Genomic DNA, 54,700 nt, shown 5'->3' on the forward strand with positions numbered 1-54,700 from the left:
CAAGAATTACAGCTCATGTTTGATCAACTCCTGACTTCCTAAATCCACAATATCACAGATTTCTGCAAACGCTTTGTTGCCTTTCTGTACCTTTTAACTTGCAAGAAACCATCTGTCATATTTATAACTTGGTAGTCCCGTTATATGTCGCTTTTCATGTTTTAACTTGCATTGAATTATTACTCTTCTTTTGCATTTATGATTTATATTTATATGTAAATTAATATTCATGCAATTTCCTATGGGAGGAAATGAAGATAGAATAAGGACGATTATTATTTTTATTTAGCATAGCTTCCCTCAGTACGTAGATCAATCAATGAGGAAAATGGTAAAAAAAAAAACAATTATGATATAAAAATTATCAATATATTAATGAAGCTATAAAGAGGCCATTTACATAGGCATGTTGAAATGGCAAAGAATAAAAATTTACACACTTTCTTTTATTTCAATCAAAATAAAATAAAAGACCATTTCAATGCTGAAAAAATGTGAGAAGTTAAATGATATAACACCATAGTTTATGTCTGAATTTATAATTCTATTTTAAGGTGGAATAACACACCTAGGAAAAGTCACTCAAAGTAACAGTAAATTATTTAATTATGAAAGATATAATGATAAATAAACTGTTTATATGATAAATAAGCAAACAATTTGCAGTGTGGGGATAAAAAAAAAAGAATTATCTAAAAATTCAATTCAGTACTTAAAACAAGTGCCCCTGTGGGATTTGAACTCAGGATGTACGGATCACTAGTCCGACACTTTATCCACTCGGCCATGGAGAAATTTACAAAATGATGTCGATAAAATCATTTCAAAAAAATGATATGTCGTTTCGATCAGAGATCAGCCATTATGTGATGATGTGTTATTCCACCTTAATGAATAAATGCACCATTCATTCCCTGTACATGATTAAAATATCAACCACTTAATAGGTATTTTTAAAACTCATTTACTTCTCTTCATCAAACATACTACATGTACAGATAAAGTTAATATGTTACTTATTTTTATATTTTGATTCCAAGAGAATCATCTTTAAGACATCATCTAATGAATTGGAGGCTAAATAAAATGAACATGAGGGACTTGTTAGACGTAGGTTCCAACTTCATGTATGTCTAATATGTTATATCTATCTTAAAAATCAAGGAAAGGTCGAATTAAAATTCTGAGTGTAAAAAAGAAAAACATCAATGACTATACATTTATCATACATGTTATTTTTCGTCTGCATTCAACTTAATGTTTCACTATCTCGATCAGTGCCTGTTTTTTTTTCTAAAATCCTTAAAAACCTGTAATCATAAACTGTTATTAAACACACTTTATGGTAAAGAAAAAAACCAACATCAGTGCATGGTCAGCAATTTATTTCATTGATATAAGTAAAACCTTTTCATGACAATATTCGTATGAAATATCACAGCATATTATGAGCAAAATTTGAATATAATTTCCTTATCTTATAAAATACTGTTTTTTGCATTTAAAGATTCGTTTTGCTATCATAATGTGGGGATACAGTTTCGAAAACAACCTTTTCAAGGTTTCCATTCAAATTAAAACATCATAACACGCCTATAATTAATGACATTTTCTTCTACCAGAAGTGCAGTTCCAGTAATAAATGCATTTCTTTATTGACTTAAATGATATCATAATATATAAAAGAAATTAAAGAATTTTTTTAAAAAGCAATAACAAATAAAATTTATAACAATCAACAATTATATACATATTCAAATAAAACAAATATTTATAGATAAATATATCAAACAAATATGCAATAAAAATGTTCAAAATATGGCAGAACAGAAACCTTTCATCAAAATTTATCACAGATATGTTCACAATAAAAAAATGGATTCAACATTTTTCACTATTGCTTAGAAAACAAAGCAAATTCACATAGACGACCTTCTGAAAAGTCGTACATTCAGAAGACTGAAATGCAAATGAAAAAAGAGACAAAATATGATATTATTTATCCTATATCTTAACAAACATACCTAGTACTTGACTTAGAAAGAGAATTTGTTCTTAATGTTCTCTGGGAGGTTTATGGCCCTCCAAAAATGTTAACGCCTAGCTGCTTACAAAGGGCGACAATGAATAGCAAATACCAAATCCCTAATTATTCCTTTCTTTAAGTGTTAGTATTAATCAAATAAAAAGTGTAATGTTAACAAAATCTGGTTAGGTTAATCAATGCAGTGGTCTATTACATAGGAATAGTTAATAGCTGAACAGAGGGGGAAACAAGTGAAATTAAAACAAAAACAAATAAAAAAGTGAGTGCAAGGAGTCGTACCGGCGACTGGTATGAATATCTCTAAAAATAAAATATAGATTAATCTTCATTCACATTTCAAAGTTCATCTGTTGGCAACTCCGTGTGACGTAATAGACAGTGGATTGTGAAGTTGTGACGTGTCAATAAACACAGCAGACGACGCATTCACGAGCGGAAGCTCGTGGCACTGAATAGATCGCCGACCTATGTACCGCCGAACGAGCCTCGGCAACGAATTAGTAGAAGCAGTCAAGCCGGCAGGGGTTAAAGGTCGCTTTATCCCGCCATCTGTATAGCGAAGAAGAATCTTCTCAGCACGAAGCGCTGTCGGTGTGCCATTTATGCTAGGTGGAGTATTAAGGCTTCCAGAAGACTTAAGCGAGCAGGAGGAAGCACTAGGTGGACGAGGTGAATAGCTGCTCTTTGGTCTGGCGGGAAATCCGCGCGCCGCGCGGTACGATTCGCTGCTGGTGTAGCCTGGATGAATAACAAGGCTATCTTGTTTACATTTGCATTGAGGATTGTTGTTATCAAGGTGTAAATTCATTCCACTGCCACACTCGGCACAGGTACGCCCCCAAGCACCATCGATTAGCGGATTCATACCTGTTAAAATTAATAACACGCCAGATTCAAAAAATGGGTTAGTGCAGCAATCAAATGGCGACAGACCTGCTTACCAATAAAACATTGCAAGACTCGACTTTTAAGAGCTAAGCAAATCAAAAAAGGTTAAAATATTTCATAATTAGTAAGTTACAAAGTCAGTCAATTGAAGAACTGAGCAAAAAACATAAACAGATTACATTGTTATCGACTTGATACGTTTTGTTAAACTTGCATAAGCAATGTCTGTCATTCCAAATATTTCAGTTTCAATTAGTTTTGTGAGTGCATATTTAATTTCAATATTAAATAAAATATTAGATTGCAAAATGTTATCGTTAAAAACAATAGACCAGTTGGCTAACTCTTACTTCAGTCAAAAGAGAACGAGTCAATTTGACCGAGAAAAAGCGCCCCACCAGTTATTATCAAATATACGTTAACTGAACAGCATAAATATTCATTATCATTGAAGCGATTATTGTAGTACATTTTACGATATTGAAAACAGTCAAGCAAGATAAAAAATTATCAAAGATCAAGGAAATAAATTAAATATTAGAAGAAAGTATGCTGGTTTACACAACACTGAATCTACTCTGGCAAAAGGACAAAGCATCCGTATAAATATATGTTTACAGGAGAGTTCAAAATTATCTAAAGGTAACGTACATGTAGTTTTATTTTGTTTGTTACCTTCAATGGAAAGTTTATTTCAAAGGGGCATAATTTTAGAAGAGTGAGAAATGCATGCATGCACAGAGAGAAGTCCCATTACAAGCAGAGAAGGATAGGACACACAATACCAGAATCATGCTTTAGTTTTATATCTCAAAAGTTCATAACATTCATAATATATTATCTATATTCCATCGTATGGCAAGGTATCTTAATAATTGTATAGATAATTTAGATTTGCATACTTTATTTTTTAAAAGAAAATGTTTGTTTTCTATCATATCGAGTAACGCTTGTGTGCAAATGATTTTTTATTTAAGCAAAAAGTGAAAATCACACAGTGAAAGCGATATATGAAAGATGCAAGAAAGTACGAATAACAATGGACTTAGGGATGCACCAAGTTTGTATAATTTTGTCAAAACTACAGAAACAATCCCTCAAAATCCTTACTTCATGAAAAAAGTTTTAAAAAAGTACACGTTTGAATATATTCTACAACAAAAAAAGACGGATATGCAAGGAACCCGCTATTTACCCTTAACGAGCTGGAAATGAGATCTACACAACATTAAAGCTATGATTGCAAAACACACAGTCAAAGTGAGCAGCTGAAACACAAAAAGATACGATACCGTCACCCAAGTGTGAGGGAAATCAACCCCTTGAAGCAATAGGCGCTAACATTCGGTGAAAGGGTATATTAGAGAAAGCACCCTAATCAAAGCCCTGAATCTGGTTGATAACATTAACCTTTATGACGGGTAGCTTTTGAACCACGACATATGGCGAGGCCTTAGTCATGTTCAGTTTGACAGGACTCCTCGCGTACTGTGGGAGAGAGAAAAGTCGTCTGGTTGTGATGGAGGACTGATGAGGCGGACTCCCCAAACCGTTCACGGTTTTTCTACGTCTCCGTTTTCCTTCAAAAAGATTCATTTTCTTATGTTAAAATATTATACCTAGCGTTTACATGTTAAATTATTGCTCCTAACTTTTTCTATTTTTTTTTCCTGTCAAAAAAATTTAATATCATATTTAACATATCTTTGAGCCTGATCATGTTATCAATTTGTTGCTATACTGTATAGAGAAACTAGAGGTTTAAATGTATAAAATATGTATGAGATAAATGTTTGTAATTTTTGTCTTTAATGCAAAGGCTGAATAGTCACAAAATGCCGGAGGCCAGGGTTTGGGAAATGAAACATGCTTTAGGATTAGGGAACATGAAAATAATGATACGTCCCACATTGTACATTTGTTGTTGAAATATAATTATGCCACGAGAAACCAAACTATTGCGCGGTCTCTATGCGCCTTTACGCACGCCTCTTTGGAATATCTTTTTAAGTAAATATATCTTAGTGATTTCAATCATCTCGTGTCATACTGCTATTGTTTGTTTGTCGTTAGAAAGTGTCAAAGACGTGTCAGACAGTTATTCAGGTTCAGTAGTGTTAAACAGAAAACAAAACGTATTAGTTCTCTAGGAAACAAGATGTACAACATGTGACGTAATGACAACATGCATTGATAAGGATTATCATGAGCAAAATGACCGACTAGCAAGTTGTATAATCAGAAGATTTCCTGTCAGTCTTTTCATCCCTGAAATATCGACTCTCCGGTGAAAGGTGGAACAAAACACTCAAGAGACCAATGAAGTTCACTCAATCGGTGCATGCATGCAAACCCATTCTTCTTTCAGTATGAACATTCAGTTTTAAGTTCTTAATACAAAAAGGAAACTGGTTAAATCTCTTCTTAATTAGAAATAAATTGTTAAACTGAGAGTAGTACTTTGAAGTTAGCTGTGTTAGCTTTTGTTTTTACATTGTTTTCTTTTACCCTCATTCTTTTATAATAAATTTCTTCTAGCGAAATCCTAGCTTGTTTACTATAACTGTAATTGGCATGCAGACAAAACATGCATTGTTACGTGTTACCATTAATCTCTTAGTTATATGACACTGGCGTGATAGCAGGACGGAAGCTGCCTTCGTTTTCTCTAGTAATACTGAAATACTTTAATTTTGGCGCCTGGTCCTTCAGTCCCCTAAAGCTCACGTTAATGCTAGCGTAGGGGACACGAGGAAACTTTATCATAACTTCAGGTCGTTTACAATAATCCTTTTGTTTTCGAATCTGATGCCCCAATGGTCTATGGACATGGGTTCGCTTTTTTGAGGTGCGGGGAGGCTTTGAAACAGGGAGGCCTGTCAAGGAATTCAGGCAAGGAATATCTCCATTACCTTTTGTAATAGCACCTGCCAACGACATCATAGGTGGTGCCGAGTTCACTGGTTTAATGGTCTGGAGGTCTGTAGACTCCACATTATTGACGGCTAGCATGGGACGATCCAACTTGTCTATGTTGGGGATCGTATAGTTGGTAGATACAGAGGTAGTGGAGACCATTCTCTTACCCGTCCACGCACTACAACTAGAGATAGGCAAAGAACCGGATTTGTCCGCCTTGGGGAAAGACTGAGGCTGCGAAAAGGATTGACTGCTGGTGTTGTCCTTCTCCTTGCTTTCCTTGCTGCTAATGTTCTCCTTCGTTTCCTTGCTGCTTCTACCACTGCTTTCTGAGTTACAACTAGAGTGACTAGTAGACGGTGTTACTTGGTTTTGATCATTTTGTGATTTGTGACTAGTCCGCTTTTGTGAGTTATATTTGTGCTGATGATCCTGACTTTCGCCCGGCGCTGACTTACCCTTCGCTGGAGCGCTATTGGATGCGTTCGTGTTCTTGTGAGTGGTGTCAAAGTTTTCGCTTTGCGGTCGCTTTGTGGTAGGCGGTGCTGGCTTCAGGTCTTTGCTTTCTGTATTTGGTGGCGGTTTGCGAGGGCTAAAATATGCAGTATCGTTGTCCATGCTTTTTCTTACAGTAAATCCATATGGTTTTTTAACTGTTTGCCCCTCGACAGAGAGATTTATTCCTATGTATGGAGGAACTGTCACCAAAGGCTGCTTGTAGGCCAACTCAAACCTTCCTATATCACAGTTCCTATCATATCTCCTATCAACGACGACTGAAAACAAAGAGAATTCATTGTTCTTTTATTTGGTATTATCTTATTCATTAAGCTTATAAAAACACTTCCACGACCGATTGTTTTTTTCTAGATTAAAAAAAATACTTCTGATCTGACCTTTGATTGAGTCCTCTAAAACACCAGTACACATTCTGCGTGTGATCTCAGTACTGCTCTCCATGCTGGGTGAGGAGTTGATCTCTATCAACCACGGACGGTAGTCCTCGGTTAACATGAAATCAGCCCCGTACAACTCAAAGGATGACTGTCAAGGAAGGACAAGGCACAATTAATTAGAAGTCAATTATATAAAAAAAAATCTGATTGAAAACAAACAGTTATTACAGGATGAAACCATTCATAATTTCTTTAAACAACTACGGATTTGTTAATATTTAGATTCATTAGTATTATCATCTGTGGACATGCAAAGAAAGTCACATTACTAAATCGTACACACATCGTGAAATTCTCAATTTGTATTCATAAAAAAAATCTAAAGTGCATATCTATTCATAAACATGTAAAGCCTGTTGGTGTTTTTACAAAGCACTGACTTTTGAAGAAAAGTACTCAAATTTTTTTATCATGGACAGGGACAACTTGAAGAAGGAAAGCATGATACAATACATTGAAAATGTTGACAAAAATAGGAAGTTCTACATTGGAGAGGGGAGCGTCGGGTAATTCCATTTGGTAGAGTCCATGATGTAAGGAAGTATAGAAAAACTGTGTAGAAAGATATTATTCAAAGCACATCATTAGAAATAGACACCTCCTGAGTACGTGCTGCTACAACTCACCTTAAACGTAGACGGCTAAAACAGAGAACACGTGCAACATAAAACGTGTCAATCCTCTAGGCATTACACACAATACAGTACCATTTTTATCAATGAATCTTTCCTCATTTATAATGAGGTCATTCTCAAAAAAACAACGAAATATAAAAAGGGGACAAAAGTTTTGAACAAGAAATAGTCGCGTAATGTACAGGATTGACACTTTGGCTGAATGGATAAATTAATTTCCAGACAGAGCAGAAGTGACCCAATGTTAAGTTACACCCAATTCACGGTAATTATGACAGCCAGGTAACCGACACCTATGTACAATATCAGCAAGCATGAAGGCGGTACCTTTCTGTATTCGATGACATCTTGTGTAGACAGCAAGGCACAGATTATTGCTTTCTTCATGCCGGGATATATGACGTCATCCCACGCATTCCCGTGACCCTGGCCCCTGAAAGAGACAGCAAGCTCCATAGTAAACAGGAAGAATGTTTCTACAAAAGCTCAAGCCTCATCTTGGTTAATAAGTACCATTAGGCTTTAGTATATGAAGAATTAATGTACATGTGGAAGAATTAGAATTTGCGATGGTCAAACTATGGCAAAACTTTTTGAATACCCTACGCGCACAAATTAACATCCCAATAAATTAAAATATAAATGTTTATATAATTTACGCATTAGAAAATCCATGAAATGACATCCCTTCAAAAACCTTATTAAAAAATCCAAGAAAATAGTCCTCCGCGAGTTCAAATGATTCCACAGTTAGAAAAAAGTTGCCTTTACTTGATATAATCCTTGAACTGTTCGTGTGTCCACATGTTCTGCTCGGGGAGGAGTGGGTGCCGAGGGCCGTTCTTGTAGTACTTCTGGATGGCGTTGTTGGATAGGTGGATGGACTCGTCAAAGTCTTCCAGTGTGTACTCCTGGGAACAGAAGCGGAGGTAGCTGTCCTGATAGAACCAGATGGTCAGGGGGTTCCAGTCGGTGACCAGGAACCACTGCCGGATGTCGAACTTACAGTTATACACCAGTAATGGACGTTCTGAAAATTAAAACATGTGTGATTACAGTTAGAGACCAGTAACGGACGTTCTAAAAATACAACCACGTTAGCTTACACTTATTAGATCAGTAATTGAAAATTAAACCATTACACGTGGGTTTACAGTTATAGACTAGTAACGGACGTTCTGGAAATTAAACAATTACACGTGTGTTTACAGTTATAGATGAGTAACAGATGTTAATGTAAGAGACCAGTAACGGGCGTTCTAAAAATTAAAACACCACTTTTGAGTATACACGAATTCAAAAGGTTTCAGCAACATTTATGAATAAAATGATTATTAATGTTCAAGACAAAAAATATAAAACAATTTTCAAGCACTTTTTCAATTTTCTAACTGAAGTTAATTGTAATATCACACTTCTGTTTGCTCAAACATTCTCATTCATAGTCCATATGTTTTCATCTATTTACTTCGTACCCATATATTTTTGCACCACGTATTTGTTGTCTTTCCGAACAACCTGACTGTTGACTAGTTTCAACATATCTTCAAGTTTGTCATAACAAACAATTCCTAAAAAATAAAACTTGTGTCATTTAAATTGACAAATATTCATCATGACACAATACACAATCATTTTTTTAAACATTGAAATACGGTAAAATAAGCTTCAATTATTAAAACATTTATAGATGAATTCCATCATTAACAAGTACCACTGACATTTATTAATTTATTAACTTACCTCTTCCCCGAGATTTGGCCCCTGGTTTAACGATCCAAATATTCTTATAACCATCCATTTCAAACTGCGGCATGTGGAGTTTAAGATTATAAAGGAGTCGATCTACTTCAGCTAACATACTACCAGACACATTCTGTATTTCACCATTCTCACTGCGAACAAATGTGGTCATTGGTAATAGCTATCACGATCACAAAAAGCTTACAATATTGTAATAATAATTTTTCACTTGTTACGAAAAGAAATGTATGGATCTCATACTATCAAATAGTATTACATGTATCATTAAAAAGTAATAAATCATTCAAAAGCAAATGGATTATACATGTATAGTATGTACTCACTTAACAAGTTGGTAGTACCACTTTAGCGTTTCATCCCACTGTTGTTGTGTCAATTCATGTGGCTAAAAAAACAAGCAGAGTGGACTTAGTTTTGAAAATTCAGCTTTACAAAAAATTACCACATTGTAATGATTGTACAATGCTGCAATTTTGTTCCGGGCTACGTTAACTTCTCAGAATTTAACGTATGATGTGAAATAATTGAAGCATGATTTCAAATATGTGTCATTGCTTCATGTCATTTACATCTCGTATATATATATATATATATATATATATATATATATATATATATATATATATATATATATATATATATATATATATATATATATATATATATATATATATATATATACCGATTGTGATTCCCTCAATTTTTTGCGGAAACATTTATCATACATAATATTATTATGATTTATCATAAAAAGATGTATTTTGATTCATTTAGTTAAAGATCATCTTAAACGATTCTAGTAAAAAGATTTCTTTAACATTAGTTACGTGTACAGTTCAAGAAGAAACAAAGATCATTGACTGAAGAAAATACATTTCAAAGGGATATAGATTATTCTAAGGTTGTTTTAAACAATGTCTGTAGAAATATAAGAACGCCTATAGATAGACTACGGTATGGATGCTTACGTCATTCAGGACATCGATGTCATCGTGTGAGCGCTCCTGAATGAATTTATCACACTGCTGCATCGCTCTCTCCAGGCAAGTTATCGGCACGCACACCTTCTTCTTCTTTTTTGTTCCCTTCTGTTTTTGAGATCGACTAGTTGCTGCAACCAAAAATATTATTATTAATCTTCTTAGTTCCAAACAAACATGTATGCTACAATGCTAAAAGACCATATATAGAAATAAGTCAGAATTGAGACACATTTGAAATAATTTTTATAGTTTGTTGATATTCCCGATGTGGGTACTAAACACTTAACAAAGGGTGAAAGTTTAAAACAAGTAAGCGGAAAAATTCATAAATATATATTCTTATTTACATTTCTTGTTTTTTTATCCCGATATTATTTCTAAAATTATTACTCTTGCCACTTAAAATCAAATCACAGAATAATATGTTTTATTCCATCATTCAAAAACTGCATATTTTAAATAGAGAAAATTGTACACGTACATGGCGGTTTTGCACTTTCGGTGGGTTTGACAATTTCGGGAGTTTTATCTTTGGGCTTGTTTTCTTTATTTTCACCGTTTGCCGCGGACTTCTCTTTCTCTAAGCATTCCTTGGCATGCGCACATAAATTGCCAGATGACACACCTGGTTTTGACCGCGTGCACTCGGGATTAGTACAGGTAAAATCCTCGCCCTTTTTGCTAGAATCTGAGTCTTTTTTCTCACTATCCTTTTTCTCTGTATCCGTTTTCTCGGAACCGACATCTTTCTTTTCATCATTTTCATCTTCTTCGGGTATACTCTCGTTTTTATATTGACTAGATATTATTTTTAAAATGTTTGCACACATCGTTTGCCTGTAGTCGTCTAGAAGAAAAATTGAACAAAATGTTATCAAATGTATTGTTGTAAAATGTAATATTTCATTAAAGTAAATTAAAAAAAAAACTAATTACATTTATATGTTTCCGTTCAACCTTTGACGCTAATTTTGTTAAGAATAAAACAGTTGCTGTGTAAAAAATACATTCAATAATGCACGAGGAATCACTTATAAAAATTTATCAAGCAATGGGTACCGATAAAAGAATTCTTTTCTTCTTCGTGACTGAGGCGGTAACACCGAGGGTAGAAAGAATCCGGGTCCGAGTTATCGAACCAGGGGACATTCCTCATGTTTATACAGAGCCCCACCTAAAATCCAATACACCTTGCATGAGTAAGTATCAATATTACAAACATGCAAACACTACGTCCATATCGCCATAAAACGTCTCATTCCGAGGCTTTACTTTGAATTCTGCTGACCACTTCTTGTTGCCCTACCTTGGTGGTAAAGGAGCCTGCTTTGATATAGTGGTTCACCATCTGATCTCTGGTTAAGAACCTATAGTCAACGATGTCCCTCTTTAACACCCAAATGAACGTGGGGTTCACATTCCGGACAATCCGCGACTGAAAGAGGTGAAGACAAATAATTAGTGACAAAAAAGGATTTTTCTTTTAACAAAGAACACAACACTACCATTTTCATTGATAATTTTTTTTCTTAATATTTACCATTATTCCGTAAATCCCATCTTCTTCCTCCCAAGGTGGAATTTTCGGCTGATCATCTGTAAAAAAAAAAAAAAACGCCATTTTATATGCATGATGCTCTTTGTACGTAAACACACAAACTTTAGAGGAAATCCAGGAAGACATGGCATGGAACAACTTACTATCGCTATCCCCATCATCATCATCATCCCCATCGTCATCATCATCATCATCGTCGTCATCATCATCATCATCGCTCTCATCCACCGTTTTACGGCGCTTTCTGGGAGTTTTCTTCTGAGGGGTGGAGATTTTGTAGAACTTTTCCACCCAGCCTCTCCTCCTCAGACTTTGTCTGACCGCGTTGTACCCTCCCTGGATGGTGAACACTTTCCGGTTCTGTTGAATAACAAAAACCAATTGTTAAGTTATACCATACGAAATATTAGCACTTCCGATGGTTCGGTAAACCTTTAAAATAGTTTACTATATGCTACAATGGTAATTAGTTCATTTAAACATGATATGGAATATACGTTTTATTGTACATTTTCAACATATAAAAACGTTGAAAATGTATCCACGCATTTCAGTAAATCACAGTAAATGCTGAATTCGTCTCTTTTGACACTTAGGGACCGCGTTGGATAAGTAAAACTTTCACATTTACAGGTCATGTGGCCGTGTGGTAAGTCCAATATGATATTTATACTCATATTTTTAACAGTTACAAGTAACATGACTGTTAATTACGACCAATATGTATCATCATCATAGACTTGCCTTGATGGCCTTCTCAGTCTGTAATATCGCTGTTAATTACGACCAATATTTATCATCACCATTGACTTGCCTTGATGGCCTTCTCGGCCTGCTCCTTTGCTGCCTTCAGACGATCCGTGTTGACGCTACAGTTTACATTGGTCAACTTCCGGGATATCTTGGGTCTCCCCAGGGATGGCATGGTCTTGCTCCGGGACAGGGATCCAGACACGTCGCCATCCAGGTCTAATTACAAAAAGAACCCAAAAATTATCAGCAATCAAAATCTCCCCAGGTTCCCGGGGCCATAAAACTTATAGAAGCTCACTTTTGATCTTAGTCTCACTTCTACAAAAGGAATACGTGTATATAGTACAATGTACATGTATAGAAAAGTGAGACATGTAAAAGTCAGTTCGTCTTGAGTTTTTTGGTCCCGAGGTTTGGTCTCTCATGACACACATATATTTTAATAAAAAGATAGAACGGATCAAATGCTGTGATTTACGACATTTTTAAATTAATATATTGATCATGATAATAATATGTGAAAAAGTAACTTTCTAAATTCGGCTTTATCAACATATAAAAATAATGAAACAAAAAAGCAATATCAAAGGCGTTTACAGTCAACAAATTAGGAAAAGCATTATGTCTTAAGTGTAACAGTTTTACATCATTAATCTATACAACGCTTCCAACTGTAAATGTATGTTAATATAATAGTCATTATAAATGCTATCTACATTTTAGTTTTATCATAGTCTCTCTCTCTCTCTCTCTCTCTCTCTCTCTCTCTCTCTCTCTCTCTCATATGTGTTAAGTTATTATTTGAGGATTCTTTCGTTGTTAAGGAAGATTTCAATGTATTTTTTTCTGTGGGCTATGGTAACACTCAAACTTGTCTAATCTATGTAAAGGGGTCATCAAATGTCACCGTTTTATTACCTTCAATATCTGAAACAACGTCAATAAAGCAAATTAGTAAAACTCAACTCAGAAAACAATGGTTAAAGCACCATCAGACAAACAAAAGAAGTTTCAATTGTGGTGCACACTTGTCACAGATTGCGGCAAACCAAACAAAAGATTTATCGGGATTTTTTTTACAATGATTTTAGAGTCAAATTTAACATTTTCCTAAAAAAAACTTGATAAGAAATCAACAAAAAATCGAATGAAATTATAATTGATACAATGATAGGATTGTTTAAATCAATATATTTTTAACACTGATAAAATTTTCTACCTTAGCAAATGGTTAGCATTTAATCAAGACAACGTTATTATCATTTTGATAGGATTTATACATCATTTTGTCTGTGACAAACATGTCAGTAGAGGTAGTTTTGAGGTTCAACACGGGGTTAGAAGCTATTACCTCCATTCTGGGGTTCTGAATTATCAGGGGTTTCACTATGGGAGACCCCTTCTTCTGGAAATGAGACAAAACAACGTACAACATCAAGCTGTGTTATCCAACCAGATACACAAGTATTACAGCAAAGGCGTCAATAATTCAGGAACTGTTTGTAGCTGTGTCGTAACAAAATAACTATAAAACCGATTTTCTGTACAGGTTATGTTTAGTTTATCTTATTCTTTGCAAAGACGCTTTTCATTGGTTTTGGTTAAAATAAAAACAGGTGTTGTAATAAGTCCGAAGGATATTACATTCTAAGCAAATGTTACATGTATTGCTAGGAACTTGAGAAAAATAAAGAGAAACAAAGAAATATGGCATGTATTGTGTTTGATTATTTCTCGAAACAATAAATGAAAATCAGAGAAAACAATGTCCCTTCTTAATAGGGTATCTGCTAAAAGTGTTATCATGGCTATCTAAGACATAACAAAAGATTAATCCATTTCTTATAATCAATATTTACACTAATGGAAAAATGAACATATAATGCATGTTTACATAAAACATTGAAATAAAGCCAGCACACGCTGCATGCAACTGTACACGTAATTACACGTATCACACACTACGCATGCAGTTAATTGGTAAACATTTCATACTTTACTTAAAATATTCAAAATAAGTATTGGAAAACAAATACTGCTCAAGAGTTCATGCTACAACTTTACTCCAGTACAGTAATATGTGCAACACATTATTTAAATACCCCTTCGTCTGGAAGTGTCTTTGTAGTTGTCTGTAAGAACATATAACACCTCTAGGTCAAGGTCACAGCAATGGAGTAGGCCACACTTTTCAGCTCTCCCCTATATTAGGCTGATTATGTGATATATACCATTCCAATTAACTATAAATGGATTGTGTGATGAGTATAAGGGTGACTGGTATGTGCTGTATAGTCTTGAATTAAAATTTAGTGATAAATTGGTGAAATTCTTGGAAAAACAATGAACTCTGAACATTCAGGTATGTGAATACTTTTCACCAACCTAACTGTTAATGTAAACAAAGAGATACCAGTGTGATCTGTCAGAGTCTATATCTGTGCTAATACTCAATAACTTGTTACCAAACCAGCTGCAACTTACTTATCTAATGATGTCAAACAATAAACCCACCACTAAAAACATCAATAAAGCTGCAGTCAAATCATCTGTAACAAACAGACCCACTGATAGTGCTAAACTTGGTGAGGGAGCCGCAAGGCCAGCAACTACACCAAACAAACCTCCATTAAAGAGGGGAAGAGTTGAGAGCTCAACCTCCGACTCCACCAACAATGATTCAACAACATCATTTGATGACCCCCAACTCAACCAACTAAGTTCCTTGCTTGATGACCTCACCAAGGATCAACGAGGCACCAAACAGGTTATCGATTTGATAATGCAGAAACCCCTCATCAAAAACTGTATGAGTGAACTCTTCATGCCCCAAATTAAATCACTTCAAAATGAGACAAAATTATTAAATGACCGGATTGACGAGATGGAACAGTATTCCCGCAGAACTTGCCTAAAATTCTCAGGAATCCCTGAAGAGGGAACCAGTGAAAATACTGACAAACTAGCAATGAATGTCATCAATCTGATACTATCCAAGGAAACATCCAAAATTGGGTTGGACCGAATAGAGAGAACCCATCGAGTCGGCCCGCGCAAGGGGAATGGGAAACCAAGAGATATCATTGTACGGTTTCTCAGTTACAGAGATCGCGCCACAGTTTTTCATCATAAGCGCAATCTTAAAAACTACAACCATAATCCGAGTACTTCATCGAGAGTCTTTATTAACGAAGCACTGACTAAACAAAGATCCAACATCCTGTTTGAAGCTCGCAAGCTTGCTCGTAGCAGACTTGTCGATAGTGTGTGGACGTATGATGGTCGCATCATTGTAAAAATGGATGAAAATCGTATAACACTTACCACAGAGGACGACCTCGAAAAGCTAAAAACGCGTTTGGAGCATCATTATGATGAACGTATCCTGACCACTTCTACCCCTGTGACTGAAAGGGACTAAGTCGTTCTTCGTGATTAACTTTGGCTACTAGAGCTGTTGCTCTGTAGCCACCCACGTGCCTTAGTCCATTTTCAGACTGGTCAAATTATTATTTAATTCGTAAAATCCTAGAAACGCTATGTACTTTCACTTAACCCACACATGTGTATTATTGATCAACGTCGTTAAGAAGCATAATAATCTTTGTCTCTTGTATGCTCTAAAAAAATGGTATCATCTAATTTCAGTAAACATGTTTAACTTACTACATTAGTCAGCTGTTAGTTAGGGGAAATAGCTCTATTTATGTTCTTTACAATCTATTTCCTCCTTTTTTATTTACCTTGTATTGGATTTTCCTCATGTAACCTAATCGACATTTCTATTGTTCAGAAATGCCTTGTAGATAAGTTTTCTGTTTATTTGTCACCTCGACAATACCCATGTGTATATAAGTTATGTATTTCATTTATTTTCTACTGTAGTGGAAAATCATATTACCCATTATTGTTCTTTTATAAATCACTACTATTAGCCTATAGAAGCGATAAGATATTGCTTATACATTGTTACTTGATTATCTTTATTCACCCGAGAGTACATTACTATAAATGTAGGCCATTTCGGTCATTAGCTTACACTCTGTGCAATACGAAAGTAAAAGTAGATTTGTTTACATTTTGTGGGATGAAGGCTGTGCATAAAGGTTTATTCTACATTTTTGATTCGTATGACTAATATTCTCATGTACAGCATTTACTATGAAATACAGCCGACTCATCCAATTCCTAAAGGTACGTTATTGTCTTACGCTTTATTGGTACTTACTGTTTTACTATTAATTGGTGGGATAGAATTCAATCCTGGTCCCGTTCAAGGTTCATTATTGTCAAATGTCAAAATAGTACATAATAATGTTTGTAGTCTTAAGTCGAAGGTAGATATTATTTTTAACGAACTTTGTGATTTTGATGTAATAGGAATATCTGAGAGTCATCTAGATAGAACCATTTCTGATGAGGAAATTGAATTTGAGGGATTTCACAAGCCTGTCAGATTAGACCGTAATAGATTTGGAGGTGGAGTTATAATTTATGTTAAGAACAACTTGCAGTTTTTGATACGCAACGACCTGAGTAATCCAAATATTGAAATCATATGGTTAGAAATTCATTGTGTTAATAACAAATTTTTAACTGGGGTTATGTATAGACCTCCAAATTCCAGGGCTGATGTACTTGACAACTTAGCAATATCACTAGAAAATGCTATAGACACTGGCTTACCCATATTTTTGATGGGTGATTTTAACATTGATATGTTAGCTGATGGTAACCATATATTTAAGCATATGCTCCAAAATTTTTCCCTTACAAATGTTATAACTCAACCAACTAATTATACCACCACAAGGGGTACTTGTATAGATCTAATTATTACTAACGCTGTAGAAAGAATAGAGAACATAGATGTATTAACCCCATTTTGTAGTACACACAGTCCAGTAACTCTTGAAATTCACTTTAAAACTTACAAACAAAGGGCATATAGAAGAATACTTACAGACTACGCACATGCTGACTACACCTCACTAAATAGTGATCTACTTCAGGTCAATTGGGACAGGGATGTATTTAACTCTACAAATATTAATGATGTCTATAAAAATTTCACAGATGTATTCACACAGCATGTGAACCAGCACATTCCTAAAAAAGTAGTTGTCATTCGCCCTTCTGATAAACCATTCATGACCAATGCCATAAGACGTAAAATGCGCCAACGTAATAGGATCCATTATAAAGCAAAAAAAACTAATAGTGACTACCAATGGAACAAATATCGTTGCTTAAGAAATCAGGTTATTGACATGGTTCGTACTGAAAAAAACAAGTATAAACAAAAGCTTACATCACAAATACTAGATAAATCAATTCCTCCTGGTAAATGGTGGCGAATAGTGAAATCATTATCAAAGTGTAACAATAAAAAAAAAGTACCACCTCCAATAAATTCTAATGGTAAAATACATATACACCCAGTAGATAAAGCATCAGAACTTAACAAACATTTTGCAAGCATATCACATATAGAAACAACTAATGAACCCAGGCTTCCACCTCAGGGCCCAGGGCCCCCTCACAGCATAGAAAGAATTAACATCACAGCCCAAGATGTTGTTGATCAATTATCAAATTTAAATATCACCAAACCTCCAGGCCCAGACGGTATCTCACCAAAGATTCTTAAAAATATCATACCTTCAATCAAACATCCAATCGCTAAATTATTTAACCTTACACTTCAACATCAAGAATTACCTTTTATATGGAAATTGTCACATATTACACCTGTATATAAGAACAAGGGCAACCCAGAGGACCCCTCAAACTATAGACCAATTGCACTCACATGCACCTTATGTAAAATACTGGAAAAAATTCTTTTAAAAACCCTTCACAATTATATGAAGGACCACAATCTTTTATTTAAAAACCAATCAGGATTTCAGCCCTCTGATTCCACTATTAATCAGCTTACTGAAATTTATAATATTATAATATCTAACCTTGATAAAGGTAAAGATATTATGTTCATATTTTGTGATATATCAAAAGCTTTCGATAAGGTCTGGCATAAAGGTCTCATCTATAAATTACAAAAATATGGAATCAGAGGAGAAATCCTTGGATGGATAGAAAACTATATTACTGATAGAACACAAAAGGTTGTCATCGAGGGCTATTCCTCAGGAATTGAAACCACTAATGCAGGAGTACCCCAGGGGTCAGTGTTAGGACCCTTCCTCTTTCTTATTTACATTAATGATATTGTTGAAAATATATGCAACCAAATAAGACTCTTTGCAGATGACACATCACTTTTTGTAATAGTTGATGATAATGATAATAATTCAGCTAAATCATTAACAGCTGATCTTGAAAAAATCAAACAGTGGTCTAATCAATGGCTGGTGGATTTTAATCCAAGCAAAACTATAAATGTTAACTTTTCCAGAAAGAAAAAAACCCATCCCCAGGTCTCTTTTGGTAACACTATAAACAATATTATCCAAAAAAATAATCATTGTCATTTAGGACTTACTTTGCAATCAAATGGGGAATGGTCACATCATATATCAAATATCTACGAAAAAGCATGCCAAAGATTGAACATGCTACGCATACTCAAATATAAAATAAATAGGGAATCTTTGATTAAAATTTACTTTGCATTTATTCGCCCTGTGTTAGAGTATGGTGATGTAGTCTGGGACAATTGTACAGATGAACAAAGTAATTTATTGGAAAGTATACAGATTGAAGCTGCACGAATAATTACTGGTCTTAGACGAAACTCATCTAAACAATACCTATATCAGGAATTAGGCTGGGAAACACTTAAGAAACGTAGAAGTAACCATAAATTAATATTATTGTTCAAAATATTAAACAATTATACCCCTGAATACTTATCTAATATTGTTGGTGAATGTTTCCCCCCACATAATACCTACAATCTTCGAAACAATTTCATCTATCGCACACCTGTTGCAAGAACAACATCTTACTTCAATAGTTTTATACCATCTACAATTATATTATGGAACAATCTACCTCAAAATACAAAAAATATAACTACAGTTTCAGCATTTAAGAACAGCCTCAAAAATATTAATAGTAAAAAACTGTATATGCATAAATTATTTAACCATGGCAAAAGATTAGAAAATATTTGGCATTGTCAGTTGAGAAATAACAGTAGTAACTTAAATGCTGACCTTTATTCACACCACCTTATTGCTTCTCCACTATGTCAGAAGTGCTTCCTTGAAGTGGAAGACTCTAAACATTATTTCTTACACTGTCCATCATATGCCTCCCAAAGAAAATCTCTATTTGATTATATGAACGACAATTCCATACCAATCACAATTAAGAATCTACTTTTTGGAAGTGATAAACTAACATTTCAAAATAACCTACTATTATTTGATAAAATTCATTTTTACATAAAAAGTACAAACAGATTTAAGTAAATGCATAGGTAAAAATGTACACATTGTATAAAAAATGTATCTGTATCAAAATGGGTACCACTGACTTTCCTTACACTCCTTTCTTTTCATTTTTTATTGCTTATTTGTTCTCCCCCTCCCCCTCCCACCCCATCCCCCCAAACTTTCCATTTTTTCTACTCTGTTATTAATTTTTGTTTTGTTTTTATTACATGTTTTTTCTTTTCTTTCTGATTTTTTCCCTACATTACATATACTTTTTATTTCCAACCTTAGCAATTAACCATTATTTTTCTATTTTTTTATTTTCATTTTCCTATCATGAGCTATTTGTTTTGTTTATTTTTTTTCACTGTACCTCCTTCCAATCCTATTTACAATATTAATCTATTATACAAAATTCCATGGCAATATATATGTATATATATATATTATATATAATTATATAATTACTCATATTATACCTTGACTACAGGAGAGAACATAAATAGGCATTGTGCCTGCTGTTCAATCCAATTCAATGTATTTATATACTTGAATAAAATACTTATTAAATTAAGAACATATCGTTTGAACTTGTTGATAAATATATTTAAATAATCTTCAAGATGAAGTCTTTTTATGATAAACGCTTGGTAAATAATCATAGTTTATCTATTCATTTGTTTCATCGTAAGACGTTTTTTTTGATATACAATTTTTCCACGAAATTAGGTCCGGCTGGTCTTACACTGTAGTTCAACTTTAGTTGACTTTAGCATGTGCATTAAATTTTGGTTTGCATATACTAGTATCACAATTTAAAGTCTGAACTTATTTAGGTCAGTTATAAATATTGTTCATTGTCACTAAATGATCATGCTTCTCTTGTACCTGATTTACTATACATATCTTCATAGACCTACACTTCTTAATGCATGCCAATTTAAATAATTAATTTAAATGTGTGTATCTGGTTTCCAAGGGGCGAACGTTTTAAATCATTATCTTAGTGAAATAATCTACTTTGATCTACAGAGGCCCATGATATTAAAGAGTAAAACGTCTAAGATTTTCCGACTGAAACTATCTTTGTACTTCAAAACCTCCATGGCTGTAAATGACGTCAATATCTCTAAAACTCGTAACTTGTTGTATATTGAATCTTCATTGTAAAAGACAATGTTGTCTTAAAGCTACATCACTAGATTATATTCCTATCGGTACATTCATTTCATGTGAAGTGTTAATTCCATTTTGACACGATAACTTAGAAATTATCAAAGTAATTGTTTCGTTTTATTCCTAGATATATTGGTACTTTCATTTTTTTTTATTTGAAGTGTTAATTTCAGTTTGCCATGATACTTTAGAAATAAGCGAGTGGTTTGTTTCGATCAAAGCATATAAATGGCTTTCTCTTGACGTGCAACATAATTTTATATACATGCATGTGTGGTTGTTGTTGTCCTCGTCTTCCGATGCTATTTTATTAATGTCCTTAGGATAGCGTATTTTAAATTCTAACTTACGACATACTGACTATCAATTATATCACATCTAGATAGTGGTTTTTAAGTATAGTTAAAGTAGGTCAAGGATTAAATACTCTAACATGTCTTAGACGAAATAACAATAATGCTTTAGATCAGAAAGATACATAAACACAGATAATAAAATCTAACCCTTGTTACACATTTTTTGTTTGAGTTTGCCCCAGCTCAATACACAGGAGGGGTTTAAAGCTGTCAATTTACGTTCAAAAATGTCCTCATTTCTTAATCCAAAACAAAATATTTATTTCAGGTCTTGGTGTAGAAAGTGACTGCAATCAAGTTAATCTAATATGTCTCTAATAGTCTTTTAATTCGACCATTGTCATTTTAAATCCTCAATAGTATACTAGGGCCAACAACTGCAACAATACTTGTTAGAAAAAGAGGTCGGACGTACCATCTAGCTCCGAGAGGACTTTCCCTTTCAGTTGGTGGTTGACAAGGCGCGTTTTATGCCGCTTTAGCACCATTTCGCTGCTACTATTGGAATATGGTCCTGAAAGAGAAATAGTACTTCAGATACACGTTCATTTGTACAATCCAATTTATCCTCAATGATCGCAGTGGAATGTTTTGACCGCTACTGGTATGCAACATTAAAAATCCAACTATATTTTATTCACCATCCAGTTGTGGTGTGGGGGTTTTTTCGCAAATTAATCTTATTGTCTTGGCAGGTAAATTACGTTTCTAAACATATGCTTATGGTAAAGAAATATAAATTCCAGAAACACACTGTGATATAGAGTTAAATAGGCAATTTCGCACATGTATGCACCATTGCATTTTTTTAATACCGGTATATCCAGAATTAATGACTTTTTTGCATAAACATGAGTGCAAATAAATTCTGGTTTTAAAAAGCTGAGATAATCATTTGCTCCTACTACGTATCCAATTTCCTAAGCCGAGTTAAATCCTGTTATTGCCAATACACACATACATGGAATTGATTTCTTGAATATATCTCACTATTCCAATTCATTTCCAATATGGAATTTATGGCAGAGAAATCACCTTGCCACTTGGTAAGGGAATATACAGCATCATACAAGTGGCAACATATGTCCTTATTATATCACTACCGGTAAATGACGTAAGGACCTGGGCCTTAACCTGTTTCACTTTACCTGTGGACTTGTTTTTCAAACGCCTAGTAAGAACCATATAAACATCGCTTGTTGGCAAGGGTCGATACGGAACCGTAAACATTTTCTTAAACTATTTCTCTCCAATCAATAATAAACTTCGGGAGATTTAAATGCCACTTTTAGACTCCAGATGAGACTTCTTTATATAGGTGAAATAAAAAAAAATGGAGAGCGAGAATTGCAAAACGCATTCACACTTATTGCTGTTCCATAATCAATACTGATCTATCCAACTTGTTTGCTAATCCCTTGTGATAGAAAAGAAATCATTAAAAATGCAATTTCATCCCTCGATCCTGTTTATAAAAAATGGACGGAATCAGTTCTATTCCTTTGAACAAAGTAGCATAGATCCTAGCTGGTATGTAATTGGTAATTTCAGGCACCTCAAAGACACTAACTATTCACTATGTTAGCGACAGCCATAGAAACTGAACAAATCACATCCAATTAGACTAACAATGTATCCAGCTCAATTGAACGCATCTTGATTTCGCAGAATTCAAACAATACAATGGTAACGATCCCAAACAACAAAATAACAAGATAAAAAGTTATGTTGCAGCTCAGAGAAAACAGCAGCAAGGAATACGAATGTTCTCATAGATAACTGACACTGAATGAAAAGGTGGCATCAATAATGGATGGATCCGGTAACCAGGACATTAGGGCTTCAGAGGGAGACATGACGGAGATCTTAATTACAGGTCCACGTTTAATGGACCTCTGGGAAATCAGGGCTTATTAGTGTCAATATGGAAGGGTACACTAAGTGTACCACACTAAAAAGACCATAAACACACACTAGGTGATGAGTCGGGTAGCCAGCCGTCTGCCAGAACTGATTTACTTTCACAGGCAAGTCCATGGTACATGCTTCATCTGACGATACGTATATGGTTAACATTTTGGTTGTGATCTTGATATATAAGAACATTTACAAGTGTCATTCAAGAACATTTTAAGAGCCTTTGAAGAATTTAATTTTTTTTTTTGGTGCATCTTGATCATGCTGATTATGAAAATGCCAAAGCTTCAATATTCAAAGTAATACTACTAAAGCATGCCATGTCTTTTACATTTGCATGAGATTGAAATAAGGTTCTGTGAATGCAGACACTAAGTCATTTAATTCTTTATACAAGTTTTTTGTTTTTCCTGAATAATGTCACTAATAAACTGATACCTAATAGATTGATATATGTAAAAGTTCTTAAAAGTAATTCTTGAAATCTATCGTTTACATACTACAAAAATAAAAGCTCTGTTTAAGGATTGTCTCAAAAAAAACCTTCTGGTGAAAAAAAATATTTGAAAATCTAAATACATGCAGAACTTACTGTTCTTTTGAAATCCATGTCATTGAAATTAAGTCTGACTTTAATCCTAGGTTTGCACATTGAAATGGTATTTAATCATGTTTCAATCTGTACTGAACAGTAGAGCAAAGGATTGAATTAATCTGACAAAGCAAGGCCTTGCGCATACATGTATGCTTCTCAGCGCTTCAATGCCCAAACTCCCAATCACTCTCTAATCCTCTTGTTCAGTTCACACTTTCAAATTTGATTCATATGACTGGTTTTAATCCTTGTACTTATTTACTAACTTTTGTAATCCATTTTTACTCTAATTGAAATGAATATCATATGCATACAAGTAATCTCCCCTGATGCATATTTTATCAGATTTTCAACCTCCGGCATGCAGACAGGGAAATTTTCAAATGATATTGCAAGCATTCTTTTTGGTACAAGTCATGTAATTTATCATATTAAAGATATTCTATCTGAATGCACTCTGTTTGTTTTCACAATATACATTGCTTTTTTCCAAATTTTACACTAACTAACCTTCCAATATTCTCTGGAGATTTGGGGACACGTTCTTGTTGCGGATGACATCTTTACCGTCACTGCTCTCCGTATCCTCGCCCTGACCTTTGACCCCATCAACCTGGTCGTCGGCCGAGTTATTTATATCCCCATCTTCAGCTCCCTTAAAAAATACACGCATCAGTGACAGTTTAGAAATAAAAACTTTGGTAGCAGAAACTTAATTAAGTTGACTAAAAACATGTATTGCAAATACATGTATGTTTTTTACTCAGAGACAATAATTTAGTGTGTGTTACATTTACATGCAAGAATTTCCATTAAAACATGTTGTACTTATACTAAGCATGCAATTAAATTGGAATGTGCTAGATGAAGGATCACCAAAACACTTCCGAGAAATCTATATATTAGTTTGTATACCCTCCCTGGGTTAATAGAGATGGTTGAGTGAGTAAATTCTGGAGATGTCTAAGAAAATCAATGAATGATCTTTTTTTTCACTTTATATACAGTTGAACTTCAATATCTCGAACATTGATATCTTGAATACAATGTATATGTCAAAGTGATAAATGTATGTCCCAACCACTTATTTTTTAAGTATTTTACTCTTGACATCTCAAATAGTCAGATATACCTTAAAGTTTTTAAACAGTCCCATCTAGTTCAAGATAATGAAGTTTAACTGTAATTATACAGTTTGTATTAATATATGGATTTAGAAATAAATAATTTTATCAAATTTAATATGCTTCAATCTGTGTTTGAAAATGGAATTTTTCATGTGATTAATGAGTTTTTATATTGACTAAACATGCTTTAAATTTCAAAAATTTCTCCTAAATATTAATTTAAAAAAAAAAATTATCTGTTTATGTGGGTTTTTTTTTTATCTCAGCAAAATTTTGAGCTGAACTGATTGACCAAAAATCATGGAAATGATGAACCATGAAATGAGATATACTAGTTATTCTACAACAACACTGTGAATTGTTAAATGTTAGGTAATATATGAGACCTATCAAATTAAATATAATGTTATGTACATGACATCTGCAGTGATTTTATGATTTTACAAATAAAAATGACTACATGTATTAAGTATTGACTCATAACATATATTGGTAAGTGTTTTAAATGACTATAAAAAGTGAATGAGTTTTTAGTTCTATTCTTAAGTTAGTATCATTGATGTCGAGATCAACTAAATAAGTTATTGATAGTGATGAATCACAATTAAGACACGGCATCATCTGTAGAAATGAAGTCTGTAAAACTGTGAGCTGAATGTTTAAATTACCTCCTTTACTTTCTTGAATTTTCGTAGTTTACTAACGGGAGAGAGTCTTCCATTATAACTGGAGAAATGGATGGAAGCTTGTTCGATCTGTAATGTACAGCACCACAGACACTCAGGAGCTAGTAGTACTCACAAGTTACTAAGTTCTACTGCATCTACTTATAGTACAGATCTATCTACTGTTAATTTACTAACGGTCTACACAGGAAGATTAATTAACAGAATTGGTTATTTTAGTAACAGAGTAACAAATAGTGTTTTGTTAGCCATACATGACATGTTAGTAAATAAAACATAATAATTATATAACAAGTAGAAATTCTAGTAATTCCAGTATTAGCTATTTTGTTTAATGAATTAGAATTTTAGACAAATTAAAGCTAAAGGAAACAAGACTTTACAGTGGCCAAAAAAAAATTCAAAAACTCCACATTTTCAAAGAATTTGTTTGTTTAATTTTGTCTGTTAATTACTTTATCTAAATTCATATATGTATCTATATAAAATTATAATACATGTAACATGATGTACGTACTCATTTTTTCTTTTAAAGCTGGGCTTAATAAACATATGTTGTTGTTGTTTTTATAGCTTAATATGATTAATTATATTGTTGTATTTTATAATGAATTAATTTAAACTTTTCTGAATTCAATTAAAAAAAGACTAAAATTGAGGTACCCTATATATAGCTTCATATATAATACATAAATGCATACAACATGTACATTTTTAACTTAAGCATCCTTAAATTGTCAGTGATGCAGTTTGATTTTGCATATATACTTTATTTCTTCCTGAATTGAAATCAATTCAGCTGGGAAAGATTCTAATTGTTCATCAGTGATACAATTCGACTTGTGTGAATTTGAATTGTGTGTGCAATGATATGTGTAACATTTCAACTTACAAGTGATTTAAAGCCCATACAATCTCACACAGTGAATGTATGTCAAATATTTTAAAACACAATGTGATAAAGTTAGGTTAAAACTGCAACATCTAATCTACAAACATTATAAACCCTGATAAGAGCATTCAGAAAAAAAAAAATACTTCTATTCATAGTCTTCAAAAAAGATATCATTGTTCAAATCTAGCTATTTCCAAATACAGTCCTGAATAAATAATTAAGGTACATTGATGTTACAAAAAAATATGTTAAGTATGACTAAGTTGAGAGTTTATTTAAACAAGTTTAGCTAATCAAAGCAGGAAAAGTTAAATATATTATTTTAAATTTCCGAATGCATAAAAAAATTAATATTTCATGTTTGTATATTCATTTGATGTATACATATTAATTTAATCTACTGAATTTTATATACATGAATATATATTTTGAAGTAATTAAAACAACATCAAACTATTATATATATACAACAGTTTAAGGGAAAATCATATTAAAGTTAATTCACATGAAATTGCCTATATTGACATAGATCATATTTATAAGATTTAAGCGTAAAAATGTGCACTTTCGGATATTTTTAAAAAGTCAAAGATAATTCAGTATGTACGTATGTTCGTTTTATCTCAATTAGGCAGTGAAATTGACAAGAATAAATTTAAAATGATTTTTTTATGGAGAATAATTCACTAAGAAAATCTGACATTAATAAATTTTATCATATTGATCCCTTTGGATTTTCTCGAAACACCTTGCACAACAAAAATCCCTGTAGACTTTTTTTTAATTGCATTTACCAGACGAGCATTGTTTGGAATTAGAAAATATCTTAGAACAATTTGATACATTAAAAGTGAATAAATATTGTTCGACTTAACCATGTGCACATGATATTTATCAATATCAGATTACCAAGCAAATTGCAATGCAAAACGACTTGGGACAAATACTAAACTGAATACTGTGGAATGATTAAAATTACGGGTGGCTCAGTTTTCATTGTTTTCATGGGTAGCCCTCCCCCACGAATTTACATCCTCAACAAAAACAAATTAAGAAAGAGTCATCTATCTTATTGAAACTGAAAACCGAGGCATCCACGAAATTATATCCATACATATATTTTCACTTTAAGTAACATATGCAACATATTTCTAGCAAAAGAAATACTCAAACCATGTCTTATGATAATTGTAAATTATTCATAGATGTGAAGACACACTTACATTTCTCTTCTGTCTATCTAAATGCTGTTGCTGTCTGGCCATAAAATCTGTGCCTAAATTTTGAACGATTTTTTGGCTAGCAGTGCTGACTTTCGGACGAAAAGTAAAGATATTATCATCTAGAAAAACATCTGATTTTGCAGTCATTTTGCCTGTACGAAGATTGTACACAGATGGTTTGTTTACGTTTGTCTCTTGTGGCTTAGAGGACACAGACTCTTCGACCAGTGGTTCCTGATCTTTCGGATCTTCTGCTTTATCTTCGGTGACAATAGGTTTATCTGAATTTGTAGGAATTGGTGCTAGAGGTTCAATGGTTCTGCATTTGATATCACGCATAAAATGAGGTACAGTTGCGTCGATAGTTTTTAAACGACGATTAGCAATTTTTCTACTTGCTTCACTGATCTTTGGAATAAATGCGTAGTTCTTACTGACATTATCTTTCAATTTCATCCTTTCTCATGTCTGGTTGATTTTATCAGCCATGTTTGCATTTTTACGCTCCAAATCGGGTAACTTCTTCCCAGAAAACAGTTGGCGTTCACCGTTACTATGGAGCAGCCATTTTCTCCTTTACCCTGATAATCTCAAAACAAATGAAAATGATTTCGGGATAAAATACTAAACTTTATATTAACCACAATAGATTATTAATAGATAAATGAAATGATATGGTCATGTATTTACAATACATACTTACTTATTAATTTATAAATACTTAATTTGTTATTTGTAGCCTTTAAGAAAAAGACTAAAGTTATCCAATAGATGGCGCTGTCTATAAAGGCGGGAAAATTGAGCGATTTTAACCCTTTCACAAAAAATAATATGTTTTACGGTGCTACCGTTCTGGCGAGCGCAGCAAGAATTACACATACTGTACCTTGCATCATTGTCAACTTATAGTTTTATTTAGGTATCAACGAACGTCAAAGAATTTTTGAGAGAGTATTGCTCTACAATAAGTATGCCAAATGTACAAATTTTAATGGTTATGATATATACAGCGCAACCCCCTACCAAGAGAGAGAGAGAGAGAGAGAGAGAGAGAGAGAGCCCGGTACCTGTTTATAGGTGTGTAATTTCCCACTTTTATTTAATGGTATGACTATATGCAATATCTACATAATTTTTTTACCTGTTTATTTTTTCATTTTATTCCTTTTTATTTAGTTCAAAATGTCCTATTGTTTATTTCCTCCCTACTCATATACTTACCTGCCTACTGCACGGTACATGCATGCACAATTACTTTAAAAATGGATCGACATGACAGTAAAGTATGGCCCTTGCTAGTTTATATATATATCAGAAAATCTCTATATTAAAAAAAGATTAAAAACAAATCATATGTCAATGAGGCAGGTATCGCAGACTATACTGAAATAGCCAGTACACTCATTACAGATGTTTGATCCACCTCTAAATTTTTCGCGGGAAATATAGCGCGAGTGCACTGTGACGTCATCCATGACTTTGTTCGTCTTTGTTTACGTTTCTCGACTCAATACGAAGGTATGGAAGCATGTAACAAATCTGTTGAGCCTTGCCAAAGCATATGCGGTACTCAAAACGTGTCTTCAAACTTTAAGTCACTGTAAATTACGAGTTAAAAGTCGGCCATTTTTGGCATAGCACCACGGGTGTAAACATTAGAGAGCATTATGGGACATAGACAAAAAATTTTGTTTGATGAACTGTAGGTTTAGCTCGTTCTTTTTCCCGCGCACACTGGTTCTTAGAGCTCGCTTCGCTAGCCGGCGCTGCGCGCCGGCGAGCTGCGCTCGCTATTAGCGAGCGCAGCGAGGCGGCGCGAAGCGCCGCTCGCGTAGCGAGCTCCATAGACAACGTGTACGAACGGAGGAAATTCGAGTTGAAATCTGCACATTGTTCAAAGAAAATTTTGTGGACCCGCGTGAAAACGTTCTACTACCCCAGTGATCCTTTGCGGTGCATAGCAACATGGCAGAACAGGAAGCGTTTCTAAGGAAAATTCTTGCCTGTAAATCGCATATATCTTTCTTCATTTACCAATAAAAAGTCCTTCAAAAACACCAAAGTATGCAACCAATATGCTTACCTAAAAAAAACCTGTACCTATCTGAACTTTTGTTGACATATGACGTCATTTCCTTCCCCGAATTTATCCGAACATCTACGAAAATTGTCGAGAGAAAGAACGTGACGTTACAGTGATCTCGCGCTATCATTTAGAGGTGGATCAAGCATCTTTACAAGATGTATATGTAGGAAGTACTCAGTATCAGTGTTTTGCTGATTAGTTTTGTATTCATCATGCAAGTTCCATGCTTAATTTACTGTATATTGATCCAATCATATATGCATACGTTTTATTTAGGTGACAAAAATTTATTTAAAGAGAAAATTCTAATTATCATCAGATCTACGTGCAGCCACATCATTTTGTAATGAATAAATAAAACAAAAATGAGAAAAAATAACCAGTAAAAATATCTACAGGTTTTTTTTTTTATAGTTGCATATGTGGCCAAATCTTTAAATGATATTGTTATATCACACACTAAAAAAGGGGGAGGGCAAATGTCTACAACGCATATATAGCATACAAAAAATCAAAAAAATTAAAAACAAAATTTATGCAACAGAGGAAAATACAGAAAACAACAAGGAACAAAATGAGAAATAACCAAACTTAAAAGGCTTTGTATTTTACATCAAGATATTTAATAAGTCTGTTTAACATTTTGCAAATGCTCAGTGATACATGTAGTTTGTGTGAGTGTATTAGACTAATTTAAGGTGGGATAATTGGAATAAAGGCTTGATAACTTCGGGTTCCTTGCGGTGGTAAAAGTTTTCGAGACAAAGCCAAAGTTTTTGGTTGGGCAAGTCCACAGGTTGCATTTAACAATGATGAGAGATGTGTATAAAGTCCCTTCTGCGCTCGCCCCAACGGTCACACCGTAAAACATATTATTCTTATATCCCGTGTGTACAAAAACGTGTTGGTTTGAAAATATTTTATTGTATATATGATATACAAATGATTCCAATAAAAGTTCTTGAAACTAGGTTCTAACCCTAATTCGAATAATTTAAAATAGTCATAAAATATATGATATATATACTATACATGTACCTAAAAAAAAATGGCAAAGAACAAAAATATGAAAACACAATATAATACTTAATATATAAATCTTCGAGAAATGATTTCATTTTTTTCTTGGCAGTGAAAATTCTAGCATTAGTTTTATAATCTAATTTAATTATCATTAACCCATTCTAAACTGGTAAAGTATGCGCATCTTTAATACCTAACGTTAAAATAATGGTGTGTATGGATTCGAATAGTTGATTAAATAAAGTACTTCTTGCATTCAAACAAATAAGAAGTGACATACATCTTCTTCCTTTTCACATTTGCAAATTGGAGAATTAATCAATAACTTTCTTCTGTATATGGATCACAATTTATTAACACCTAGCTGTGCCATAACTTTGTATGAATGATATAGTTATATGTATTATAGTAAGGGGCCTACTCTATTACCATGGAGAAAACATCACTGGCCTTTTTTATTAGAACTGCTTCTTTGAAAATGACAATGCAAGTTATTAATTTTAATCAAAATCATTTCAAACCAAATTGTTTTTGTTGATTAAATAATATGTGATGTGTCCATCCCTGTGTAGTGTTTATAAATTCTTGAGAAAAGGACGTCTTAATACCCGAATCCTTTTAATCATTTTCCTTATCTATATTGGTCAACTAAAGGTCTGAGTCTGACTCTCTTCGATTGGCAGTATACACATGTACATGTAATTAGCTTATAAGTAAGCAGGTGCAAGTCAAAATGCAGTAAATATACATTGTAGTACTATAAGTACAAAATGTAGTATATGTTCATATCACTTCAACAGTGTTCAAGTTATCTTTCTTTCCACATTTAAGGGGTAGAATGTACATACAAGTAAACTGTTGTTTTCCTTTATATCGCTCAAGCCGCATGTTTGTGTTTTTGTTTTGAGGAGAGGGAAGGGGGTGGTAATTTGCAAGTTGTCTTCCTTTACACATATTTCTACTGTATCTTAATAAAGTGGATTCGACGAGAGATGTACATGTTGTCTTCTTTTGTACAATGTCCTCTATAATAACGCAGTTGTGGGTTATGTAATTTATTCTGCAATGATCGCTATCTTCATAGCCCGCATGGACCATCAAAGAAAGCATTATATATTGTTTATATTTATATATTTTTTTTAACAGATTAATAAATTAATTTGATTGTTAAACGTAAGTAAAATTAACTAAATTACTGTTAATGTACATTAGTACGTTAGCTGAAAGAAACATGTACAGCCAAATTGTCTTCGATGGGAATTTGAGTCTGACGTCATCGTGATTATTTCGTGCCGTCCGTGCTTTTCCTTAAAGGTCGCTGCATGTAGATTTTGACAAATCAATAAACGGGGCGTGTAGATTTTAGTCCTTTCAGTTTCCTGTCAGTTTCATTTGATGTAGGTTTCAATCGATATTGTAAGTTACCGTAGGAAATAGAGGGAATCAAACTCGGTAGACGTAGATATATATCATCATGATCGATTATTTCCTGCAGTCCGTGATTTCCTTGGGTCGCTGCATGTACATGTAAGTTAAGGCCAATCGATAAACGGGACGTGTATATATTTCAATCCTGTCATATTTGACAGAACTATGGATTACAACAAGTTTTTGTAAAAAAAATGTAAATATATGTAATAAATGTTGATAAGAAAACCTTTGTTCATTCTTTTCGATTTTACAGGTAAAGTTGTGCACCTGTGATATAATTGACTCTATTTTTATTTAACTCTAAAATAAACGTTTTACAAGATTGTTTCAGACCTTTTTGAATTGGAAGGTTGACATGTTTTTGACATGTTTTTACAATGGAACATCAAAATATGAGCCCAAAAGGTCTGTCGATTTATAGTATGTACCCACAAATAAAAGCATCAAAAGTATCGAGTATAAAAACAATGACCAATCATCATCTTCTTGTATTAGATATATTTTAGGAAAGATAGTAGAAAAGTTAAATTTTCCAATGTACAGTTATTCTTTAAGAAACCCGCTGAGCTGGAAACTGTCTGATGTCCATTGTCTTCAAGCTATATATATATATTCTTTAATTAAGCTCTACAAGTATACACTTTTTCTTAATATATCAACTGTTGAAACTTCAACAATAACAATGTGTACATGTAAATATCTATTAAACTTTGATGCTTACATTTGTGTTTTAAATACTGAGCATGTGCATCTTTTTGTGTTATTACTAATTATGGGGGAAATGCGTTGTAAGTTTTAAGTACTAATGTACTTAATCCCTTTGTTAACACCAACCAACCAACCATGTACAGATAACAAAACATATGTACATGCCTAGTATTGTTGATAGTCCTTCAAATATAAAACCGCATGTATCGGTTTCTTGACATTCCCAAAATAAATTTCTCCTTATCCGGTTAACAAGGCGAGGCACTTTTGACACGTCCTTTTCTCCAGTATCCCAGTATCCTGTATAATGTCACGTGATAGATAATTATTTGTATAAATAGAAGAGCTTCATTGGCCTCGTCGGGCTTGCTCAAGTCCCGCACGCCGGTCAAGATCTTGAACACGAAACTCGCTTTAATCGTTTCTCGTAAATCGATGAATATATTTCTAGATAGTTTTCGCACCCCGCCGTTTTGAAAAATAGACGCTTAAAGTTGTAAAGTCCATAATACACCGCTGATAATTAATCAATTATTCAGTCTTACCAGTACGGTTTGAATAAATATGCGTTGGCATAAATTTAAAATTTTGAGGAAATTAGAAAATTCCGTTAAATATATATTCACAGAATTGTGATACTAGTCTGTTGTTGCTTTTACGGGAAGTTTACCAATATGGAGAATCATATTAACTCATGATATTTAGTCTTCACAGATTCTCACACCTAAGTTACTAAATAAGATAGTTAAAACGTTATACAGTAGGATATTGACTCAACAGCACCAAAAGCTTGTTCAGAGGATTGGTTGCTCGCAAGTGCCTCTCTACCTGCAACACGGCAATGTTTGTTACGCGCTCACCAGTATCAACTTCTGATGATGTCTATCGGCAGACAATAATTCATCGATATAGAGCACATGTACAGTATAAAGAATTACTTCTAAACTGATTAACCTTAATTTGATTATTAATATTTCACTAACTTGATCTAATGTAAGCATTAAAAGTTAACCTTGTAAAAGAGGGGGGGGGGGTTAGATTTCTGCTAGAAGTGTTTCGGAAAATAAAGATCGTCTTTTAGGAAGCAAAACAAGTTTTTTTGGTTGCAGTTTATTCTTGACTGCCGAGTAGGTGTTAACAAAATCCAACGTGTCGTCAAAAAAGAAGCAACGTGAAAACTTTGCATTATGACCAAAAGCGCTTTTTGCATGATGTTTTAGTTATGCGATTGTTTGGCATGATATATTTGTTTGCATGTGATATTTAAAATATTTTGGTTGTTTTTAACTCTTTTATAGCTTGTTTAGTTTTTACTAAGTTAAGTAATTAGTTGCTAAGTTATATAGTACGTTATTTAGAATATATATTAGAAGCTTTAAGATGTAAGAGAGTTATTTAAATATGTTGGTTATGGTGTACAGGAATACGAATTTTAATGCGATTCCGTTGTTTAATACTATTGTAAGATAAGTATGTGTAGTTCTCTCTCTCTCTCTCTCTCTCTTTCTCTCTCTCCCCTTTATTTTTCTTGAACGATATTATTTAGTAAGAAAGACACTTAGGTTATAAGCGGTTTGTTATTAAGACAATAAGAAGCTAAAATGCATTTAGGAGAAAGGTGTTGATATTTTATCAGAAAAGAGTGTTTTTAAAGAGGAGGCAGATATCAAAGGATAAGTAGATCTGCTTTATAGGAGTTAAGAAAATGGACAAGGGGGTGATTAAGATGACAAATCAGAAATGTGCTTTGGGAGATAGTAATTTGATTTTGAAAAAATGACAGAAAATGTTTTGAGAGGATAGGTATTTTGATGAAGAGAAAGAAGGCAAAAATTTCTTTGAGAAGATTAATTTTTTGAGCTAGAAAAAAGCCAGATATATATAGATCTTGATCTAGAAAAAAGAGGCAAACAGATGTTAATGAAGAATGATATCTGATTGAGATTAAATGCAGAGAAGTGTTTTAGGGAATAAGTGTTTGATTAAGAAAAATGGCAAAGTGTGTACTTTTGGAGCAAGAAAACAGGGACAGAATGGAGTTTTAGGGATATGTGTTCGATAAAAGAGAACTCAGGATAATTTTTTTAAGAGAAACATGTGAGTACTAGTTGAATGATAATTAAATAGAATGCGTACATAGTTTTAAGGCAATGTGTAGTTTGATGAAGAAAAGAGACCAGAGATGTTTTTTTTTTAAATTAGCATTTCGACAGAGAACCGAAAAGAGACATAGCCTGGGCTTGTGTTTAGAGAAGCATTTTGATTTAGGAAGTGATCTGGGAGACAATTTTTTTTAGCTAAAGAAAGATTTCTAGCATAAATGATGTTACATATTACCATTATTATCACACTTCAAATGAAATGATGATGATGTTTGTGAAAGGTATATATTACGAACATTTAGATATCGTATTCTCTTTCAGATATAAAGAAAAACGTTTAGTTAATTTATACATTATCCCTGAAACACTTGAAAAGTACATCGAGACATGCTTTTCGGGGTTTTTATCAAACCAGGGTCGCGATCGTAAAACATGTTTCAGAATTTAGATTATTATTATTTTTTTTTAAGATATACTGTCTGCATACAGTGTATTTCTACCCGGTCCGTTCATAATTGTGTGTTTTAGAAAAAAATGTTTCGTTGTTGGAAAAAGGGACAACGATGTATTTTAGAAATAATTTTTTTGACAGATAAACAAAGAGACACGGAGTCGTGTTTTGATATTAGTTATTTGGTTCAGATAAAAAAAAATAGACTGAACCATTGTCTGAGTGACAGATATTATAGTTAAGGAAAGAATTACAAGTATTACTCATTATCGTATAAATGTCGTTACAGATTAACAGATTATCTCATTTTTTTAAAAGGAAGATGATTTAAACTGATGTTAATAGTTTATTATAAGTTTTATATCAGACACGTGTATATATTACAAAATAACTTAAGTTATACAAACATTTAGATATCACATTCTCTTTCAGATATATATATATATATATATATATATATATATATATATATATATATATATATATAGGGGGGGGGGAGAAAAAAAGAGTTGTGTTTAGAGATAAGATTTTTTGATATAGAAAAATTGGACTGAGACATTGTCTGGATGATTGATATTTTAGTCAATGAAGACATTACATGCAAGTATTTTATTTGTTGTAGTATAAAAGTAGTTACTGATTAACAAGTGTGCCATTATTAACACATTTTTTTTTAAATGAGGATGAGATTATTTAAGTTGTGTTTTTTATAATTCATAGTACATGTATTATGGTAGATATAATTATATTACGAAGTAACTGAAGTCATACTTATAAAAAGCTTTTGATACCGCTTTCCTTTTCAAAAAGGAAAGAACACAATCGTGGGTGGAGGTAAGTATTTTGGTTTTAAAAAAAAAAGACCGAGAAGTGTTCTGAGAGATGGTTATCTTAGTTATATTTGAGAGTTTTAAAGTATTATGATAGATATATACTACGAAATAAATTTACGAACATTTAAATAATTATCACATTCCTTTTCCGATATATAGAAAAAGAACGTTTAGTTTAATTCATACACTATCCATAAAACACTTTTAGTACATCGTGGCGTTTTTGTTTGTATGTATATAGTTGGTCAACCTATGCATCAAATTGCCATAGATGTTATTCAAACCTGGGTTGTAGAATATGTTTCTCGTTTTAGATAACTATATTTTATCAATAATTTACTGCACTCGGTTTAAATTCTACTCCGTTCATTTTTATGTGTTTAAGGAGAGATGTTTTTTGTTTCAGAAAAAGGCACATAAAGGTGCTTTGAATAAGTTAAGAAATCCACCATCGTGTTGAGAGACAAGTGTTTTTATTTAGAAAAAAAGTTGACTGAAAAATCCCTGGGTGATGGTTACTTAGTATTAAAGTTAATAAATATATTAACAAGTGAAGTAGTTAAGATTTAAGTGTAATGGTGTTGCATATCAACAATAAGTGTGCCTTTATCATCACATGTCAAAATAATGATTTAATTAAGTTGGAGTTAGTAGTGCATAGCATCATGCATGTTTGATAAACATGCATTTTGCGAGATAACTTTTAAAGTTATGCAAAAGGTTAGTTGAATTTCCATTTAGATACATGGTTACTAAAAAAATTTAATATCATTAATGCTTCCTAAACATTTAGCGTTTTTCCTGGTTTTAGCTTCACGTTTTTGAGTAATTATGCGTTACCTTATTTTCTAATAACCATAGATATTCATAATTTATTTAGTTTTTATCCTAAGAAAGTTGTTAAACATGTCCCTACTGTTTAGATGATATACCTGGTATTTTTAAAGGTTTATTGTATACCGTGTTATTTCTACCCTATTTATGATTATGTGTTTTAGAAGATATGCGTTTTGTTCCAGAGAAAAGGGACAGTGTTGTGTTTTGTTGATTAGCGTTGTTTTTTTTTTTTACAGAAACAAACAGAAAACATCGTGATGTTAGAGATAAGTATTTTAATTTAGAAAAAAATTAGTTTGTAAAGGTACAAAATATATAATGAAGAAAGAAAGAAGTAGAATTATGGATGACAGACTATTATATCGGACTGTTACTTTGATAATAAAATGGCAAAGATTTTTCAAAATTGAACCATTAGTACAAGCTCGTAAAAATTTATAGTTTTTCCGCTGAACAGTATCTAGAAGATGTAAATTTTGTTTCAGAGAAAGTACCAGCGATGTATTTTATTGATATGTGTAAGGACAGGGAAACAAAAAAAGCACGCTTAGTCGTGTTAAAGATAGGGATTTTGATTTAGAAAAAAGACTGTGAAATGTTAACGAAGGTAATTGTTTTGTTTTAGTTTCGTTAATAAAAGATGTAGATTAACATTCATTGAGATATAAGGTATGTTTTTTTTTAAGATAATAAAAGATTAAACTGTTATAAAACCAAGACCGTTCAGGTTTTTTACCGTTTAAGATTGTTTTTTTTTTTATATATTTACAAAAGTCTATTGTGTTATTTCTACTCAAAATTGCCCTTACACGGTTAGGTTTAATTGAAGAGATGTTACTGTCACGTTTTTGATAAGCATACAGACAATGAAGGCGTTTTCCTGTCGTGTTTCCGTTATTTGCCCAGAAAATATCACGCTAAACATAACAATGTTTCCTAGATTAAACTGTTTAATTAGGTTATTCTATTTTTTTTATTTTTAAGACAAATAATACAAATAGATGAAAATAAAGACGAGGATAATTGTTGTTTTCTTCAGCGAAAAAAATTATATTAAAATTTGGACAATGACAAACATTGTTAAAGAGATGGCTCTAGCTCTTTTTGTTCATTCTTTATTTTAGTTTTCCTAGCTTTTATTATTTTTCATTGTGGAAAAACCTCAGTTAAAAGGTAATAAATATAACAATCGAGTTCTTGTTTAAAAAATGAAACACTGAATTTGACGAAAAGTCCTGTTTACAGTGTTTCCCCTGAGTGTTGAAATTATATACCGGTAGTACTACTTTCCATCCAATCCAGGCACACATGAAAATGTGTTTTGAGCGATATATGGAGATGTGTGTTATGCGCATAATAATAATTTAAGTTTTGATGAAATTCATGTTTTTAGTAAAAACAAATAGTTTACTTTTACAAAAAACATGTATCAAACACAGGACGAAGCTGTCATTCAGTCAAATAAACAGAGAGAGAAGGTATCGGTAGTTACATGCGACGGAATTCATAACCCCATAATTCTGTTTTTAAGTTTTATTTCCAGATGTTTAATCATTCAAGAGACTTAACGGCCAATGTCTTCTGAAAAGTGATTAGGGGCTGAAACTAGTTATTGATTTTTTTATTAAAATTTTATTTGCATTTACATTGTAGTTGAAAGTACATGACTACATTTGAATGACTACATTTCTTTGTTTTGCTTTGCTTTGTTCTGGGGGGGGGGGTTACTAAGAGTGTTTTTTTTTCTTTTCTTTTTTTTTTTGTTTGGTTTTTCGGGGGGTTTTTTTGGTTTTGTTATTTTATTTTTTTGGGTTTTTTTTTTTTTTTTTTTTTTTGCTTTTTTTTGCTTTGTTTGTTCTTACTAAGGGTGTATACAGCGTTAATACACTTGGCCTGTGGGGGTCAGACAAAAACTATTTTGATCCATTTTTACAAGAGCTTGGAAGAGCGGTGGGATGCATCTATATTGTTTGATCAACAAAACAAGATGTGATATATTGAGTACCTTCTAATTTGCAAAGAAATGTTACTCAATATTCGTATATAATGTTAAAATCGAATGTATATTTTCAAAGGTCTTTTCTATTTGGTTAAATCGACGTTGTTTCTACTGAAACATTTATCCCTCGACAAATTTGGACAATAATCACTGCGTTCGATGTATTCATGTCTATTAGCCTGACTAGACACTTACCCAGGAGTAGGCTCCGCTTTTATCAAATTGGGATTTGATAGGAACTGCCCAAAGTCTTGTTACAAAGGCTCTATTGTAAATACAAAACTTAAAATATTGTGACGAAAAGTAAAACATACGTTCATCCACTTTGCAAGTTGTATTTTCTCAACTGAAGAAATTACAAATAAATGTTACATTTCAATTGTTTATAACGCAGCCTAACAAAACACACAAAATCTGTCTTCGAATAATGTTCATTATCAATTAAAAACAAACATTTACCTAACATTCATACATCGTTTGACTTTTCAATTCATAAAATTAAAATATCTCAACAGTTCTTATAAAGACCAGTGTATTTAATTGCAGTAATTAGCTGGCCAAATTCTGTAATGGCTACTCATGAGAAACTCAAAAATAATTTGTTACGACTATGAGGACTGTTACATGTAGCAATACTTTGTCCGACACATCCCAAAAGTACTTTTAATTGATAATTAAGTTTACATAGAATGTAGCAGCTTTAAAGTACATGTATTAAGTAACAATTGAAATCAAATATTGCAAACAAAAAAGCAATCAAACATAATTCTTAATATATATTAACAGTTATATGGTAGAAAGTGTATGAAGTATGATCTTTTATTGTACTTGGAAAGAATAGTATTCACACTTAAAAAGTATATTTAAAATCATATAAGACATTCCTAATGTTTAAAACATAAAAGCATGTACATTTATAGGAAGGGGGGATTGAGCTTTTTGATTCATTCATTCATTCATTCATTACTAATTTGTGTAGTATATATTGTACTTAATCTCACGTAAAGAGGGATCGATGATCGTGGCCATACTAGTACTTAGAGTCTACTGATCTCTTTTAAAAGAAGAGCTTTAAATAGAAATATAGGAAAATCACCTAATTAAATAGGAAACGTTTATTGAGTTTTTCTTTACAAGATTATAGTTTATACGTTAACATCATGTCTTAAAATTTTAGGAAGTTTTGATGGTTAACTTGTTGACCATCCAGTTTCCTTAAAAATATTTTTGCTGTTAACGTAGATACATCTATCCTGTTGATACTGACAACATCAAACGACATGTTTTTGTTTGTCATCCCATTTCCTAAACAGATTGTCTCTTATCCGGTCATAAGTGGAGGCATATATGACATCTTCCTATCTCAAGGTTTTCGAATTCTGAACGGGTACATGAGAGACACGTTTGCAAAATGGAAGACTATCACCATCTTAAATGGAGTTGTTTAAGTCCCAAACACTATTGGGTATCTTGAGTATATCAAAGCGTAGGATCTGATGGATCTCTCTATATATATCTCTCTAAATACAACTTTTAGAAACCAGCTTTAGCATTATTTTTTTTTTGTATGTTAGGGCTTATATTTTTCCGTCAAACTGAAGAGCAGCTCATTTTGATATGCAAACACTGATTAAATTGGGTTTTAATTTTACTAGTGTTAAATTCAAACAAAAGATTACAACGTTGAAAACAGTAATAAAAAACTGATAGAATGTCTAATGAACACACATGGTATAATCCAGATGTTAGATTTGGTTATACAACAGTTTAAAGTATTTATTTGAATCATGGTTCACATATACTGAGGATTTATATGATAATGAGCATCAACTTTTTAGTTATAAAAGTAGAAAAATAGATTGACATGTAGCTTTAAACATATTTTGTTCAAAAACTTTGTCTAACAAATCAATTTCAAAATTGTATGAAACATTCAAAGAAAGAGTAAACTAAGAGCAATGATATAGGTCACCCAGATGCAGTAGAAATATTTTGTAGATCTAGTTAGGAAAGGATGTAGAGACATTTACAACTTACTTCCAACATATTACCGGGTAAATAAAAAAAATATTCTAAATCTGTAACAAAGTGGAGGAAAATCTATTAATTGTTTGCCTTTTTACGTAAGTTCAAAATGATTCAAAATTACTATTGCTTCGCTTCCAATTATCACAAGATAAGATTATATCGACTGATGATTATCTACATTAAATTACGTAGGAATAATAAATTCTTTATAGTGTTACTTCTGTCACTCATACAATCAACTCCAGATTTCATGATAATTGGGGATCTTGGAATTTATAAGAGAGAATTTGTGACAAATGCACAGAACACGAAATTGAGGATCAATTTCATTACATTCATAATTGTCCAAAATTACAACAAGAAAAAATCATCAATACTTACCAGTTAGTTATACCAAAAAATAAATACTGTTACTAGTAGTTTAAAACATGTAATAAAACATGATAATAAACACTGGGTTATTAAGGAAATTATGTTCATTTATTAGGAAAATAAAAAAAATATGCTCCCCGAGTAGATTCCATATTTCACATTTATGTTACCTTTCTTAATACTTGTATCTTCACGTATGCCGTTGTTAATTAATTAGAGAATCAGAAAAGTTATTATATTTTAAAGTCTCTTTAAACCATTGTAAAGGGGTTTTGAGATTAAATAAATGAATTTGAATATATTGTCAACACACTCCCGAGACTATAGAGCATAGTTTTGTTTAAATAAAAAAATTTGGATTGAATTACAAAAATTGATGATAGAATTATTTACAAACAAATATTGATTAATATGTATCCTGTGTTGTTGTGTCGATAATTAAATGTGGGAATTCAATATAAGGACAAACATTTTTCACGTTTTGTTTTCTTTTAATAAATTTGGTATTGATGTTAAATTCTTTAACAAATATATATGTTTAATTTAAAAACGCATTGGTAAAAAAGAACTCTCACATGATAATTACAAAAAAACAATGATTTTTATAGTTTTCTTGTTCACAACTTTAGACTTGAATATAAGACTCAAAATAGTTGTGTCTAACCACATAATATGCATGATACGCCGCAATTATCTAATGATATAATGCACTTATACAGTCTCCACTGGATGTTATTATGTCATACTGAATTCTTTCACGTGAATTTATAAATGCAAATATGCATAATTATGAGCTTCCCAATAACATACATCATACTGGTATGTATATACATCAAATACATCTATGCTTACCTTTCATGAGGAGGCTGTTGTATGGACTTAAATAGTCGTGATGCATTACATCATTAAAATTATCTAAATTCAAGGAATAAAAATAAACACTCTACAGGTTGCTATGATAGCAACACATTACATTTTACTTTGTATAATTTAATAACACGACTTTTGCTTGTAAAAATGTATTTTGATAATGCTGTACTTATATTTAATTTCCAAGAATAAAGCAATTTAATAACTATTGATTTAATATATTCCTATCATAAATCAACGTTCAATCCTTTTCTGAACGTAAGATAATAGGTATATATATATAAGCTCGACAATTCATTTAATCTATTTACAAAACAAAATCAAATATCATTAAGAAATCTATAACAAAAAAGAATCTTTATGGAAAATATGAATATTGTATTGATTATCTGTTTGTATGATTTAAATGAAATACAAGGAATTAAATTGCATACACAAGTTACAACAAGTGCTGCTTCATGGAACAACTTTGGAGTGGTTTTTTTTTGTTAAAAGACAAAAACAGTTTAAGCCGTAACCAATTTTTACTGTGTCGATGACACGCAATTCACGACTTCGTTGTAGTAGTAACAATATTTTTTGTGCAAGCATTTTGCTGAATGAAAAAAAACCCTGAACAATTTAGATTTTTAATTCTTAAATTAGAAGTTCTCAATCGTAAAGGAATAGAAAACAGGAAAATTACCAGGTAACGGGAATATGCGTTGGATTATGAATGCAACGGCTGACGTGCCCCTCCCCCCACGTCAGCCATTGCATTTACCAGGGGAGTAAAAATAGCGTGAGTCGTCATGGTCTTTGTAAAAAAAAATTCGCAAAAATAAAAAAAGATATTGATAAAGGTAATCAATTCATTTAAAAACTTTATTTTTATTAAAATATGTTGGCAATTTTTATTTGATAAATATTATTAATGATTACACATGTTTTCGTCAAAGAAAAGTATTATTTTACCATCCGTGATTTGCAGAGCTAGAGTTACTTCCCCATAGTGATTTGGCGGGAAAAACATCTATTTTTAGAAACTACATATCCTTACCTATCAAACGAGTACATTGAATATATACCTTACCAGGCATCACTTTTTGGTCAATTGTACATCGGATACCTTAAAAGAAGAGCTCTAAATGGAAACAAAGGAACTAGCCCAAATTTAAAAGTCAAAAAAAGGTTTTAAAAAATAAAGAGATATATTAGTTAAAAATAGTTTATAGCTATACAAATCTCATCTTAAAACTTTAGGTAGATAGGATTATTGATTTGTTGACCATTGTGCCTCCATAATGACAGAACTCGTTCAACGTGTGTGCAATGTAGGAAGCATGTTTAGCCGAAGAAAAAAACTTCTAAGGAAAGAATGTATTCATGTTATAACAAATAAATATATGTAGTACGAACAGTGGCGTTTCACAACTAATTCTTTCTTCATGTAAACAAATATTAGACTTTAAAAGGGAACGATTTGACCATTTTAGACTTTCTTTACATGATTTAAAAATTAAAACACGAAGATATGATTAATTCTATCAAAATGAGATTAAAAATGACTGTCAAATACCCTTTTCAAAATATAAATATTTAAAAACTACATAATATATGTAGTTCTTATGTTAGGTGCTGGTTCTACAAAATAAATATTAGTATGAATTTACTATAATTGGTAAAAAAAAATGTTAAAATGTGATAGATGTACATGTACTTATCCTGTTCCGTTGTTGTTTATGAACAAACTATGTGAGGAAAAGTTTACTTGACAAAAACACACTGCTAATAATGATTTCTATTGAACTTTGTAATTACTTCAATATTCTTAGATTTGTAATTAGAAATGCTACAATTTTAGCACGCAATCAAAAGAAAAAGACCTGCGATATAAACAAGACCTGTATGTTTGACATTTTTATATTTTTTCTTTATAACAAATTATTCTTAAAAAGTAAAATTACGTTATTTTAACACTCCCTTTTCACACTTTTGAAATATAGTAAGTTTGCCACTTCTTTTACAAAATATCAATAGTAAGTGATCAGATCTCGATTTGGATTCCTTTCATATGAATGGAAGTCCTTTTTCGTCGACATAACAGAAGTTAATGTCCGTCTTTGAGGTAACAATGGATAATGAATCTCGAACAGTGAGTATGTGTTTACAGCAATGTAGTGTAGACGAAAACTTTACCTCCCTGTGTCTCATTTTCATCCAAAAAGATTGATACTCGATATGTACATTTGTTCATGTACTCTTGTTGGATGCTCTAGATACTAGTATTCATTAACCTTAATCCATTATTCCGATAGTTTTTGTTTAATTTATGCCAAGCTACTTACAGGTAAATATCGGTATCTCGAACATGGGATATCTCGAATACCCCGGTTATGTCGAAGTCGGCCGCCGGTCCCGGCCGTTTTCCCTATATATATGATTTAAAAAACTACTGATATCTCGAATACGGTTATCTCGAATACCCCGCTTATGTCGAAGTATGTTTACGGTCCCAATGAGCTCAAAATCCGTCTTTTTTATTTCTCTATAATTGATTTTCGTATGCAAGAGCAATGTATAACTCAGTTATTATACAGTCGTCAACTTTATTCTTTGATACACTTTAAGTAACTAAAACAATGTACATTATATGATGCTCTTTGCCAAAGGCGAAAAATCCAATATTACAATCCAAAGGGCGACAACTCGTACGCCTGACAAAAATATAAAACAGTTTGTGATGGATGAGCAATGTCCGGTAACTCTAAATTATCTGATTTTTTTTTTATTCGTCACATAAATCTGCCTTTTATATACTAGACAAATTTATTTAGTCTTGAAGTGTTCATATGACGAAGAGCCATTCAACGAACTGTTTACTTATTAGCTCCAAGGAGACGTACTTCATATTTGGTAAAGGGGCCCGAGCCACCAATGCACTGGTATATTTTTTTCCGTAACTCGATCTCAACTGCATGCGTTATTTATTTCATTATATTCATGATTTGAACATATCATATTGTGTAAATTACACAAAAGGATTGGAAATAAGTTTTTACAACATACATCTTCCTCTCCTAATGATAATACATACAATATATATATACAATTGTCATAGTAATATCACATGTTACTTATAGCTATTGGCTTTATCATAATTATATTCATAAATATGCATTTACAAAGTAATTTGGAATATATAGTAAATAATGTTAACATACAGTTTAAAAAGCAATATCAAAAATAAATTAATTGTTAAATCTTCCAGACTCTTCAATGAACTTGAACTAGTTTGTGTTGTAAAACAAATTGTCACTACCCAAAAGAACCAACTGTGAATTAAATAAAATTGTTTCTTCAAGCCTTTTTAAAAGTTATTGAAATAGATTATATTCAATAACTTCGTAAAATGCATGGATACAATAAGAAATTATTTTATTTTATTTTATTTATAAAGTTTGGAGGTTAAATATCACTTTTTTAATGAAAAGAATACGTTGAGACTGAGGATCGGAGAACCTTATGCACAGTATTATAGTACAGATCCTGTGTTTTAGTTGCAGACCAATGGTTAATTTTCTGCATGTTAAGAAGGTTTGATTTTACTCAACTACTCGCTTCATTATTACTTGATTGTACAAGCATGGTTGTACTTTTCACAGAATACATTCATCAATACTAATTTTATAAATACAAGAAAAAGAAGTTTTAATTATATAAAAAAATAAAATTGTTATTTTTCTAATTTTTCTATATTTCAAATGAATGGATAAAATTTAAAGAATAACAAATAGTCACATAGAGCAATTACCAAAATAATATCTTACAAAGAAATTGAAACGAACATTTTAAAAAAATCTTTTTTTTTTAATGCAACGTATCAAATTTGAACAATTAACTAAAAAAAACTGATCCCGATTAGAATTATTTTAAAACTGATACTGCATTTTATTACGAGTAATTGATATGCATTTTATGATCCCTAAATAGTCATCTCATTTTACAACTAAAAAACCTTAGAATTTACAATTTTAATACATTGTATAATCTAACTTTACATGATTTTATTTGGGATTAGTTTAGTTACATGTAGAACCAGGATCGGCTCGAATTTAAGATTTTTCCGATTTTTCTTTAATTTCACTACATGTATTTCATTTCAATTTATTGTTTATGAAATGATTGTAAAGTACATGAAAATGTTAAATGCGAGCGACAGTTGTAGTTTTTATCCAATGGCATATGTTTAAAAAATATCTCCAGTTCTTGATTTTCATAAACATTTTTTGTTCAGATAAATCATTAATTGTTTTGGCCTTTTTGATAGGTATTAACGGATCAATTGATTCCAATTAGTTGGGTTTTTTCTCACCTTACATTTACTTCCGTTTCCTTCATATTTTATTTCACACATACATTAGTATGACTTTAAGTTTTGTTTTTCAGCGATCGCAACATATAATCACTTCTATGGTTTTATGTGTTTTTTGTTTGTGTGCATTGCACTGAACTTATTTATATATTGTAGCATTTATGTCTGAAGACCATGTAAAGAAAAATGCATACAGTTAATACCACATATTGTGTTGTGAAATAATTGTTTTTTTGATGCGTTAATAAAAATTAAAAATACGTTTATATCTTTCTGTTCATTTAGTTAAGGAATGAACTCAATATTTATTGGGGTTTTTTTAACGATATAAAATGGTATGGGCCAGTTTACGCTTTTTAAACCGTGAAGCAGTATTTTTTTAAAAATGCAATATTGAATTCATTGTTTATAATTTAGTATTTTATATTAATTATAAAGAAAAACATTCAGTTGACTGTTAAAATTAAATGGCATCTAATTGTACAAATTTCAAACGTTACATCAGGCGGATAGATATGTTTTTGACGTCAGTCTAACGCATTCTTTATAATATATTAACCATAATATTTTTTAGCCAATCAGAAAGTGCATTTTAACCAAAATTTAATTATTTTCTGTTAGATGTATCAAATATAAGATGACTCTATTTTATCACTACATGAATCGTTAATAGTAGCAATTTGACTCGTGTCACCATTGATCGAATGTAAAACTTCTATAATTTAATTTTTTATCTTATCAGTCAAAGTGACATGTGTGGTACTGCATTTTTAATATACATGTACAGTGTACCGGTATTTGAACTGTCTATATAAAGCAAACTTTATTATTGTATAAATGCGGTCAACACATATGTTAGGCTAAAATAGCGATCAAATCCATCCCTGTTTTGCAGTCAATTTGGTTATTTTCGTTTTAATTCATCCAGTGTTTATTAAAAACAAATTTAGCGATAATCACTCACATATTTCAGAGCTAAAGATAACAGTTACGTTTCTTGTGCTGTTTTGCTCAGTATTGAAGTTTTTTAAGAACGAATTATTAAAACAATACCCTCCCGACAAAGATCTATGGACTACGTTTACTCAGAATGAAAAATAATTATCGAAGGTTATGTCAAATATAATTCATTTTATTAATACTTTGTATGAGTGTTTAGAACAACGTTTACTACATCTTCGCTAGCCAAGGGTTTACGATCCGCTTCTCTCCTGTTGTAGAGGAGGGAAGCGGATCGTAAACCCTTGGCTAGCGAAGATGCGTTTACTAATGACGGTCATATTTGAGAACTCAAACCCTGAGTAAACAACGTCGTTAACTGTACAAGCTTATATGTTAAAAAAAGATATGTGAGCTCGCGCTGTAGCCATTTTCATACACACAAAGCCATTGCTTTTTGATTTCGTTAGTGATGCGGTGTAAATTTCATCCATGACTGTCCTTTCCTTGCTCGGATTTTTTCTGTCTGATAGATTCAAGCTATATTGTGCTTCAAAGTAAATATTCTTGCTTGAATATTTTTTTATAACAATTGATCACAAACGAAGAAAAATGACAAATTAAAGAATTACATGTACGTCAGTGTGGTACTGCGTTGTATCAATCGCTTCTTGTATTTTCGAAAAGATATTGGGTTGTTTTTTCATCCTGAGCTTGCCGGAATTGACTTGGAAGATGGTAAGAAAATCTAGGTGTTACCAGTTTAAAATCTCCATAATTTTTTTTGGATTTTTATGTATAAGTAATTATAAAACAATTTTACAAAAATCAGAATTCGGATCATATCTGGATTTTTTTATGATAAAACGAAATTGTCATTGCACAGCCTATCTATAGTTAATTTTCTCAGAATGCCCGACTGTGAAGTCTTGCATGAGACTAACGTTGTTGCTGACGCTCGAAAGCGATAAATTAAAAACTAAACAAAGCAGCTATTCATATTCAAATTTATCCTGATTTCATCAATGTTAGTAAATTTATCTAAATGATAGAGCAAAATTCTGACCCATTGCAAAACATGCATCTACCATTTAGCTAGCATGGCGTTAAGAATAATTTTTGTATATGCTCATGTTATTTCCAAGGGTTTTTTGAAGGTAACAATACACAATTTCATTATCACAAATGAATTAATGGTTGAAAAGAATTCATAAAATTAGACATTAGAATGTTTAAAGATAACAATTTGATATTGAAATAAAATATTGATGTGAACTATATTAATCAAATACTACTATACTTTTAAGACTGATATTGCATATTGAATATTATGATAATTGTAACCAAATTTTATGACTGATGAACTAAATAACTCCTAAATCTTTGTGTATATCATTTTATTTTAATGACACTTTTTAGCAACATGATAAAAACACACAGTACTGTGTTGTGCATATTGACGGGTTTTTTTTTTTAAATGATGAAATTAAACACCAGAATTTTTTACACACAGTTACTTTTAGTATATTAATCCTTTAGTAATCTGTTAAATTATATTATATGTGCCTAGATCAGAAAACAACCAATCATGTATGAATTAGAGCAAAGATTTCATTGTATCTTTACATGATTAAATTGCATTTATTTTGTTGATACTCAGTAGAATATACGGTTCTAAATTAATAGAGTTTTTATTCTCTAAATTTCCTTTATTCCATTTCATGCAGGTTCGTTTTTACTGTCCATCGTTTTCGTTGCAATTGTATAATCCTGATCGTTTGTTTTGTTTTAATGTGGTGTTTTAATAAACTACTCATTACATAGAGGACATGACGTCTTTTTTTCACGTCAGCTGTAATCACCATTTTTTCCTTTTATTAAGATGACTCAAAAAACAAATTCTCAATAACAACAAAGGGTTTAGTTCTGCTTTTATTACTTTGAACAGAATCGTAAGAAGTTATATTTATGTATAAATTATTAAATTTTCATTATTTTTGACTGATTTTAAGAGCAAATATAAAGGCAGGCAAACTTTCTGGAATGTCCATACTCTGAAATTGAATAAATGAAAACTATTCTTTTTTGTTAAATGAAAATTTCACATCCGTTGTAAATACTGATTGACATTTTTTTCTCCATTCCTTACCATAATTAAAAGTGCATCATCCGTGTCATTTAGGTTTTACTGTCTTCCCTTTCGGTGTAATATTCTGTTGTTGTTGTGGTGGGGGTGATAGGCTGAAAATTTAGAATATTTCAACCATAATACTTTCTCTGTCTCAACACTTCAATAACATTTCAATGAATGTGTGAAATGCCTTAATAGATCTTATTTCTTTGATATAAGCCCCCCCCCCCCAAAAAAAAATCCTCTTGTTTATTCAATAAAATTTTATTGAAACTTGATTGAAAACAAATGTCTCATACTCAAATAGTTGCTTTTACATTAATGTTACTTAATGTCATTTTTTATCCACTCACAAATTGAACACTTGCAATTACACACGATAAACTTTGTTATCCAGTCGACTTAGTGTTAACTAAACAACCTTACTCTGCCGTTCAGTAAGCTTTAAGCTATCGTTCAGTCAATGTTTCAGTTGAATGAATGGTAGAGATTTGTGATACGTATGACTTAAATTTAAGTTGGCTCACTACACCTTGATAGAGTTTCTCAAATCAGCAGAGAATTGATTGATTGTGTAAGATAGCATGATGGGTAGGAAATATGAATTAGATAGGCGACAAATAATGCAAATTTGGATAAAACTATGATTTAAAAAATATTATTTCAGAAGATACGTTGGATTTGAACTCGTGATCTTCGGTTCTCGAGCCCGGTACTTTAACCACTGAGCTATGATGATATCAAGACAAAACGATGGATACAAACACGTCAACAAAACATTTGAATCGCAATTGTGTTACTTTTTTTCTGTATAAAAAGTAAAAGTCATGATGTACAGACGTAGTGAGTTACCTTAAACCTTAAGAGTTAGAATATTCACATAAAAGTCGTGATGAACATACGTAGCGAGTTCCCTAACGAATTAGAATATTCACATATAAGTCGTGATGTACAGACGTAGTGAGTTACCTTCAGAGTTAGAATATTCACATATAAGTCGTGATGTAGTGAGCTATATTTTAAAAACATTAGAAAATTAATATTAGGTGTAGATGTTACTTACTGTTGCTGACCCCCGCCTCCACCCCCGCCTCCACCGCCGCCTCTACCGCCGCCTCCACCGCCGCCTCTACCCCCTCCTGGACGTACTGTCTGTCCCTTCCCTGTCATATTTTGTTGGGTATGTTGTGGGGGGCTAAGGCTGAAAATTTAGGATAGTTTTTCTTTTTATCTAAATCAGCATCTGTTTCCACAACACTTTTCAACGAAGTTGCGAAATATCGTGTTAAACTTTCTCTGAATTCTAAATTGGCAAACCTGGCCCGTTTGTTAAATTTATGGTATTATTCAAATTTAGATTTCTTATGCATATGTAAATGCTATTTAACTTTTTTCTTTTAATTGTTCTCTTAAACAGCAATGCTGTTAAGGAGACATCAGAGTATCGCTAAACACTTGCATTAAAGATGCCTAAAATTTTAGATTAATTATTTTGAAGCTGTAAACTATTATCGTACAATGTAATGTTACATACTGTTGTTGAGACATTTTTTTTCTTGGTTCTAAATGGCGTCGATTCCAAAACTCAAGATGACCTGTTATATTTTAGGAATGGCTTATTTATACCAAATGTAACTGGAAAATATCCTGTCATATGTTTTCCGTTGTCAAAAAGATATGGGGGATTTTCCCCCATTAAAATATATAAAAAGACTTTCACATAGATGAGAATTGGTACATACTGGATTCAGCAAGGTATTGAAATGATTTTATGCTTTTGGCCCATTCAGGAAAATAGAACGGAATGCTTTTTTCAAAAGGGACTCTTTAATAATCTTTTTTTTTTTTTTTTTTTTTTTTTTTTTTTTTTTTTTTTTTTTTTTTTTATTCAAACTTTCAGGTACAAGTTATTTACATCTTCTTATATGTCTTTAATAATCTTAACATATTTAATATTCTATCAAACCTTTTTTATATTAAATCACATCTATGGTTACTAGTTTTTTGAGAATTTCTTAGTTATTATCTATATTTTGCTGTATAATTGTAGTGAACATTAAATAATTGCTATAGTAAATATATTTTAATTGTCCTAAGTTACATGATATTCTATGAAATGAAATTTCTAACTTTCATCATGGATTTTCTATACATAAACTATACATTCCAACCTTTACCTTTTAACTTTTAAATTAAATTAGTCTTTTATTTCAGGAAAATTCAATTCGAATCAACACGAAAAGAAGCTTTAATGACACCTCAGAAGACAAATTAAAAAACTGTTGCAGCAGATTTTGAAAATAATAAGAAAAAATGCGTACATAAATGCGTTTTTTAAACTTGGTTGTATTTTAAAAATACAGTGTATATTATTTCAGCTTTGCATAACGTTAACTCTGTTAAAATTTCTTAGGCTCTGTCTACATATATATGATACTTATTGTTAGTTTAATGTATAGACATGAGCCTTTTTGATTATATATGATAAACAAATTAATCTGAATTATATACTTTTTAAAAAATTTATTATTCCATATTTTTAAAAGAATTCAAACTTATTCATGAATCATCAGCAGATAACGATGATTTATAAAGTATAACCGGCTTGGGGTGGTGTTAGGAGGGGGGGGGGGGGGGTATCGAGACGATTAATATGCTAATTTATAACGCGAAGTGTTCCGAATATGAACGAGCTCCGAGTACGTAATTTGCTCTTGGATCGCTATAACGCGAAATTCTTCACCATAGTACACAAGATCAGTCGTCCATTTAGTGGTGAGTCTTTACTCTTTGTGTTCTCCTTTTATTCCTTTTTGGGGGCATCTTAATGTTGTTGAGTTAAGCCACGCCATGCATGTTTTAAATAGATATAATAATTCTAAAGGTGAACTTTTCCCATCATAATTATGTATTTATGTATAAGCAGTGTCTTGCAATTGGAACATTCATTCACGTGCATGGTCAGGCTTTCTAAGAAAATAGCACTCCTTCATATAACTTGATCTGATTACCGTTGGACTGTTAAACTCTTTTAAACATGTGAATTTCAAGCTTGATCTTTTTATTTATTTATTTTTTCTAATCTTTTTTTTATTGGGGGGGGGGGGGTTGTGCTGGGTGTGGGTCCCCAGTTTAACTGTACAATCTTATTTCTGCTTTATTGCATATGTTATCTGAATAAAAATAAGAGTTTTGTATATAAACTATATCAGTTATTGTAAATTCTATCACCCCCTCCATCACACACGTTTTCCCAATGAAGTTGTGCGCGTGCCGTAACTTGGCACCATGTGTGAACCACGCCGCATTCCAAAGCTGTGAATCTATTTAACATGCTACAGAAGACAATACACACAACTGCACGTGCAGTGCGGCGGTAATAAGCAACAATTTAGTCGTGATTTGCTGAAAGAGATTTGTATTTTATATTGGGTCTATAAACGATTAACCGCCGCCACCCCTTAAGATTTATAACAATGACAGGCGCGATTTTGATTGACACCAAAGCAGACTGAAACATATACATGTACATGTATATCGGTGATTACGTTCTGTTAATTTTGATTACAAGTTACATGTATACATGTGATTCATTCATTTTTACAAATCACGATTACAACTACCAAATGTGCATGACATTTACGTAGGTAAGTTTACTAAAAATAAATTTCAGAATATGTACATGTAGGATTACTAAATCTTCAATTAGAGAAAAACCAAAACATGTAATATAACTAGATATAATTTCACTTAAAATGGTAACTCAACAGTAGGAAATACAGAGTGCAAGGTTCCCCCAGCATCATTTTAACTACGCGCAAGCGTCGGTTTTTAAACTGTGTGTCGGGGGCGTATTTTTAAGTTCAAGATATGAATGCTAATTTTCCTTAAAATTAACACTGTCGCCACTTTCTGTATAAGTTAGCCACCCCACCCCTCGTTCCTTGCCCCTGATGCTACAGTATGAGCTATAGCTGTTCCCATATGCTATATCGTTGATATCGTATAGCAATTAACCATTGTAATAAAGTAATGGTGATGGAACAAGCATGTGTTAGGTGTTACTCTTCAAGGAACTGATAGGAAATATCAAATGTTTTACTGTATAACTTTAATTCTTTGGCGCTGAGTACTCGAATTGCATATGTTTCTATAACTTTGATATTTTGGTATATAAAAACACTTATTAAATACTGCAAATAGTTTTTAAACATCAAGACCCGCATTCTGTTTTACTAATGATAATAGAATCAAAGTACTGTAAGTTCTGAATGCAAGTTTAAAGTTACGAGGTTATCAGACAGACGGGATATAAAGGAGTTTTTCTTTGTCATGTGATCTACATGTACCTACCACAAGGAACCTCAGTTCTAGAAAATTTCCGAAGTATATAATTAATACACTTTTGCACAATCCTCTTGTGTAGTTTACACAATAAAATATGTTTAAATCACACTTTTGTGTTAATCGTGTAAGTATAAAGATTTTAAAACAATAAACAAAATAATATGAAATTACCAGTAAAAGAACTACGATAAGATATTCACTCATCGGAGTTTATAAAAAAATGTTTCCATAAATGCATAAGTTTATTCTCTTGGAGCATGGCTAAAATGTTCCTTCATCATTGCGTCAAATGTTTATCAAATCATGAA

At 32.1% G+C, this 54,700-nt stretch overlaps 2 protein-coding genes and 1 long non-coding RNA gene across 26 annotated transcripts in view; 1 reads left to right on the forward strand and 2 right to left on the reverse strand.

Moving 5' to 3' along the window:
* Positions 1-1,368: 1,368 nt before the first annotated feature.
* Positions 1,369-28,461, reverse strand: LOC128158434 (tubulin tyrosine ligase 3-like). 22 transcript variants are annotated; one of them, XM_052821277.1, is made up of 23 exons: positions 27,882-28,461; positions 25,746-25,832; positions 24,461-24,605; positions 21,854-21,952; positions 14,606-14,635; positions 13,855-13,908; positions 12,565-12,719; positions 11,894-12,110; positions 11,733-11,788; positions 11,499-11,627; positions 11,252-11,366; positions 10,674-11,039; positions 10,178-10,320; positions 9,533-9,594; positions 9,189-9,340; positions 8,921-9,016; positions 8,217-8,475; positions 7,773-7,878; positions 7,437-7,451; positions 6,751-6,898; positions 6,313-6,630; positions 4,346-4,515; positions 2,497-2,785 (listed from the first exon to the last, which is right to left on the reverse strand). In XM_052821277.1, the coding sequence occupies exons 1-23, from the start codon at positions 28,335-28,337 to the stop codon at positions 2,648-2,650; spliced, it is 3,516 nt and encodes a 1,171-aa protein (XP_052677237.1). In that variant the 5' UTR covers positions 28,338-28,461; the 3' UTR covers positions 2,497-2,647. The 22 variants fall into 22 exon arrangements, with proteins under 22 accessions (XP_052677233.1, XP_052677228.1, XP_052677221.1 ...); XM_052821269.1 differs by having other exon boundaries at positions 5,848-6,630; XM_052821272.1 differs by having other exon boundaries at positions 2,776-2,914; positions 5,848-6,630.
* Positions 28,462-49,828: 21,367 nt separating this feature from the next.
* Positions 49,829-51,641, reverse strand: LOC128157779 (uncharacterized). The gene is made up of 4 exons (XR_008239857.1): positions 51,580-51,641; positions 51,109-51,246; positions 50,064-50,155; positions 49,829-49,968 (listed from the first exon to the last, which is right to left on the reverse strand). It is a non-coding gene; the product is annotated as an uncharacterized LOC128157779 (long non-coding RNA).
* Positions 51,642-52,668: 1,027 nt separating this feature from the next.
* Positions 52,669-54,700, forward strand: part of LOC128158886 (uncharacterized) — a 10,398-nt gene continuing 8,366 nt past the window's right edge. For all 3 annotated transcript variants that reach the window (XM_052821858.1, XM_052821860.1, XM_052821859.1), the window contains exon 1: positions 52,669-52,820. In XM_052821858.1, coding sequence (XP_052677818.1) covers positions 52,730-52,820 — 91 coding nt within the window. In that variant the 5' untranslated portion in view covers positions 52,669-52,729. The remainder of the gene's footprint in view (positions 52,821-54,700) is intronic.

Source organism: Crassostrea angulata, chromosome 8 (assembly GCF_025612915.1).
Source record: "Crassostrea angulata isolate pt1a10 chromosome 8, ASM2561291v2, whole genome shotgun sequence".
NCBI classification, from domain to species: domain Eukaryota; kingdom Metazoa; phylum Mollusca; class Bivalvia; order Ostreida; family Ostreidae; genus Magallana; species Magallana angulata.

Coding starts and splice junctions, on each gene's coding strand:
- LOC128158434 (XM_052821261.1), bottom strand. CDS start 28,337: ATGAAATTGAAAGATAATGTCAGTAAGAACTACGCATTTATTCCAAAG. Junction 21,953..24,460: donor TCTCCAGAGAATATTGGAAG/GTTAGTTAGTGT, acceptor TTTCTCTTTCAG/GACCATATTCCAATAGTAGC. Junction 11,040..11,251: donor AGAAAAGAATTCTTTTATCG/GTACCCATTGCT, acceptor TTTTTCTTCTAG/ACGACTACAGGCAAACGATG.